Source organism: Rutidosis leptorrhynchoides, chromosome 1 (assembly GCF_046630445.1).
Source record: "Rutidosis leptorrhynchoides isolate AG116_Rl617_1_P2 chromosome 1, CSIRO_AGI_Rlap_v1, whole genome shotgun sequence".
NCBI classification, from domain to species: Eukaryota; Viridiplantae; Streptophyta; class Magnoliopsida; order Asterales; family Asteraceae; genus Rutidosis; species Rutidosis leptorrhynchoides.
Window position 1 is genome coordinate 159,972,603 of NC_092333.1, and position 72,089 is coordinate 160,044,691.

General features: G+C 34.5%; 5 protein-coding genes across 5 annotated transcripts; 1 reads left to right on the forward strand and 4 right to left on the reverse strand.

The window, feature by feature from the left end:
• Positions 1–6,380: 6,380 nt before the first annotated feature.
• LOC139866568 (ferredoxin, root R-B1-like) lies at positions 6,381–10,462 on the reverse strand. The gene is made up of 2 exons (XM_071854845.1): positions 10,333–10,462; positions 6,381–7,045 (listed from the first exon to the last, which is right to left on the reverse strand). Exon 2 carries the CDS (start codon positions 7,037–7,039, stop codon positions 6,581–6,583), a length of 459 nt encoding a protein of 152 aa, XP_071710946.1. The 5' UTR covers positions 7,040–7,045; positions 10,333–10,462; the 3' UTR covers positions 6,381–6,580.
• Positions 10,463–20,087: 9,625 nt separating this feature from the next.
• On the reverse strand, positions 20,088–22,016 carry LOC139890683 (glucan endo-1,3-beta-glucosidase 14-like). Its single transcript, XM_071873592.1, has 3 exons — positions 21,974–22,016; positions 20,225–21,255; positions 20,088–20,147 (listed from the first exon to the last, which is right to left on the reverse strand). Exons 1-3 carry the CDS (start codon positions 22,014–22,016, stop codon positions 20,088–20,090), a joined length of 1,134 nt encoding a protein of 377 aa, XP_071729693.1.
• Positions 22,017–29,816: 7,800 nt separating this feature from the next.
• LOC139866576 (ferredoxin, root R-B1-like) lies at positions 29,817–33,911 on the reverse strand. The gene is made up of 2 exons (XM_071854855.1): positions 33,782–33,911; positions 29,817–30,502 (listed from the first exon to the last, which is right to left on the reverse strand). Exon 2 carries the CDS (start codon positions 30,494–30,496, stop codon positions 30,038–30,040), a length of 459 nt encoding a protein of 152 aa, XP_071710956.1. The 5' UTR covers positions 30,497–30,502; positions 33,782–33,911; the 3' UTR covers positions 29,817–30,037.
• Positions 33,912–43,485: 9,574 nt separating this feature from the next.
• Positions 43,486–43,991, reverse strand: LOC139890701 (glucan endo-1,3-beta-glucosidase 14-like). Its single transcript, XM_071873613.1, has 2 exons — positions 43,623–43,991; positions 43,486–43,545 (listed from the first exon to the last, which is right to left on the reverse strand). Exons 1-2 carry the CDS (start codon positions 43,989–43,991, stop codon positions 43,486–43,488), a joined length of 429 nt encoding a protein of 142 aa, XP_071729714.1.
• A 10,052-nt stretch (positions 43,992–54,043) lies between these two features.
• Positions 54,044–57,602, forward strand: LOC139866585 (cytochrome b-c1 complex subunit 9, mitochondrial-like). The gene is made up of 3 exons (XM_071854865.1): positions 54,044–54,219; positions 56,388–56,435; positions 56,959–57,602. Exons 1-3 carry the CDS (start codon positions 54,103–54,105, stop codon positions 57,004–57,006), a joined length of 213 nt encoding a protein of 70 aa, XP_071710966.1. The 5' UTR covers positions 54,044–54,102; the 3' UTR covers positions 57,007–57,602.
• Positions 57,603–72,089: the final 14,487 nt, after the last annotated feature.

Consider the following 72,089-nt stretch of genomic DNA (forward strand, 5'->3'; position numbering starts at 1 on the left):
AGGCATGGAATACCTATTTCCATTATATCCGATCGTGATAGTAGATTTACATCAAAGTTCTGGCAATCACTACCGGAGGCCCTAGGAACTCGTTTGGATATGAGTACCGCGTATCATCCTCAAACCGATGGGCAGAGTGAAAGAACGATTCAGACTCTTGAAGACATGCTCAGGGCATGTGTGATCGATTTTGGAAACGGATGGGATAAATATCTACCATTAACAGAATTCTCATATAATAATAGTTATCATGCGAGCATTAAAGCTGCACCATTCGAAGCACTGTATGGAAGGAAGTGTAGATCTCCTATCTGTTGGAATGAAGTAGGAGATCGAAAATTAACTGGTTCCGAGATCATACACGAAACGACTGAGAAGATAGTACAAATCAAGGAGAGATTGAAAACAGCCCGTAGCCGCCAAAATAGCTACGCCAATGTCCGAAGGAAACCATTAGAGTTTCAGATCGGGGACATGGTTATGTTAAAGGTGTCACCGTGGAAAGGTGTAATACGCTTCGGAAAAAGGGGTAAACTGAACCCAAGATATGTAGGCCCGTTCAAGATCATTGAATTCATTGGACCGGTAGCTTATCGACTCGAATTACCGCAACAACTCGCCGGAGTACATAATACCTTTCACGTCTCAAACCTTAAGAAGTGTCTTGCAAAGGAAGACCTCACCATTCCTCTTGAATAAATCCAAGTTGACGAGAAATTACAATTCGTAGAAGAACCAGTCGAAATCATGGACCGTGAAGTTAAACAGCTCAAGCAGAGCAACATACCGATCGTTAAGGTTCGTTGGAATGCTCGAAGAGGTCCCGAGTTTACGTGGGAACGTGAGGACCAGATGAAACGAAAATATCCACACTTGTTTCCCGATGACGCAAAATAGGTACAATTTTAAAATTTCGGGACGAAATTTATTTAACGGGTAGGTACTGTAATAACCCGCACTTTTTCGATCGTTCTATACTTATAAGATTAATATTTACATAAATTAAACCTTACCAACATGATAAGCAATCCAAATTGTTGAGATTTATGTTTTCGAAAAGAGTTTTACACAACGTTTGACCGTCTAGTTTGACCGATGATATCACGAACTATATAATATATGAAAATTATACGTTTGTGTATATATATGTATATATACATATTTAACATGATCTAAGGATGTTTTAATACCTCATTTTGTATTAATAACAATAAGTTATAAGTATATTTTGAAACTACTAACTTAAGTTTTCAAAACGATAACCATACGTAACGTTATTTGACATAAATACTTATGACCTATAATGTTTATACATATATCGTATAAGTAATGTATTTAATCACTTTTTAAGGACTTAAATACATAAAACAATATAAGTGTATTCACAAAAGATAGCTATATTTGAATTCTCATTCCATTTTTCACAAGATTTCTATACGTATATCTACGGTATATGTACCCGTATCATACCTAGCTTCTATACGTATTTACTATTGGTATATACACATCAAATCACCACCTAACCAGCCCTTGTTACTACCCTAGGTATAAGGTAATTAGAATTTGGAAGCTTGTTGACTAATTACATAAAATAACAAACTAAAAATCTTATCATGTTCTCCATGATACACGTTTTTTTAAGGCTATAAGGATCACCATTTCTAGTTCAATTTCTAACCTCATTTCTTAGTTAAACACACACTCTTTCATAACCCTTAGACACCTTAATCAATTCAGCAAGTTACCATGAAGATCTAGCCATAAAAACATCACTTAATCACCATAAGAAAACCCTTACAAAAACACTTCAAGAATCCTTCCAAGAACACAAGTTTACTTCCAACCTTTTGATCCAACTCCACCACTCTTTTGGTTCTAGGTTTTTACTCCTCTTTTACAGAAATCTTGTCCAAGTAACTTGAGGTAGTAACTTTGTTCATAACCTTATTCGATTCATATATATATAGCTATCTTATTTTATGGTATAAAATTTTAACAACAAGAACATAGTTTGAATGTTTTCAAACTTGTTTGCAAACTAAATAGATCCTTCTAACTTAACTTTTAAAATACTTCAAGACCTGTAATATATCATAAATATATGCTAATTTAACAAGGTACAACTTGGTTTTTCAAAGAACACCTTAAAAACTGTTTTTACGACGTCGGAGTGCAACCGGGGGCTGTTTTGGGTTGGATAATTAAAAACTATTTTGAACCTTGAATTGGAGGTTTATTTTCTGGAAAAATGATATTTACTATGAATATGATAACACATAAAAATTTCATGATTTAACTCAAAGTATAAGTATTTTTAGAAAAATAATCATTTAATGTTGTTTACATAAGGGAAAATGATTAACTTCATAAGTTTCACCCAAGTTTGACCTATGACCTGTGATTTCGAATACAAACTAAGGTATTTACAGTTCATAGTCTTAAAGAAGAACTCGATCCAAGGAAGTGGCAAGTTGAACCAACGAAAATGGAGTTGTAACGAAGAAACTATGACCAAAACAAGATCGGATATCCAAAACTAGTTTAGCCACGAAAATAATTGGAGAAAAATTAAATGAATCACATCTTTCTAAAATAACATGATATTTTATATATATGTACTCATAATTTAATTTTATATATTTCAGGACCACCCGTAAACAATACGAGAAGATTAATCATAAGATTCCATGATTGTACGCAACACGTCATTTGACAACACCGGTACTTTATGTACGCAACACGTCATTTGACAACACCGGTACCGTGGGTCAAGATTAATCCCGACCAATACGAATACGATGGGGGTTTTATTTATTTCGATGGGGGTTTTATTTATTAAACACCTAAATATGAACCATTAAAATTGAATTACTAACATCGGACTGCTAACTACGGACTAAGAAGACATTAAAAGTATTATAAGTATATATATATGTGACGATTGTTTAAAATGAAAATATATTGATATATTATATATGGATAGGTTCGTGATATCAATCGGAGACCAAGTCAAAATATATATATCTTCAAGGCAAAAGTGAGTATATAGTCCCACTTTTAAACTCTAAATATTTCGGGATGAGAATACATGTATTTTATGTTTTACGATATGGACACAAGTAACTGAAAAATATATTCTACGTTGAGTTGTACCACTGGCATACTTCCCTGTAGCTTGGTAACTACTATTTACAGCGGTATTGTAAACGCGAATCCTGTTGATAGATCTATCGGGCCTGACAACCCCAACCGGACTGGACGACCAGTATTCAACGGTTGCACAGTACTTCGTTTCGTGACTACACTTGGTACGGTGTAGTAAGATTTCATAATAAAGGGAATATGCGACGTGATTAAATGTTAAGTATGGTTATCAAGTGCTCAACCACTTAGAATATTTTTATTAAAATGTTTATATATGAAATCTTGTGGTCTATATATTTATATCGCTGCCGGCATTAAACCTATATCTCACCAACTTTATGTTGACGTTTTAAACATGTCTATTCTCAGGTGATAACTAAAAGCTTCCGCTGCAACATGTTGAATTTAAGCAAGATCTTGAGTATGCATATTTGTGTCAAAAATAAAACTGCATATCTGAGGAATTGTAATGTAAAATATGCTAGAAATCGTATTGTTATCATCACATGTAAAGTTTGTAAGTCTAAGATTATCGCTAAATGATAATCATCTTTATATTGTCTAAAGCTTGTATTAACATAAGAGTTATGGTTTGTAATGTAAAATAAATGCAGTTGTTCTTTTAAAAATGTCGCATATAGAGGTCAATACCTCGCAATGAAATCATACGTTATCTAACTCGTTCTTATGGTTAAGGACGGGTTATGACATACAATTACTTATTAGATACTTAATCAACCTGGTAGTTACTTAAATGCATCTCATGGATGTTATTACTACTTATCTATATGGATCACTTGATAGTGATATATATGAATATACCTGAAGGGTTTAAGGTATCAGAAACATCTAACGCAAAACCTAAAGAAATGTATTTCATTGAATCACAAAGATTTTTATATGGGTTGATACAATAGTATAACGGATTAAGTGATTACTTGATAAGAAAAGTGTATACATATAAACTTATTTGCACATGTGTTTTAATTATGAAAACAATGACCAGATATATATCGTAGTTATTTATGTCAATGGACTTAATATCATAGGTACAAAAAAAAAAGAGATCCATGAAGCCATTCAACTTCTAAAGAAAGAATTTGAAATGAAAGATCTCGGAAAAACCAAGTATTGCCTTGGTTTACAAATTGAACATATTCCTAATGGTTTACTTGTACATCAAACAACATATACTGAAAAGATTTTAAAATGTTTTAATATGGACACGGCAAAACCATTAAGTACTCCTATGGTTGTTAGATCACTTAATGTTGACACTGATCCATTTCTTCCCTGTGAAGATCATGAAGATATCCTAGGACCAGAAGTACCATATCTTAGTGCAATTGGAGCTCTTATGTATCTTACAAATTGTACAAGATCTGACATTTCTTTTGCAGTTAATTTGTTGGCAAGGTTCAGCTCAGCTCCTACCAAAAGACACTGGAATGGGATCAAACACATATTTCGATACCTTCGAGGAACTACTGATTTAGGATTATTTTATTCTAACGAATCGAAACAAGATTTGGTTGGTTATGCAGATGCAGGTTATTTATCTGATCCACATAAAGCTAAATCTCAAAATGGACATGTATTCCTAAATGGAGGTACCGCAATATCATGGCGTTCTCAAAAACAAACACTTGTTGCAACATCATCAAATCATGCCGAAGTGATTGCATTACATGAAGCTACTCGGGAATGTTTTTGGTTGAGATCAATGACACAACTCATTACTGATTCTTGTGGACTAGAACGCGATAAAAGTCCAACAACTATCTATGAAGATAGTGTAGCTTGCATAACACAGATGAAAGAAGGGTATATCAAAAGTGACCGAACAAAACACATACCTCCTAGATTCTTCTCATACACTCAAAATTTCATTAAGGACAACCAGATTGAAAAGAGATATATTCAGTCAAGTAAAACCTCTGCTGACCTTTTCACCAAAGCACTTTCAACTGCTATTTTCTAAACACACATTCATAATATTGGCATGAGGCATGTTCAGAAGATGTAACAATTCAGGCGTTGCCTACTTGAAGGGGAGTCAACTCTATGCTGCACTCTTTTTCCCTTAGCTAAAGTTTTATCCCAATGGGTTTTCTTTAGCAAGGTTTTTAACGAGGCAGTACTAGTTATTCTCTAATAAAATTGTCATCCAAGGGGGAGTGTTATAAAAGTTAAATTGGATGTTAATTTTATTATTATTATAGATATTGTATAGTAGATTTTTTGAGTATAAATATGTGTGTTATGAGTTTATAAAACACACACTAAATATATTCTCTCATATTCTCTCTATATACTTATTAGTAGTCTACAGTCAAGAACTAGGCCACTAAAGGTAGTTATAAGCCTACTGAATTATAACAATAAGACATATATAAACTTTATTCATAATACATATACATAATTTATGAAATAACATGATAGTTATTAACTAAAAAGAAGTTTTGAATTTTGTTTAAACTAGTTTAATACTTTAGGGATTATAATGTAAACTTTATTCATAATTCAAGGGCTAAAGTTGAAATTTAATAATATATCTTCATCTTCATCATCGTTGTTCACTGTATCATCGGGCAAAAAAAGCTTCAAATATTTCATTTCATAGCTTCAAACATTCCATTCCATACGATCACCACAACTTCAAACATTCCACCCCCATACAACGTGGCAGTCTCTAATTTGTTCTCACCGACCACCACACTTCTCTCCTTCCCGTGATGCTCCCATCACGCTGGACCAATTTGAGCTCCATCACGCCACATAGTGCGCCACTATGTGGCGTGATGGTGGAGTTTTCGGGGCTATCGCGCTGCGTTATGAAAAGTCTTAAAGTCATGTAACATGAACCATTTAGCAGGGATTATTCTACAACTATAAGCCCAATGACAATTTCCTTTTAAATTTTGAACAACTTTAGCCCAATACTAGAGGTGTACGTTTGTCATTGACCTGACCCTGTGTTCCCTTTAGAAACCCACCCCACCTACCTCAAAAGAGTCGGATGCTGAAAAAACACCTCTACCATGTCCCCACACATGTGATAGAAGCAAAAGTACCTCTACCATATCCCCACACATGTGATAGAAGCAATCATCATCCTACTGGCAAAAAAGTTGTAAATTCTTGCCGCGAGTAGAATTAAACCTGTGTGTATCAACTCATTTCTTTAAGAAAACAGAAATTGGTTTTCTTTTAAAACCTGGAAAACAAGACCATCATATCAGCAAGTTTGTTACAACTTGCAACCCATTTTTTTGTCATTGACATCATCCATTAAACTTATTTTTCTTCCAGTTCTCTAGTATTAGAAAATACAAACCAACACAAACTAGCATCCAATGATTAAAACGACAAACACATGTTCAAATCTAGACAACAATGTTTAAAAACACAAAGGTTCCAACAAGATACTTCCAACTCAATAAAGATCAGCTTCTTTGTGAGTATGAATCACACAATCTGAGGTCGGGTAAGCCACGCAAGTCAACAAGTACCCCTCCTTCATTTGGTTATCATCAAGAAACGATCCATCAGACTGGTCAACCGATCCTGCAACCATCTTCCCAGCACAAGTAGAACACGCACCCGCTCTGCACGAATATGGAAGCTCGATCCCTGCATTTTCGGCTGCATCAAGAATGTAGGTATCATCAGGTGCATCAAATTCATTCTCTTCACCATTTGGTCCAACAAGCTTAACTTTGTATGTAGCCATGCATGTTGTCCTGAACGATGAGCTGGTTTTTAAACCGAAGGTTTTTGTGACGCTTTTTATTGATGGAAGAGAAGATGGTCGTTTAAGAATGGCAACGGGAGTTGTGCGGGTTCCAGGTGCACTTCTGACCATGCATTGCGTAGGAGCTACAATGGACGCCATGGTTACCTGAAACATAAAGTTTACATTTTTGCCTTAATAATAAGATAGCTTCTACGGAAATATATACATTGATTTGAATATCAACCTAGTATAAGCAAGTCAGTTTTTTTTTTTTTTTTTTTTTTGAAAAGCAAGCAATTGTATTAATCAAAAAACACTAGCCAGAAGCTGGCAAAAACAACGAGACCAAGTGACCACATACATCAACTTTAACACGATGCAAAATTTAAAATCCTTAAAACACGAACACACAAAACCCGTGACACGGCAACCCGAAAATAAAACTACACGAACCAACTAAGATTCCACTAAATGTATCAATATTTTAGGACTCTGAATCAGATGATTAATAAGCAAGTCAGTTCTATTGCAAGTTGTTGTGCAGAATAAAAGCAAATTGTATTTAAAAATTATAAAAAGTTACCAACTTTAGTCTTATTTCTATTTGGGGAAACACCTTTTATCTAAATTCACAGAAAAAAAAAAATGAAATAATTGGCGTTTATAAAGTCTTCATTTTGGGTAATCTTGAAAGTTTATTGGTATTCAAGTCTCATGTTAACAACATGTAAGAAAAAGGTCAACATAGTCAAAGTCTTACTTAGATTAACACACAAAGAAAAGGATAGAAATGACCGGGTTTCATAAAGTCTGCATTTTGAGGTGTTGGGTTCAAATCTTGGGGTGGGAAACGATCACGGATAATTCAGTTCTGGTTAGACCGCATACATCAGAGTAAAACCCGCCCTCCCGGGCATGAAAAGCCTCATACATATTCAAAGTTAACTGGTGTTCAGGTCTCATGTTAACAACACACAAGAAACTGGTCAACATGGTCAATGTTATTACCACATTAGTTGTCACATAATCATAACTTGTAACAAAGTATCTAAGAGTTTGAATCTTTTTAGTGGTTGAAAACAAAGTATGTTAGTATGTTACACACAATTAGAAACAAAGTGAAGCTGATCACCATTTCATGCAATTTACTTTTTAGATAATAATTCTTATGAGCATGCACAATAAAATACATAAATATCCAATTCAGTTTATCCACAGTCTATCTACACGGTAACAGATGACTAGACGATCTCTGCTACAGAGTTATGCTTAGAAATGGGAATATTGTGACTAAAGAGGATGCACAATGCATAAAACAATATATACAGATATCTCTATTCATTCTTAAATTGAACACTTATTCTATAAGTAGACAGTTCACGAACACACAAGATTTACATATTTTCATAAAAACCGTTAATAAGGTAGGCTCATACAGAAATAGATACATTGATTTTATGTTTAGCCTAGTATAAGAAAGCCAGTTCTATAGCATGTTGTTGTGCAAAATAAAAGTAAATTGCATTAAAAAAAGTGACCAACTTTAGTCTGATTTCTATTTGGGCAAGCACCTTTGATCTATATTCTCATAAAAAAAGGAAATAATTGGCTTTTTTAGAACAACAAACACACACACCCTGTTACAAATAGCGTGACTTGAACTCACAACATCAAGGTTGATAACTGTTTTTTATAAAATCTTCATTTTGGGTAATCTTGAAAGTTTAGCAACACATATAAAAAGGTCAACATGGTCAAAGTCTTATTGATATTCAAACACAAAGAAAAGGAAAGAAATGACTGCCTTTCATAAAGTCTTCATTTAAAGTAATCTTAAAACTTAATTGGTGTTCAAGTCTCATGTTAGTAACACATAAGAAACTGGTCAACATGGTCAATGTTATTACCACATTAGTTGTCACATCATCATAATTTCAAAAAGAGTATTTACAAGTTTGAATCTTTTTGATGGTTAAAAACAAAGTATGTTATTATGTATAACAAAATGGAAACAAACTGAGGTTGGTCACCGTTTCATGCAATTGAGCATGCACAATAAGATACAAATATAATTATATAAATATATTCAATTCAATTTATTTACAGGGTCACGATCTCTGCTACAGAATTATGTTAAGAAATGTGAATATTGTGACTAAAGAGGATGCACGTTGCATGAAACAATATACACAGACATCTCTATTCGTTCTAAAATTGAACACTTAACATTCTATAAAGTAGACAGTTCACAAACTTTTAAGGACTAGAAAAAATAGAAGATATAAAAAATGGCCATACTACTATATCAGACAATACATCAAAAAGGGCAAATTAATGTTATCAGGTTGCACGTTTCCTTTATGAATTGGCATATCAACATATAGAGAATTAGATGTTACACAGAACATAAGTTGCACCTGCTCTAAATAAGTGTGTTTTGGCTTATCTCAGAAAAAAAAAAAAAAAAAAAAAAAAACACACTTTTCTTAAGCTGATCGAATGATGCTTATTTTGGGCAGACTTTTTAAGCCATAAGCACTTTAATTATGCAATTTCAAACACGTCAAAGAAAAAATACGCAGCGTACGAATACACGAAAACTTTAATATGGGTCTAATCCATTGGTAGTAAATAAAGCCATCTCAAAGGTCTTAACATTTCAGAAACACGAGTCTATCGGATACATATGTGTATCATTCATGCATCAAGCAAAATGATGATTAAAATCTAGTGGGTACAAAATTAGATGTGTAGCTTTCATTTCTAGTACATAATAATTAAAATCGTTATATTGCACTATTTTTTCTATAAAAAAGGCATCAAGACTACGAAATACATTCAAACTGGTAGACCTTCAACACTGAATATACAAAGACAAAATCGTAGTACAATGTTCGTAGTGGTTTTATAAAGAAGAATTTGGCTATTCTAGGGCTTATTAAAATGTGAAATATTGGATAACCTTATTCTATGGCTTAAAAATTACAGCATTATAAGTATAAGCTCATGACTTATTCTAGGGCAATTAACCATTAAAATGAGCTTATAGGTTTCAAAAATTTCAATATACCACACCTATATACTTACAGTAGGGTTGTCCAACACACACACACACACACAAAGGTCAAACTAAGAGATGAATCAGTCAAAATTGACACAGGATACCTAATAATTCAATTAGGGTTTGTAATTTCTTATTTTATCGAGTAATAATTAAAATAACATAAATATAAATATTTTTCATTATAAAAAGCATGATTTTTGATTTAAAAATTTGTGATGGATTAATATGGATCTGTCTAGAAAAAAACAAACAAATTCAACAAGTATTGAGTGAATTAGAATGTGTAATTTAAACATGCAAACAATCAATTACATAGATAAGGTGATGATCGATGTAAACAACATGCGATGATGATTAAAAAGAGGGAAAAAAAATTAGAAAATCTTACAGGGACGAATGACGATAGCAGAGAAGCGGAGTAATCGATGGAAACGACAGCAGGGGTTTAAGTAAAAAGAACAAGGGTTGGTTAATTTATAGCGAGCAGAGGAATCTTGTAGAATGTGTTTAAGATTACTAGTTACTAGTAAACAAATAAATTGATTAATCCTTAAATAGTTCATGACGTGAATTATTTAAAAAAAATTAAAATTGATTTAACTTTTTTTTCAAATATGTTTGATAATTATTTTTAATTTAAGTATAAATATAAATGATGTAAAATAAATATATTAAACTTTTAAATAAATTAATTAAAAAATAATATACATTAGGTGGTATAAATAAATTAATTTCATTCATCACACAATTTCTCTTATTACAAAGTGTCACATCGACACTTTTTTCTATAAGCAATTGAGAACGAAATCATTGTCACTCATAACATACTTCCTTAACAAATTGAGAATCACTGTATTAATTTTTATTTTTCGAAAAACAAAACCTATATAACAAACATTATAACAAACATTTTCTCCAAAAAAAAGAATAAAACATAATACAAACAAAGACAATTGAGCTCTAGGATTGTAAACTAAACCTACTGAAACCAAAACGATTAAAAGCTAACTAAACCTGAGCCTCATCTCACAACAAAGAAAATCAGACAACAAAGAACATACAATGGAATCCAATAGGAACAAACGATAAACAAACAAGACGAAAGCAAACTCAAGAACCAAAACTAACCTATTACATGTTTTCCTTACCGAACATTACGAGATGGTTTAGAAATATAACCACCAACATGGTTGTTGCCAACTAGCTTGGCCGCACTTGAATTTAAAGAATAAGTCAGAACATTCGACGACCCGTCTCCGACAAGAATACCCAAAGAAGGGGGAATTAACTTACGTCTCGCTAACCCTTCGAAGAAACCAATATTATCTCCCCAAGGAGCTGACCTCGACACCAACAAAGACCCGTTACTCGGCCCAACCTCCGGAGCTTCTTGAAACAAATTTTGGATTGCATCTCTATAGTCGTTATCATCACTGTTGTTCCTCAAACGAAATGAATCAACCGTACCCGCCTTCTTCTTCAACTAATCCTTAGTATTTGTTCCACCTTTAGGACACGATGTCTTCAAACTAATGAGCAAACCATTCTTGGAAAAATCCATTACACGCCACATTCACACAAATACAAAATTTCCTTCCCGCACCATTACCCGGAACTAAATTAGCCACATTATCTAAAATGCCCGAGTCAACTGAAACCTCATGCCCCGGTCTACATGCATCAATCGAACTACTAACAAACACATTCGGCTCAAACACTTCGGCAATACGCCTTTTTTACACTTAGGACCAAAACCTTCGACGCTAAGGGCGTCTCCGATCTCGTTGTAGTGAGCCGAATATTCCATTGAAGTCGGTTGAACTGTACCTGCAATGATCAAGCATAGATTAAATCATAGGGGTTCAGTCTACACTTATTAAGAAAAGTAGAGGGTTTAAGGGTCTTTCGAGTTTAACTCTCCAGTCCGGTGCACCGTGAATAACCCCATTGTAAGATAAAGATCTCAATAGAGGTGGTTAAACGTCGACCCACCATCGTCGGAGTAGCCGGTATCGATGACCCAAGGGAAGGTATTTCGATTTATGTTTATGGAACGTTACCTGTAACAATTAACGCAACTCTAAGCTGTTTGGAATTCCGGTAGCGCGGGTTGAATACTTGAAGATGATGATAAAGATGAATATGATGGAGAATATATGTGTGTTGTCTTATATACCCACAAAATCGCCCCTCAATTGCAAAGGTAAGAGACCTTATTTATAGCTAAGCCTCTTTGTCTTTTAGTGACATTATCCTTTCTAAACTGTACTACCATGTCCATAAAGCTATAAAAGCAAAGATGGTCCCCGGTACAATCTGTCAGCTGTCGTAACCACTTATATTTCCCCTACCTGGTGTGGGGATCGTGCAACCATCTATAATGTCTTTTTGTCATGTTGTGTACAGTATCTATTTTCCGTTCGTTTATAATGCGCTAGTAGTGTTGCGCCTACGGTACGTTTAACTGGAGGCAACATACGTGCGTAGAATATGTAACGCGTACGCATATGGTGGTTGTTTACGCCGTCTTCTTTCTTGGTCATGTTTATCGTGCCAATTCCAGTTTTGAACTACCGCATACTTGTTTCATAGTTTTCAACGCTTTAAAAGTGAGGCATATTAGTTGTTTACGGATATCTTACTATAAGTTCTTTCTAATAAAGCAAAATATTTTGACAAGTCATTGAGCACCTCAAGATAGACATGTGCAAGGTAAGTGTGACGCGCTCTATGAATCGTGGAAATATGCGTATCATTAAGTCCCTCCAGTTCGGTATTTGTAACGACCCTGGATTTTCCAACGTTTATTTATTAATAATTGTTATTATTAATACGTGTGATTAAACGAATGTATGTTATTACATTTACATGTTGCCATGACTAAACGTACTTGACTTTAATTGCCCGAAACGTCTTTGTGACGCCCGAGACTTACACGAATAATATTTTCAAGTATTATTTACATTCATGATTAAGTTTATTAATCATTTTAATTAACTAAGGTTGTTGGTTAATTACTTGAGCTTTTGTTGGACTTAAATTGTTAATACTTGAACTTGGGCATGATTAGTGTAATGGACTCATGAATGTGGGCTTATAAGCCCACCCTACATCTTACAAGGATTGGTTAGCCCATTTACTTATGTAAGTATTATTTAAAGATGAACTAGTTAGTTAATACTTGTAGGAATCTTGTTACAACTTCTCCCCATGCATGCACCTCTAAGTATCCAACTTTTTCAAGCTTTTCATGCAAGTGACCAACAAACAAATCCCTTCCCCTTTCCTTTGCTGCAGGCCGTGGCCTTTGGTGGCCATTAGAGGAGTTTTAATTTTTTTTTTACCACTACATTTACTTGCTTTACTCTTCACATTTCAAACACACACTTACCTCTCATATTCTCTCAACTTTTTTTTCTTATTTTGCTCTCATACTTGTAAGTAATAAGAACACGTTTCCTCTCTTTTCTTCATCTTAAAACCGAATTACATATACACATTCATCATCATTTGTTAGTTGATACTTGTTCATGTTTGTTAATTAATTACTTGTTGTTGTTTACTTACTATTTTCTAAGAAGCAAACTTGTTAGTTTGATTCTTCATCTAACTTGTTCTTACAAGAACATAAAGTTTCTAGCTTATGTTCTTCATTTATTGTTTCAAAAGATTTAGAGTTCATGTGTTGCAAATCATACTTGTAAGTCATGTTAGTAAACTTTAAAGTTTACTTTCTAAAGATCAAACTTTGATTTAAATCTTTAAAGTATGAACAACCATGAACCTTGTACTTGTTTACTTAGTTATTTCTTTGTATTATGTACTTTAATTTCATGTTTGTTGGTTGTTATTGGTCAAATGTTACTAGTTAACTTTGATCTCATTAATCTTGAACTAAAGTTAACTTTAAAAGTTCAAGAACATGTAAGTAAACTTTCTATTATTATAACTTGGTACACTTATGTTAGATCTAGACTTTTGAGTCTTGGATCTGCTAGATCAAACTAAGAACTATGTTCTACAACTTAAGATCTTGATTTCATGAGTTTACTTTCAAGTTTGTAACTTATTATTAGTTTTAAAGTTCATGTATGTGTTAGATCTAAGACTTTGATGTAACTTTGGTTCATCAAACTTCATACAACTCTTAAGTGAGTTGTGCTTCATATCTTAGACTTGCACTTGGGTTATGATGGTCAAACCTTGGTGAAAATGATGTAAACACATCAACGAGTTGTACACTTGAAGCTACATGCATCAAGGATGAGAACCGTGATAAGCATCGAACACCAAGAACCACCGGAACCTACTGACCTGTCTGTTTTCTGTATTCTGGTTCTGATCAGTAAGACCTGGGCTGTTGTGATTATGATTTTCAAATATCTCTTTTCGAATAGATAACTTTTCATATAGGACTCGTCTTAATCTGAGTTACGGTTTAGGATTTATGGCCATCCGATCGTCACTATGTCCTTTTAACGTTGTGCAGAAATTTCTGACCTACTCGCACTTAGACCGTTGCCACGGTCAAACGAAGACGAGTTTGCTTCTGTAAATTTTACCACACTTAAAGAACTCATATACGGAGCCATGGCCACTGGTCTCACCTTATTTCAGTAAGGTTAGAGGCCGTGGTGACTGACCAAAGTCATCCTTTGTTTTAAACTACTTTCATAAACGAAACTTACTTTACGCCTTTTATTTGATGATGAATGATGATGACCCTTAAGACCTTATTTACATACTTTTAAACCTATTCGGACGATTTACTGACTTAGTAATATTTGACTTAGGTTGAGGACCCGTTTGGACAACCTTCATTACTTGCTTACTTTCCGAGTCATACTTTACCGCTACATTATCATTGTGAGTTATAGCATTCCCTTTTTACTTTAACTTATTTTGGGAACTGAGAATACATGCGGATTTTATGTTTTGCATACTAGGCACGAGTACTTAAACTTATATATGTGTGGGTTATATAACGGCAGAAACATTCCCTTTAGCTCGGTAACGTTTAGTAATTGGTTTTTAAACCGGTGAACGCGAATCTTAGATATGGATCCATAGGGTTTGACATCCCCACTCGGGCTAGTAGCGCTAGCATTTAATGAGTGTTTAATACTTCGTAAACATACGCACTTGCCAAGTGTACTTTCAGGGGGTATAAACGTTAAGTTAGTTACCAAGTGCCCACGGTTAACATATACTTTATCATACTGTTTTGAAACGCTCTTTGTAGCACTGAAATCTCGTGGCCTACCTTACATACTGTTATACTTAAACTATAGCTCACCAACCTTTGTGTTGACGTTTTTAAGCATGTTTTTCCCAGGTGCTTAAGGTTATTTGCTTTCGCTGTCGTGCTAGGCTTGCCGTAGACACCCGCTGCTATAGTGTTATCACCGCATGAACTGTTTATCTTGCATTCAAACTTTAATACATTTGAAACTATGTTTTGTAACTACCTAAGGGTCACATATATTTATTCATGCTTGCTATTCGTAGAAGCATACTGTTGGTGTAAAACAATTGATGTCGGTTATGACGTCATCTTTTTATCGTGAATGCAACTTCTTTTATTACAGCATGTAGTACTTAACCTTGTAATGATCCTGTTGTTGATGATTCGTACACGATGGTTTTGTACGGGGCATCACATTTGGTATCAGAGCATTGGTACCGTGTTGTCAAATGACGTGTTGCGTACATAAAGTACCGTGTTGTCAAATGACGTGTTGCGTACAATCATGAGGTCTTATTAACATAAATATAAATGTTAGTGAAGTTAATAAGAGTTAGATTACAGAAAATATAATTCAGGCGGTATAACCGACCATATATAACTTAAATAACATAAATATAAATGTTAGTGAAGTTAATGAAAGTTAGATTACAGAAATATAATTCAGGCGGTATAACCGGCCATATATAACTTAAATAACATAAATATAAATGTTAGTGAAGTTAATAAAAGTTAGATTACAGAAATATAATTCAGGCGGTATAACCGACCATATATAACTTAAATAACATAAATATAAATGTTAGTGAAGTTAATAAAAGTTAGATAATTTCTTACCTTGATTAGTGACGTGTGCTTGCTTAGATAAACCTTGATTATACGGAGCACTTCGTGCTGATAACGTGTTATATTTCAGTAGGCTTATAACTACCTTTAGTGGCCTGGTTCAATATATTCAAATTGAAAGAACCAATAAAAGAGAGATGTGTTGTAGAAGATATAGGAGAGAAAGAGGTTGAAGAGAGGTGTGATGTATTTAATGTATATGTGTGTTTTTGTAACTTACATTATGCACATATATATAGTACAAATTTTACTATCCATATTTGACTAATTACCATCCATATTTAACTACTAAATTTACAACAATATTAAATAATAATAATAATAATAATAATAATAATAATAATAATAATAATAATAATAATAATAATAATAATAATAATAATAATAATAATAATAATAATAATAATAAATAACACTCTGTAAGACCACCATTATTCTAAAATGTTTTGCAAAATTATCGGGTCTTAAAGTAAACTTCCAAAAGAGTAGCCTCTATGGTGTCGGGGTTGATAACTTCGAACTCTGCAACTTGGCAAAAAGATTTCATTGTACCCCTGGTTCATTCCCATTGAAATACTTAGGCCTTCCCCTTGGTGTAAAAATGACCAAAGCTAGCTTTTGGCAACCGGTCATTGATAAGTTCAAAAAAAGACTATCGGAATGGAAATCTAAATCGGTCTCCTTTGGTGGTCGGTTAACACTTGTGAAGTCGGTTCTTAGTAGCTTGCCTCTCTACTTTTTCTCTCTCTTCCGAGCTCCCGCAAGTGTTCTAAAGCGACTTGAATCCTTGAGGTACAATTTCTTTTGGGGCGGGTCGGGGGAGGGAAAAAAAATCTCTTGGGTCAAATGGGATAAGGTGATTTTACCTTATGATTTGGGCGGGTTAAACATCGGGTTGTTAAATGTAAAAAACCTATCTTTATTAGCCAAGTGGTGGTGGCGGTTCAAATCGAACCAAAACTCTCTTTGGGTTAAGATTATTTCAAGTATTTATGGGGCGGACGGGGGGTTAGATGCGGCTAACTTTTACAGGTCATGTTTCGGAGGTTCAATCTGGAGCAATATCATCAAAGCAGGTATATCAATCGATGCAAAGGGAGTTGGATTCTCATCTTCATTCATCAAAGTAATCGGAAACGGGCAGTCTGTTAAACTTTGGCACGACTCATGGCTTGGTGAATTCAAGTTAAAAGATAAATTCCCTAGATTATTTGCTTTGGAAGTGATCAAAGATGTGTCGGTTGCTGTTCGATTGGTAAAGGAAAATGGCCTCCTGACACCATGTTGGAATTGGTCTGGTAATATCCGGGGTCGATCTCAGAACGAGTTACAGGCTATATGCTCGATGTTTACAACAATCGTTCTCAACAGTGATGTAAGTGACTCATGGAAGTATATTCTGGAACCGGATGGGATATTCAAAACAAAAGGTTTATCAAATCTTATCGATGTTTCGTCATCTTCAGTGATTTCAGCACCTCACTTGAAAACTCTCACAAATAAGGCGATTCCTCTCAAAGTGGAAATTTTTATATGGAGAGCAAAACAATTAAGGTTACCAGTAAGGGTTGAGCTAGATAAACGAGGTATAGATCTAGACTCCGTGCTTTGTCCTGTTTGTAACAATTATGTTGAATCCGTAGACCATATCTTATCTCAATGTACAAAAGTTATTGACTTATGGAATCAAGTTCTTAAATGGTGGAACCTTCCCGGAATTAATAACCTATCTATGGACCAAGTCGTGGACGATTGCGCGTTATTTTCGTTACCAATGACTTCTCTTGGAAAAACTATTTGGCAAGGTCTCAAGTGGGTCGTTTGTTACTTTTCGTGGAAGGCTAGAAACGATTTGGTTTTCAACAAAATCTCGTGGTGCATTCCGAACACCCTCAACAACATTCAAACAACATCTTTCTTTTGGATCTCAAAACGTCTCAAAAATTCATCCCTTGATTGGCATCAATGGCTCATCAACCCGTGCTCTTTTGTCTCAACTTCTACAAGATCGGGAATTGGTTAATAGGTTTTTTTCGTTGCATTTTATTTAATGTATATAGTCTTCTCGGTGGTTTGTTTTATTTTCACGGCTAGGTTAGATTCCTCGTTCTATCCTTTGTATCCGTTGAAACTCTCTCGTTGTTTTTCTTGTGGTTATATATTGCTTGCTTTTCAAAAAAAAAAAATAATAATAAATAATACTCGGTGACACTCCGTAATTAGATCCTTCGAGTGGATTTCTCATCGTTTAAAAAAGAAATGTAAATTAGATTGGCTCTAATGGATCAATGATCCGAGTGTATATCTTAGAATAGTATATATAGTCATCATTGTAAAGTCGTGTAAGTTTGCCTTCTTGCAAACTTAGCTTGTTAGTGAGGGCTTCCCTCAAACTCTTGTATATCTTGTGATTGATCAATGTTATTTTGCTTGCCTTTAAAAAAAAAAAAATAATAATACTCGGTAACAATAATAATAAATAAATAATAACAATAACAATTATTATTATTATTATTATTATTATTATTATTATTATTATTATATTATTATTATTATTATTATTATTATTATTATTATTGTTATTATTATTATTAGAAATTTGCTAACGACAGTCATTAACTTGCATAAAAGTATTATAAATTTAATAATCGTGTTATAGTCAACATATAACCGTCATGTACAACCATTTTATTTATGAACGTTAACCACAGCCTTAAAAGTTATTCTTAGCAATATCCTTATTATTACATTTATATTTAATTTAATATAATTATAAAATAATGATTAATTTAACAAAAATATTATAATAAAGAACTTATATTATATACTATATTATATATACTTCGTCATGACATGAATTATATACTATATTATATACTACATCATGAATTATACTAATCATGTACATTAACTTTTGCGTGAAATAGCCAAAACTCAAGCAAAAACTACTACACCTTCACTAAAGAACTTCATATCTAAAATAAGATGATACGGATATAAATAAATTAAATGTTGATATACTTGGGAAAAAGATCCCAATTTTCCTTATAAATGTAGCTTTTAGTGTTAGTGTACTAGATGAATTTCTTATATGTATGTATATGGCAAGTACTATGTTGTCGCGAAGGCCGAGTCGGATATGACAAGCATGGAAAAGCATTGGCACCAGTGGTTCTTGGTGTTGGTGGACACTATACGAGGGCAAAAGTCTTGAATCATCCGTGCAATTATTCTCCCTGAAAAACGTCGTGGTGATTAGTCATAACGTTCATCGAATAGCCTATCTATCATATAATCATACCCTAAAAAAAATATGAATATTAATGATATATTTCATTAATAAGAATGATTGCAATTATAAATTACTAGCTTTGTTAAAAAGTTGGAGTTTTTATATAAGATACTAGAAAGATGTCATTTTTGTACATTTAAAGTATTGTACTTGGTAAGCCCAATGTAGTACAAAAGATGGATATTTTTCTCAACAGCGGCGGAACTTGAACTCGGATACAGGTGGGGCGAGTGTAAATTTTTTTTAATTCTTTCATAGTCAGCAGAGACGAATACTAAAAAAAAAAACCTTATTTTTTAGTAAATTTTTTTAGTGTAAAAATTTTTGTTCCGTAAAATTCAGGGTGGGCGGACACCACCTTTGGGATAAGTACCGCCAATAGTTAGAGATTCCATCAATATATTCTCAAAAAAAATTGTGTTTTTGCTTATAGTTTATCATATATGAATGATTCCAAAAAGATATGCTACTCATTGTGACTTCAAGGTCACTACTTTATACCATTTATACCATAATATTGCTATAAAAGTACATACAATAAAAACTATATGTAAAGACAAATATGTGCCATCACGATTACTATGGTCTGTTCGCAAAGCGTTTAGTAGCCTTAACATTAGTCAGCTCATAAAACGAGTCCGAAACTCATGTATACCAATAATAAATGAAGAAATTTAAGCTAAAGATTACCTATATTGATGACTCCCCTTTTTAAGGATTTTGAAGTTTCCATGTAAAGTTAGTTGAAGTATCTATCAATCTATGCAAATAGGATGGATGATCCAAGAAGCAATACCAAAAGCCGGTACATACACAATGTCTGCAAAAACACACATCAATTAGAAAAGAATTATGAAAACCCGAAAACATATAAGGGAAAAACTAGCATTCACTCACATTTTTCACCGAAGACGAATAATCAATGCTAGGAAGATACCCTTGAACACCAAGGTTGTAAACGGGCGTACCGTCAGGATAGTACAAGCCATAGTTTCTCTCAGACGTTGGACCGGGCTTCAAATTCTCATTAAAAAGGGCAAAAATGTAAATATCAATTCGTTGTGATGGGTGCGCCGGGGTCCCTTGACCCTGTTGCATCCTTTGCAACAAATTTCTATTGTAAATCCCCGCATTTTGAACACTGGCCCCCGGTTCATCCACGTCACCTTTTGAAGGCCACCCGGTTTCAGAAATCCTAACTTGAACATCACTATGACCCAATGCCTTTATACCCGAATAAACCGCATCAATTTGAGCATAAAGCATATTATCATACTTAAGATTTGTAACCGGATCCACACTCCCCACATTTGGCTCAAATAGCAAGTATTCAATAGCTACATTTTTTGGGTCACTTTTATATGCAAAATAAGGGTATGCATTAATCAAAAAAGGGGAATTTGTTTGCGCATGAAATCCAAGAATTGGTTGAATATATTGAATTAAATCATCTCGAAACGCACCAGATGAAGGTGGGAAAGATGTTTTCAAGATTTGAAGTGAATGAGCGGTTGTCACGTAAACTTGTGAGTTTAATCCTAAATTCACTAAAGCTTGATACATTGCTTTCATGGCAGGATATAAATAAAATGGTAATTGAGGATCTGAACCGCCTAAAATCTCGTTTCCTATGGTTATACAAGTGATTCTAGTTTGTGAAATATAAGGTTGTACCTTTTGTTGAATCCATATTTGTGCTTGTTGAGGATCTTGCATCTTTTGAAGGTATTCATTTCCTAAACCTATGATGAATTCGATATTCGTGTTGGCAAATGCAGTTAATACATTCGGGTCTGCATCGTATAGTTTAACTCTGCTGATGTTTAAAGATTCGAGAAGGGTAGATACACGCGATGGTGATGGGAGATTGTTGGCTATTTGTCCATAATTTATCCCAACTCCAAGGCTGAAAGTACCAGCAAATGAATCTGGATGACATCAAAATCAATAAAGTTTGATTACTTTCAAGAATCAAGATCCAAGATTCTGAAAACATGAACCTACAGTAAAAAGTTAGCTTTTTTGTGATCATTTTGACTCCAGATTCAAAACCCTTTTTAGAAGTTGTTGAATTTTCATATATTTGTTAATTGTTAATCTTTTAAAAAACTATAATAGATAATATATACTCCATAGTACTATAAGAAAAATAATCCTTTGATAGTTAAATTAGCCAGATTCAATCCCATATTGGAAAGATTACTGATTTCCCTGTAGTATAACCTTATGATGATGTAATTAATCAGTATGCAATCATATTAAAAAAAAAAAGTTTAGCATCAATGCTAAAAATTGAATTTACTAGTGGTACAAAAAGAAAAGCCAAAAAACAAGAGTTCTTGAATCTTGATACTACTATATTTTTACTAAAAATTTATAATGTGTGCCTAACTGATTTTGCAGTCTAGTTTCTTTAGCTTCAATGCAATAAAAATGCATCAAGTGAATAAATAAAATAAGAAATTTTGAATCTTGATATCCTGATACATCTACAATCCAATTTAAAAATTTATAGAATTGAAAAAAGGTTACATCTTTTTCGCATGATAATGCTTTAAATTCTATATTTGTATCATTAACTTACAAGAATATTTGAAATTTAGAAAACTGTTGAAGAGAAATGCAATAAAAAAAAAAGTTAATTACCTGAAAAAATGATGAGCATAAGTGTACAGAGGATGGCAGCCATTAAAAATGAAACTCGTAGCTTCCACCGTTCCCCGGAGTCGGAAAAAGACTCTCCGGCGACCGGTATAGATTGAATGTTGCTTTAGGCGATTGAAATTCAATGAGGATGCCTTTATATACACTGCACAATGTGTGTGTATTATTACATTTATATTACTATTAATCCATATTATATATTATATTTATATTGTATTATATTTATATTATTAATTATTAATCCTTTAACGAATTACTTTAGCGAGGTGATTAGATTAATATTAATTTGAATACCTTTAATAAAACCTCCTTGATGGTCTTAATAGAAAAGATAAATCAGAAATATATTGTATATTTGTGTACTAGTTAAATATTTAGAAATATATTCCCAAATTTGGGAATATTTCATGCGAAATTATAAACTTGAAAATATGATATGAAATTGCAATGTTGTTATCGTGCGAGATATTTTTCTTACAGCTTGATTTATATTTTCTTTGTAGTTTCGTGCATTTCTTTTATTCTTCATTGTTTTTGTAGTCCACAGATTTTTATGACCACAATCTTGATTTCAGTACTGGTTTTTAATATCCTAACTTGAATATATATGTGGTTTTTAATATCCTAACTAAATAAAATTGCACGTTTTTTTAATTTTGTACTTAATATAAATAATATTAGTTAATTTTGAACTTAATATAAATACCTCTATTATTTATATATATATATATATATATATATATATATATATATATATATATATATATATATATATATATATATATATATATATATATATATGGGCAGGTTCAAACGAGAACCACTAAAAAGGTGAGAACTGCGAAAACTATTTAATTTAATAGTTTTTATGCGTTTAAATGCAACAAATTACATGCAAATATTACTTAATACACATATCATTAACAAACATATGTTCATTAGCTCAAATTACATGTTAAATTGTTAATTATATGAAAATGTTCACATGTTCGGAAACAAATATGCACATGTGAACGAGAAATAATATATTTAATTATATAGGTAAAATATAAGTGTTTTTCAACTATTTAATGATCATTCATACTCTTGATCAAGGTTTATGTGTGATTCAATCTATTTACATGTGAAAATCTTTATAAATCAAAAGTTCTCGCAGTTCTCGTTTTTTTATGATTCTCGTTTGAACTTTTGGCTATATATATATATATATATATATATATATATATATATATATATATATATATATATATATATATATACTAGGTTTTAGAGCCCGTGCGTTGCACGGGTGTGTAAAAAACCGTACAAAAATCGTAACAGATTATATGATTTAAGTATATAAATAACGAAAGTAAATAAAACGTTAGAGCCCGTGTATTGAACAGGTGGGTAAAAGTATTGTGCAAAATTAATTAATTTTTTCAAACAATTATCCTTGAGTTTAAGAGCCCGTGACCGTGGTATTTATAAATTTTAAAAGTTCTTCCGAGTTTAAGAGCCCGTGGTATTGACAAATTTAAAAAGTGGTTTTGGGTGGTGTTAGTAACTTAACGTCTACAATTTTTTTTATTTCTCTCCATTAATATCTTTTTAATCATATATATAAATTATATACTACGTATTATTTAGAGAAAATATAAGTCCGTAGAAAATTTGTCATGAAACGTGTCACATGAAAACACGTTAGTAAAGTCTAAGTTACATTTGTTTTTTGTTATCATTATACAATAATTCTTGTATAAAACATATATATGTCACAAGTCATCTTCATCTTCCCGTGCGTTACACGAGTGTGTAAAAAGTCGTGCAAAAACCGTAGCAAATTATATTATTCAAATATGTAAATAGCAAAAACAAATAAAAATTTGGAGTCCATGATTTGCACGGGTGGGTAAAATTGATTTTTTCAAACAATTATTCTTGAGTTTATGAGCCCGTGACCATGGTATTGAAAATTTTTAAAGGTTCTTTTTGGTTTAAGAGCTCGTGATATTGACAAATTTAAAAAGTGATTTTGGACGGTGTTAGTAACTTAGCGTCTACAATTTTTTTCCCTCCATTAATTTCTTTTTAATTAGATATAAATTATAAATTATATACTACATCATATTTAGAGAAAATATAAGTCCATTGAAAATTTGTCATAGAACGTGTCAAATAAAAATACGTTAGTAAGGTCTAAATTATATTTGTTGAATGTTATCATTATACAATAATTCTTGTATAAAACATATATATGTCACATGTCATTTTCATCTTCATCATCAAGATTATTATAATTAATAATACTCGGATTAATTAGTATTAGTAGTGTCTGTTAATAAAAAGGATCATTTTTTGATGTTGTAAATAAAATATATGCATGACGTGTCAAGATTATTAACATAAATAAATTTGTATCAGAATAATAATCGAAATAAACAAACTAACGATTCAATTTGTTCCTTATATGTATTATTTACTAATATATATATATATATATATATATATATATATATATATATATATATATATATATATATATATATATATATATATATATATATATATATATATATATATATATAAAAGAAAAAGTTATTCTTGATTATGGTTGAAAGTTATTTATGAATTGTTATATGTATAGGTTATATATATTATTACAATTACAATTATTTTTATTTTATAAATATAATAAATATAAATAAAAAACTAAAAACAAACCCGTTTTTCTGGATCTTGATATTTAGATACTTGCTCTTTTAATTTAAAACGAGATACAGAGCAATATATTATTCTTCTTTTGATTTGCAAAATTCAAAGAAAACCATTGAAAAGAATGACGGCTGAATTTGTTATCATTTGTTTTATTATGAAAAATAAACTTACCCATTACACAACATGTGGGTATATATTTAATTTACTTTCATTTAACAAGTAAAACTATAAATAAGCTCATTTATTATTTGTAGTCTAAAAGCCCAAAACATATTAAGCATTATTTAAAGCATTATTTGATTATAATCTGGTATTTAGTACTTCGTAAACACTATTTGAAGAATACACACAATAATATAAATAATCTGATATTAATTTAAGTGTAATAGACTAATAAGATATGTATGTAAGTTTGATTTTAATAGTTGTATATTTATTTTCTAAAGCAACCGTATACAGTAACATATATTGTAATTGTATGCAATATACCGAGTCCAACAATCTGAATAACATTTACAATATAAATATGATTTAGTTACAATATAAAAAAATTGAAGACGTTAAGTTACTAACATCATCCAAAAAATTTTAAAATTTATCAACACCACAGACTTTTAAACTCAAAAGAATTTTTAATAATTGTCAACACCACAGGCTCTTAGATTTAAAAAAAAAACTTTTAGAAAGTGTCAACACCACAGGCTCATAAACTCAAAAGAATAATTATTCAAAAAATTAATTAATTTGCACGATTATTTTACGCACTGTGCATCGCACGGGCTCTAAAATCTATGATCAAAAGCATTCTATGATCCAAAGCGGACTGTGATGCCCCGTACAAAATCATCGTGTACGAATCATCAACAACAGGATCATTACAAGGTTAAGTACTATATGCTGTAATAAAAGAAGTTGCATTCACGATAAAAAGATGACGTCATAACCGACGTCAATTGTTTTACACCAACAGTATGCTTCTACGAATAGCAAGCATGAATAAATGTATGTGACCCTTAGGTCGTTACAAAACATAGTTTCAAATGTATTAAAGGTTGAATGCAAGATAAACAGTTCATGCGGTGATAACACTAGAGCAGCGGGTGTCTACGGCAAGACTAGCACGACAGCGGAAGCAAATAACCTTAAGCACCTGAGAAAAACATGCTTAAAAACATCAACACAAAGGTTGGTGAGCTATAGTTTAAGTATAACAGTATGTAAGGTAGGCCACGAGTACTTAAACTTATATATGTGGGTTATACAACGGCAGAAACATTCCCTTTAGCTCGGTAACGCTTAGTCATTGGTTTTTGAACCGTGAACGCGAATCTTAGATATGGATCCATAGGGTTTGACATCCCCACTCGGGCTAGTAGCGCTAGCATTTAACGAGTGTTTAATACTTCGTAAACATACGCACTTGCCAAGTGTACTTTCAGGGGGTATAAACGTTAAGTTAGTTACCAAGTGCCCACGGTTAACATATACTTTATCATACTGTTTTGAAACGCTCTTTGTAGCACTGAAATCTCGTGGCCTACCTTACATACTGTTATACTTAAACTATAGCTCACCAACCTTTGTGTTGACGTTTTTAAGCATGTTTTTCTCAGGTGCTTAAGGTTATTTGCTTCCGCTGTCGTGCTAGTCTTTCCGTAGACACCCGCTGCTCTAGTGTTATCACCGCATGAACTGTTTATCTTGCATTCAAACTTTAATACATTTGAAACTATGTTTTGTAACGATCTAAAGGTCACATACATTTATTCATGCTTGCTATTCGTAGAAGCATACTGTTGGTGTAAAACAATTGACGTCGGTTATGACATCATCTTTTTTTTATCGTGAATGCAACTTCTTTTATTACAGCATATAGTACTTAACCTTGTAATGATCCTGTTGTTGATGATTCGTACACGATGGTTTTGTACGGGGCATCACACGGACACCTTTTGAGTGAGGCTAAACTCAGCATCACGGGCTCTTAAACTCAAAAGAATTTTAAAAATTTGTCAACACCACAGACTCTTAATTAATTCTTATATTTAATCTATTTTTAGTATCGCTATTTACATACCAATATAAACTTCAAATTACATTTTTTTGCACGATTTTTTACACACCCGTGCAACGCACGGGCTCAAAAACCCAGTATATATATATATATATATATATATATATATATATATATATATATATATATATATATATATATATATATATATATATATATATATATATATATATATATATAGGGCAGGATCAATGGAGAAGTAACCAATCGGGGGGAAGCAAAAAAAAAAATTTCGTTTTTTTTGAATTTTTTTTTTTCCGACATCAAGATCACACGAAAATATGAACATTTAGAAGAGACACTTCGCGATGAATGTTATTATTTAGGCGGGAAAACGATCGACAAAAATAACATTCAAGATAATATTGTTCGTGAAGAATATGAACGTTTTTTTTCATGTTTTATGAAGTAAAATTTAGCCCGATTTAGAGTTTAGGGTTTAGGGTTTAGGGTTTAGGGTTTGGTGTTTTGGGTTTATTCCATAAAACTAAAACACCAAACCCTAAACCCTAAACCCTAAACTCTAAACCGTTCGTGTTAAAAACTCAATCGAAATCCTAAATCTAAACCCTAAACCCTAAATTTCTAAACCCTAATATCTAAACCCTATAAACCCTAATATCTAAACCCTAATATCTAAACCCCAATAGCTAAAACCTCAAAATACGCTCGAAAAACACGATAATTGTTATATATTACTTCTTCGAGCGTTTTCCCGCCAAAATAAAAACATTTATCACAAAGTGTCTCTACTAAATGTTCATATTTTCATCTCATCTATAATGTTCGTGAACACAGTTTTTTCAAAAAATGAAAAAAAAAAAGTTTTTGCTTCCCCCCGCTTCCCCCCGAATGGTTACTTCCCTCTTGATCCTACCACTATATATATATATATATATATATATATATATATATATATATATATATATATATATATATATATATATATATATATATATATATATATATATATATATATATATATATATATATATATACTGTTATCAACACAATTGATATTGATATATTAGGGGATTAGAGAGTTCTAAATGGATATTTTATTATTTATTCTTTTTTTTACGTAAAAACAAAAAACTTTGTAACCAAAAGAAAAATTATTTTCTTAAAACGTACAAAATTAAACTACGTGAGCTAATCTAATACAAGCAACTACGTACAAGAAGCTCACGACAACAAACCTTAATTGATTATTACTCCGTAACTAGTTGTGGAACCATCGCTTCGCGCTGGGGGCTCCGTTTTGAATGCGAGTTAAAAAAAAAAATCTTGATCTATTTTGTAAAAAAGAATTTTTTTCGACATCTAACATTGAAAGGTTGTTCCTTTTGTGAAAATTTGCTTCTTTTAGCGTTAAAGTTAGTTGATCTATTTTGTAAAAAAAAAAAGTTTTTCGACATCTTTTGGTAGCATTGAAGGGTTGTTCCTTTTAAGAAAGTTGTTTCTTTTATCGTTGGAGACAAAAAAAAAATTAAGCACAATAGTGGCCTATGTGTGTTCTACTGTTTGAGGGCAGTGTACAAATCGGTAAAGCGTGGTGGGTGTTATTATTCAGTATTTTTGGTGTTAGTGAAGAGATAAATAATAATTTATAATATAAATATAAAGTGGGTGTTCGATTTGTATTTTAATGAAAGTTAGGGGGTTAGGTTTGTAAAAAGTGAAATTAAATAGTACTATTCGTAATAAATAAGACAAGTTTTGTGTATTAGTTATAAGGTAAATTACTAGAAAACGAAATACAAAAGGATGACGCAGATCTCAATAGGAGGCACGTGTTACTAATGTTCATGTGTTACTAATGTTTGGAGCCTACCGATCCTAACTCCCCCTTCATCAAAAGGTCGGTGCCTTTTACTCCATTTTAATAATCCACCCTGGATACTTTTTTTAATTTTATTTTTCTTTTGAAAAAAATCTTAAATTCGAACACAAATGCATCAAAAACTTGTTATGTACCACATGAATAACAATTTATGTAACAAAAAGTATGGTATCACAAGTTCACAACACAAATTAACATATACTCGTATTTAGACTATATTTACTGGTGGGGGCGTGATGAGATGTGATGAGGTATTTTTGTGAGATATTATACTCGTATGTAGACCATATTTACTGGTGAAGGCGTGATGAAATGTGATGAGGTATTTTTGTGGAATATAATACTGATATGACATGTGATGACTTATTTTTTTATTTCCTTCATTTTTTATAAAAGTAATAAGACATATATAAACTTTATTCATAATACATATACATAATTTATGAAATAACATGATAGTTATTAACTAAAAAGAAGTTTTGAATTTTGTTTAAACTAGTTTAATACTTTAGGGATTATAATGTAAACTTTATTCATAATTCAAGGGCTAAAGTTGAAATTTAATAATATATCTTCATCTTCATCATCGTTGTTCACTGTATCACCGGGCAAAAAAAGCTTCAAATATTTCATTTCATAGCTTCAAACATTCCATTCCATACGATCACCACAACTTCAAACATTCCACCCCATACAACGTGGCAGTCTCTAATTTGTTCTCACCGGCCACCACACTTCTCTCCTTCCCGTGATGCTCTCATCACGCCGGACCAATTTGAGCTCCATCACGCCACATAGTGCGCCACTATGTGGCGTGATGGTGGAGTTTTCGGGGCTATCGCGCTGCGTTATGAAAAGTCTTAAAGTCATGTAACATGAACTATTTAGCAGGGATTATTCTACAACTATAAGCCCAATGACAATTTCCTTTTAAATTTTGAACAACTTTAGCCCAATACTAGAGGTGTACGTTGACCCTGTGTTCCCTTTAGAAACCCACCACACCTACCTCAAAAGAGTCGGATGCTGAAAAAGTACCATGTCCCCACACATGTGATAGAAGCAAAAGTACCTCTACCACATCCCCACACATGTGATAGAAGTAATCATCATCCTACTGCCAAAAGAGATGTAAATTCTTGCCGCGAGTAGGATTAAACCTGTGTATCAACTCATTTCTTTAAGAAAACAGAAATTGGTTAACTTTTAAAACCTGGAAAACAAGACCATCATATCAGCAAGTTTGTTACAACTTGCAACCCATTTTTTTGTCATTGACATCATCCATTAAACTTATTATTCTTCCAGTTCTCTAGTATTAGAAAATACAAACCAACACAAACTAGCATCCAATGATTAAAACGACAAACACATGTTCAAATATAGACAACAATGTTTAAAAACACAAAGGTTCCAACAAGATACTTCCAACTCAATAAAGATCAGTTTCTTTGTGAGTATGAATCACACAATCTGAGGTCGGGTAAGCCACGCAAGTCAACAAGTACCCCTCCTTCATTTGGTTATCATCAAGAAACGATCCATCAGACTGGTCAACCGATCCTGCAACCATCTTCCCAGCACAAGTAGAACACGCACCCGCTCTGCACGAATATGGAAGCTCGATCCCTGCATTTTCGGCTGCATCAAGAATGTAGGTATCATCAGGTGCATCAAATTCATTCTCTTCACCATTTGGTCCAACAAGCTTAACTTTGTATGTAGCCATGCATGTTGTCCTGAACGATGAGCTGGTTTTTAAACCGAAGGTTTTTGTGACGCTTTTTATTGATGGAAGAGAAGATGGTCGTTTAAGAATGGCAACGGGAGTTGTGCGGGTTCCAGGTGCACTTCTGACCATGCATTGCGTAGGAGCTACAATGGACGCCATGGTTACCTGAAACATAAAGTTTACATTTTTGCCTTAATAATAAGATAGCTTCTACGGAAATATATACATTGATTTGAATATCAACCTAGTATAAGCAAGTCAGTTTTTTTTTTTTTTTTTTTTTTGAAAAGCAAGCAATTGTATTAATCAAAAAACACTAGCCAGAAGCTGGCAAAAACAACGAGACCAAGTGACCACATACATCAACTTTAACACGATGCAAAATTTAAAATCCTTAAAACACGAACACACAAAACCCGTGACACGGCAACCCGAAAATAAAACTACACGAACCAACTAAGATTCCACTAAATGTATCAATATTTTAGGACTCTGAATCAGATGATTAATAAGCAAGTCAGTTCTATTGCAAGTTGTTGTGCAGAATAAAAGCAAATTGTATTTAAAAATTATAAAAAGTTACCAACTTTAGTCTTATTTCTATTTGGGGAAACACCTTTTATCTAAATTCACAGAAAAAAAAATGAAATAATTGGCGTTTATAAAGTCTTCATTTTGGGTAATCTTGAAAGTTTATTGGTATTCAAGTCTCATGTTAACAACATGTAAGAAAAAGGTCAACATAGTCAAAGTCTTACTTAGATTAACACACAAAGAAAAGGATAGAAATGACCGGGTTTCATAAAGTCTGCATTTTGAGGTGTCGGGTTCAAATCTTGGGGTGGGAAACGATCACGGATAATTCAGTTCTGGTTAGGCCGCATACATCAGAGTAAAACCCGCCCTCCCGGGCATGAAAAGCCTCATACATATTCAAAGTTAACTGGTGTTCAGGTCTCATGTTAACAACACACAAGAAACTGGTCAACATGGTCAATGTTATTACCACATTAGTTGTCACATAATCATAACTTGTAACAAAGTATCTAAGAGTTTGAATCTTTTTAGTGGTTGAAAACAAAGTATGTTAGTATGTTACACACAATTAGAAACAAAGTGAAGCTGATCACCATTTCATGCAATTTACTTTTTAGACAATAATTCTTATGAGCATGCACAATAAAATACATAAATATCCAATTCAGTTTATCCACAGTCTATCTACACGGTAACAGATGACTAGACGATCTAGAGTTATGCTTAGAAATGGGAATATTGTGACTAAAGAGGATGCACAATGCATAAAACAATATATACAGATATCTCTATTCATTCTTAAATTGAACACTTATTCTATAAGTAGACAGTTCACGAACACACAAGATTTACATATTTTCATAAAAACCGTTAATAAGGTAGGCTCATACAGAAATAGATACATTGATTTTATGTTTAGCCTAGTATAAGAAAGCCAGTTCTATAGCATGTTGTTGTGCAAAATAAAAGTAAATTGCATTAAAAAAAGTGACCAACTTTAGTCTGATTTCTATTTGGGCAAGCACCTTTTATCTATATTCTCATAAAAAAAGGAAATAATTGGCTTTTTTTAGAACAACAAACACACACACCCTGTTACAAATAGCGTGACTTGAACTCACAACATCAAGGTTGATAACTGTTTTTTATAAAATCTTCATTTTGGGTAATCTTGAAAGTTTAGCAACACATATAAAAAGGTCAACATGGTCAAAGTCTTATTGATATTCAAACACAAAGAAAAGGAAAGAAATGACTGCCTTTCATAAAGTCTTCATTTAAAGTAATCTTAAAACTTAATTGGTGATCAAGTCTCATGTTAGTAACACATAAGAAACTGGTCAACATGGTCAATGTTATTACCACATTAGTTGTCACATCATCATAATTTCAAAAAGAGTATTTACAAGTTTGAATCTTTTTGATGGTTAAAAACAAAGTATGTTATTATGTATAACAAAATGGAAACAAACTGAGGTTGGTCACCGTTTCATGCAATTGAGCATGCACAATAAGATACAAATATAATTATATAAATATATTCAATTCAATTTATTTACAGGGTCACGATCTCTGCTACAGAATTATGTTAAGAAATGTGAATATTGTGACTAAAGAGGATGCACGTTGCATGAAACAATATACACAGACATCTCTATTCGTTCTAAAATTGAACACTTAACATTCTATAAAGTAGACAGTTCACAAACTTTTAAGGACTAGAAAAAATAGAAGATATAAAAAATGGCCATACTACTATATCAGACAATACATCAAAAAGGGCAAATTAATGTTATCAGGTTGCACGTTTCCTTTATGAATTGGCATATCAACATATAGAGAATTAGATGTTACACAGAACATAAGTTGCACCTGCTCTAAATAAGTGTGTTTTGGCTTATCTCAGAAAAAAAAAAAAAAAAAAAAAAAAACACACTTTTCTTAAGCTGATCGAATGATGCTTATTTTGGGCAGACTTTTTAAGCCATAAGCACTTTAATTATGCAATTTCAAACACGTCAAAGAAAAAATACGCAGCGTACGAATACACGAAAACTTTAATATGGGTCTAATCCATTGGTAGTAAATAAAGCCATCTCAAAGGTCTTAACATTTCAGAAACACGAGTCTATCGGATACATATGTGTATCATTCATGCATCAAGCAAAATGATGATTAAAATCTAGTGGGTACAAAATTAGATGTGTAGCTTTCATTTCTAGTACATAATAATTAAAATCGTTATATTGCACTATTTTTTCTATAAAAAAGGCATCAAGACTACGAAATACATTCAAACTGGTAGACCTTCAACACTGAATATACAAAGACAAAATCGTAGTACAATGTTCGTAGTGGTTTTATAAAGAAGAATTTGGCTATTCTAGGGCTTATTAAAATGTGAAATATTGGATAACCTTATTCTATGGCTTAAAAATTACAGCATTATAAGTATAAGCTCATGACTTATTCTAGGGCAATTAACCATTAAAATGAGCTTATAGGTTTCAAAAATTTCAATATACCACACCTATATACTTACAGTAGGGTTGTCCAACACACACACACACACACAAAGGTCAAACTAAGAGATGAATCAGTCAAAATTGACACAGGATACCTAATAATTCAATTAGGGTTTGTAATTTCTTATTTTATCGAGTAATAATTAAAATAACATAAATATAAATATTTTTCATTATAAAAAGCATGATTTTTGATTTAAAAATTTGTGATGGATTAATATGGATCTGTCTAGAAAAAAACAAACAAATTCAACAAGTATTGAGTGAATTAGAATGTGTAATTTAAACATGCAAACAATCAATTACATAGATAAGGTGATGATCGATGTAAACAACATGCGATGATGATTAAAAAGAGGGAAAAAAAATTAGAAAATCTTACAGGGACGAATGACGATAGCAGAGAAGCGGAGTAATCGATGGAAACGACAGCAGGGGTTTAAGTAAAAAGAACAAGGGTTGGTTAATTTATAGCGAGCAGAGGAATCTTGTAGAATGTGTTTAAGATTACTAGTTACTAGTAAACAAATAAATTGATTAATCCTTAAATAGTTCATGACGTGAATTATTTAAAAAAAATTAAAATTGATTTAACTTTTTTTTCAAATATGTTTGATAATTATTTTTAATTTAAGTATAAATATAAATGATGTAAAATAAATATATTAAACTTTTAAATAAATTAATTAAAAAATAATATACATTAGGTGGTATAAATAAATTAATTTCATTCATCACACAATTTCTCTTATTACAAAGTGTCACATCGACACTTTTTTCTATAAGCAATTGAGAACGAAATCATTGTCACTCATAACATACTTCCTTAACAAATTGAGAATCACTGTATTAATTTTTATTTTTCGAAAAACAAAACCTATATAACAAACATTATAACAAACATTTTCTCCAAAAAAAAGAATAAAACATAATACAAACAAAGACAATTGAGCTCTAGGATTGTAAACTAAACCTACTGAAACCAAAACGATTAAAAGCTAACTAAACCTGAGCCTCATCTCACAACAAAGAAAATCAGACAACAAAGAACATACAATGGAATCCAATAGGAACAAACGATAAACAAACAAGACGAAAGCAAACTCAAGAACCAAAACTAACCTATTACATGTTTTCCTTACCGAACATTACGAGATGGTTTAGAAATATAACCACCAACATGGTTGTTGCCAACTAGCTTGGCCGCACTTGAATTTAAAGAATAAGTCAGAACATTCGACGACCCGTCTCCGACAAGAATACCCAAAGAAGGGGGAATTAACTTACGTCTCGCTAACCCTTCGAAGAAACCAATATTATCTCCCCAAGGAGCTGACCTCGACACCAACAAAGACCCGTTACTCGGCCCAACCTCCGGAGCTTCTTGAAACAAATTTTGGATTGCATCTCTATAGTCGTTATCATCACTGTTGTTCCTCAAACGAAATGAATCAGCCGTACCCGCCTTCTTCTTCAACTAATCCTTAGTATTTGCTCCACCTTTAGGACACGATGTCTTCAAACTAATGAGCAAACCATTCTTGGAAAAATCCATTACACGCCACATTCACACAAATACAAAATTTCCTTCCCGCACCATTACCCGGAACTAAATTAGCCACATTATCTAAAATGCCCGAGTCAACTGAAACCTCATGCCCCGGTCTACATGCATCAATCGAACTACTAACAAACACATTCGGCTCAAACACTTCGGCAATACGCCTTTTTTACACTTAGGACCAAAACCTTCGACGCTAAGGGCGTCTCCGATCTCGTTGTAGTGAGCCGAATATTCCATTGAAGTCGGTTGAACTGTACCTGCAATGATCAAGCATAGATTAAATCATAGGGGTTCAGTCTACACTTATTAAGAAAAGTAGAGGGTTTAAGGGTCTTTCGAGTTTAACTCTCCAGTCCGGTGCACCGTGAATAACCCCATTGTAAGATAAAGATCTCAATAGAGGTGGTTAAACGTCGACCCACCATCGTCGGAGTAGCCGGTATCGATGACCCAAGGGAAGGTATTTCGATTTATGTTTATGGAACGTTACCTGTAACAATTAACGCAACTCTAAGCTGTTTGGAATTCCGGTAGCGCGGGTTGAATACTTGAAGATGATGATAAAGATGAATATGATGGAGAATATATGTGTGTTGTCTTATATACCCACAAAATCGCCCCTCAATTGCAAAGGTAAGAGACCTTATTTATAGCTAAGCCTCTTTGTCTTTTAGTGACATTATCCTTTCTAAACTGTACTACCATGTCCATAAAGCTATAAAAGCAAAGATGGTCCCCGGTACAATCTGTCAGCTGTCGTAACCACTTATATTTCCCCTACCTGGTGTGGGGATCGTGCAACCATCTATAATGTCTTTTTGTCATGTTGTGTACTGTATCTATTTTCCGTTCGTTTATAATGCGCTAGTAGTGTTGCGCCTACGGTACGTTTAACTGGAGGCAACATACGTGCGTAGAATATGTAACGCGCACGCATATGGTGGTTGTTTACGCCGTCTTCTTTCTTGGTCATGTTTATCGTGCCAATTCCAGTTTTGAACTACCGCATACTTGTTTCATAGTTTTCAACGCTTTAAAAGTGAGGCATATTAGTTGTTTACGGATATCTTACTATAAGTTCTTTCTAATAAAGCAAAATATTTTGACAAGTCATTGAGCACCTCAAGATAGACATGTGCAAAGTAAGTGTGACGCGCTCTATGAATCGTGGAAATATGCGTATCATTAAGTCCCTCCAGTTCGGTATTTGTAACGACCCTGGATTTTCCAACGTTTATTTATTAATAATTGTTATTATTAATACGTGTGATTAAACGAATGTATGTTATTACATTTACATGTTGCCATGACTAAACGTACTTGACTTTAATTGCCCGAAACGTCTTTGTGACGCCCGAGACTTACACGAATAATATTTTCAAGTATTATTTACATTCATGATTAAGTTTATTAATCATTTTAATTAACTAAGGTTGTTGGTTAATTACTTGAGCTTTTGTTGGACTTAAATTGTTAATACTTGAACTTGGGCATGATTAGTGTAATGGACTCATGAATGTGGGCTTATAAGCCCACCCTACATCTTACAAGGATTGGTTAGCCCATTTACTTATGTAAGTATTATTTAGAGATGAACTAGTTAGTTAATACTTGTAGGAATCTTGTTACAACTTCTCCCCATGCATGCACCTCTAAGTATCCAACTTTTTCAAGCTTTTCATGCAAGTGACCAACAAACAAATCCCTTCCCCTTTCCTTTGCTGCAGGCCGTGGCCTTTGGTGGCCATTAGAGGAGTTTTAATTTTTTTTTTACCACTACATTTACTTGCTTTACTCTTCACATTTCAAACACACACTTACCTCTCATATTCTCTCAACTTTTTTCTCTTATTTTGCTCTCATACTTGTAAGTAATAAGAACACTTTTCCTCTCTTTTCTTCATCTTAAAACCGAATTACATATACACATTCATCATCATTTGTTAGTTGATACTTGTTCATGTTTGTTAATTAATTACTTGTTGTTGTTTACTTACTATTTTCAAGAAGCAAACTTGTTAGTTTGATTCTTCATCTAACTTGTTCTTACAAGGCATACAAGAACATAAAGTTTCTAGCTTATGTTCTTCATTTATTGTTTCAGAAGATTTAGAGTTCATGTGTTGCAAATCATACTTGTAAGTCATGTTAGTAAACTTTAAAGTTTACTTTCTAAAGATCAAACTTTAATTTGAATCTTTAAAGTATGAACAACCATGAACCTTGTACTTGTTTACTTAGTTATTTCTTTGTATTATGTACTTTAATTTCATGTTTGTTGGTTGTTATTGGTCAAATGTTACTAGTTAACTTTGATCTCATTAATCTTGAACTAAAGTTAACTTTAAAAGTTCAAGAACATGTAAGTAAACTTTCTATTATTATAACTTGGTACACTTATGTTAGATCTAGACTTTTGAGTCCTGGATCTTCAAGATCAAACTAAGAACTATGTTCTACAACTTAAGATCTTGATTTCATGAGTTTACTTTCAAGTTTGTAACTTATTATTAGTTTTAAAGTTCATGTATGTGTTAGATCTAAGACATTGATGTAACTTTGGTTCATCAAACTTCATACAACTCTTAAGTGAGTTGTGCTTCATGTCTTAGACTTGCACTTGGGTTATGATGGTCAAACCTTGGTGAAACTGATGTAAACACATCAACGAGTTGTACACTTGAAGCTACATGCATCAAGGATGAGAACCGTGATAAGCATCGAACACCAAGAACCACCGGAACCTACTGACCTGTCTGTTTTCTGTATTCTGGTTCTGATCAGTAAGACCTGGGCTGTTGTGATTATGATTTTCAAATATCTCTTTTCGAATAGATAACTTTTCATATAGGACTCGTCTTAATCTGAGTTACGGTTTAGGATTTATGGCCCTCCGATCGTCACTATGTCCTTTTAACGTTGTGCAGAAATTTCTGTCCTACTCGCACTTAGACCATTGCCACGGTCAAACGAAGACGAGTTTGCTTCTGTAAATTTTACCACACTTAAAGAACTCATATACGGATCCATGGCCACTGGTCTCACCTTATTTCAGTAAGGTTAGAGGCCGTGGTGACTGACCAAAGTCATCCTTTGTTTTAAACTACTTTCATAAACGAAACTTACTTTACGCCTTTTGTTTGATGATGAATGATGATGACCCTTAAGACCTTATTTACATACTTTTAAACCTATTCGGACGATTTAATGACTTAGTAATATTTGACTTAGGTTGAGGACCCGTTTGGACAACCTTCATTACTTGCTTACTTTCCGAGTCATACTTTACCGCTACATTATCATTGTGAGTTATAGCATTCCCTTTTTACTTTAACTTATTTTGGGAACTGAGAATACATGCGGATTTTATGTTTTGCATACTAGGCACGAGTACTTAAACTTATATATGTGTGGGTTATATAACGACAGAAACATTCCCTTTAGCTCGGTAACGTTTAGTCATTGGTTTTTGAACCGGTGAACGCGAATCTTAGATATGGATCCATAGGGTTTGACATCCCCACTCGGGCTAGTAGCGCTAGCATTTAACGAGTGTTTAATACTTCGTAAACATACGCACTTGCCAAGTGTACTTTCAGGGGGTATAAACGTTAAGTTAGTTACCAAGTGCCCACGGTTAACATATACTTTATCATACTGTTTTGAAACGCTCTTTGTAGCACTGAAATCTCGTGGCCTACCTTACATACTGTTATACTTAAACTATAGCTCACCAACCTTTGTGTTGACGTTTTTAAGCATGTTTTTCTCAGGTGCTTAAGGTTATTTGCTTTCGCTGTCGTGCTAGGCTTGCCGTAGACACCCGCTGCTATAGTGTTATCACCGCATGAACTGTTTATCTTGCATTCAAACTTTAATACATTTGAAACTATGTTTTGTAACGACCTAAGGGTCACATATATTTATTCATGCTTGCTATTCGTAGAAGCATACTGTTGGTGTAAAACAATTGATGTCGGTTATGACGTAATCTTTTTATCGTGAATGCAACTTCTTTTATTACAGCATGTAGTACTTAACCTTGTAATGATCCTGTTGTTGATGATTCGTACACGATGGTTTTGTACGGGGCATCACATTTGGTATCAGAGCATTGGTACCGTGTTGTCAAATGACGTGTTGCGTACATAAAGTACCGTGTTGTCAAATGACGTGTTGCGTACAATCATGAGGTCTTATTAACATAAATATAAATGTTAGTGAAGTTAATAAGAGTTAGATTACAGAAAATATAATTCAGGCGGTATAACCGACCATATATAACTTAAATAACATAAATATAAATGTTAGTGAAGTTAATGAAAGTTAGATTACAGAAATATAATTCAGGCGGTATAACCGGCCATATATAACTTAAATAACATAAATATAAATGTTAGTGAAGTTAATAAAAGTTAGATTACAGAAATATAATTCAGGCGGTATAACCGACCATATATAACTTAAATAACATAAATATAAATGTTAGTGAAGTTAATAAAAGTTAGATAATTTCTTACCTTGATTAGTGACGTGTGCTTGCTTAGATAAACCTTGATTATACGGAGCACTTCGTGCTGATAACGTGTTATATTTCAGTAGGCTTATAACTACCTTTAGTGGCCTGGTTCAATATATTCAAATTGAAAGAACCAATAAAAGAGAGATGTGTTGTAGAAGATATAGGAGAGAAAGAGGTTGAAGAGAGGTGTGATGTATTTAATGTATATGTGTGTTTTTGTAACTTACATTATGCATATATATATAGTACAAATTTTATTATCCATATTTGACTAATTACCATCCATATTTAACTACTAAATTTACAACAATATTAAATAATAATAATAATAATAATAATAATAATAATAATAATAATAATAATAATAATAATAATAATAATAATAATAATAATAATAATAATAAATAACACTTTGTAAGACCACCATTATTCTAAAATGTTTTGCAAAATTATCGGGTCTTAAAGTAAACTTCCAAAAGAGTAGCCTCTATGGTGTCGGGGTTGATAACTTCGAACTCTGCAACTTGGCAGAAAGATTTCATTGTACCCCTGGTTCATTCCCATTGAAATACTTAGGCCTTCCCCTTGGTGTAAAAATGACCAAAGCTAGCTTTTGGCAACCGGTCATTGATAAGTTCAAAAAAAGACTATCGGAATGGAAATCTAAATCGGTCTCCTTTGGTGGTCGGTTAACACTTGTGAAGTCGGTTCTTAGTAGCTTGCCTCTCTACTTTTTCTCTCTCTTCCGAGCTCCCGCAAGTGTTCTAAAGCGACTTGAATCCTTGAGGTACAATTTCTTTTGGGGCGGGTCGGGGGAGGGAAAAAAAATCTCTTGGGTCAAATGGGATAAGGTGATTTTACCTTATGATTTGGGCGGGTTAAACATCGGGTCGTTAAATGCAAAAAACCTATCTTTATTAGCCAAGTGGTGGTGGCGTTTCAAATCGAACCAAAACTCTCTTTGGGTTAAGATTATTTCAAGTATTTATGGGCCGACGGGGGGTTAGATGCGGCTAACTTTCACAGGTCATGTTTCGGAGGTTCAAGCTGGAGCAATATCATCAAAGCAGGTATATCAATCGATGCAAAGGGAGTTGGATTCTCATCTTCATTCATCAAAGTAATCGGAAACGGGCAGTCTATTAAACTTTGGCACGACTCATGGCTTGGTGAATTCAAGTTAAAAGATAAATTCCCTAGATTATTTGCTTTGGAAGTGATCAAAGATGTGTCGGTTGCTGTTCGATTGGTAAAGGAAAATGGCCTCCTGACACCATGTTGGAATTGGTCTGGTAATATCCGGGGTCGATCTCAGAACGAGTTACAGGCTATATGCTCGATGTTTACAACAATCGTTCTCAACAGTGATGTAAGTGACTCATGGAAGTATATTCTGGAACCGGATGGGATATTCAAAACAAAAGGTTTATCAAATCTTATCGATGTTTCGTCATCTTCAGTGATTTCGGCACCTCACTTGAAAACTCTCACAAATAAGGCGATTCCTCTCAAAGTGGAAATTTTTATATGGAGAGCAAAACAATTAAGGTTACCGGTAAGGGTTGAGCTAGATAAACGAGGTATAGATCTAGACTCCGTGCTTTGTCCTGTTTGTAACAATTATGTTGAATCCGTAGACCATATCTTATCTCAATGTACAAAAGTTATTGACTTATGGAATCAAGTTCTTAAATGGTGGAACCTTCCCGGAATTAATAACCTATCTATGGACCAAGTCGTGGACGATTGCGCGTTATTTTCGTTACCAATGACTTCTCTTGGAAAAACTATTTGGCAAGGTCTCAAGTGGGTCGTTTGTTACTTTTCGTGGAAGGCTAGAAACGATTTGGTTTTCAACAAAATCTCGTGGTGCATTCCGAACACCCTCAACAACATTCAAACAACATCTTTCTTTTGGATCTCAAAACGTCTCAAAAATTCATCCCTTGATTGGCATCAATGGCTCATCAACCCGTGCTCTTTTGTCTCAACTTCTACAAGATCGGGAATTGGTTAATAGGTTTTTTTCGTTGCATTTTATTTAATGTATATAGTCTTCTCGGTGGTTTGTTTTATTTTCACGGCTAGGTTAGATTCCTCGTTCTATCCTTTGTATCCGTTGAAACTCTCTCGTTGTTTTTCTTGTGGTTATATATTGCTTGCTTTTCAAAAAAAAAAATAATAAATAATACTCGGTGACACTCCGTAATTAGATCCTTCGAGTGGATTTCTCATCGTTTAAAAAAGAAATGTAAATTAGATTGGCTCTAATGGATCAATGATCCGAGTGTATATCTTAGAATAGTATATATAGTCATCCTTGTAAAGTCGTGTAAGTTTGCCTTCTTGCAAACCTAGCTTGTTAGTGAGGGCTTCCCTCAAACTCTTGTATATCTTGTGATTGATCAATGTTATTTTGCTTGCCTTTAAAAAAAAAAAAAATAATAATAATACTCGGTAACAATAATAATAAATAAATAATAACAATAACAATTATTATTATTATTATTATTATTATTATTATTATTGTTATTATTATTATTAGAAATTTGCTAACGACAGTCATTAACTTGCATAAAAGTATTATAAATTTAATAATCGTGTTATAGTCAACATATAACCGTCATGTACAACCATTTTATTTATGAACGTTAACGACAGCCTTAAAAGTTATTCTTAGCAATATCCTTATTATTACATTTATATTTAATTTAATATAATTATAAAATAATGATTAATTTAACAAAAATATTATAATAAAGAACTTATATTATATACTATATTATATATACTTCGTCATGACATGAATTATATACTATATTATATACTACATCATGAATTATACTAATCATGTACATTAACTTTTGCGTGAAATAGCCAAAACTCAAGCAAAAACTACTACACCTTCACTAAAGAACTTCATATCTAAAATAAGATGATACGGATATAAATAAATTAAATGTTGATATACTTGGGAAAAAGATCCCAATTTTCCTTATAAATGTAGCTTTTAGTGTTAGTGTACTAGATGAATTTCTTATATGTATGTATATGGCAAGTACTATGTTGTCGCGAAGGCCGAGTCGGATATGACAAGCATGGAAAAGCATTGGCACCAGTGGTTCTTGGTGTTGGTGGACACTATACGAGGGCAAAAGTCTTGAATCATCCGTGCAATTATTCTCCCTGAAAAACGTCGTGGTGATTAGTCATAACGTTCATCGAATAGCCTATCTATCATATAATCATACCCTAAAAAAAATATGAATATTAATGATATATTTCATTAATAAGAATGATTGCAATTATAAATTACTAGCTTTGTTAAAAAGTTGGAGTTTTTATATAAGATACTAGAAAGATGTCATTTTTGTACATTTAAAGTATTGTACTTGGTAAGCCCAATGTGGTACAAAAGATGGATATTTTTCTCAACAGCGGCGGAACTTGAACTCGGATACAGGTGGGGCGAGTGTAAATTTTTTTTAATTCTTTCATAGTCAGCAGAGACGAATACTAAAAAAAAACCTTATTTTTTAGTAATTTTTTTTAGTGTAAAAATTTTTGTTCCGTAAAATTCAGGGTGGGCGGACACCACCTTTGGGATAAGTACCGCCAATAGCTAGAGATTCCATCAATATATTCCGAAAAAAAATTGTGTTTTTGCTTATAGTTTATCATATATGAATGATTCCAAAAAGATATGCCACTCATTGTGACTTCAAGGTCACTACTTTATACCATTTATACCATAATATTGCTATAAAAGTACATACAATAAAAACTATATGTAAAGACAAATATGTGCCATCACGATTACTATGGTCTGTTCGCAAAGCGTTTAGTAGCCTTAACATTAGTCAGCTCATAAAACGAGTCCGAAACTCATGTATACCAATAATAAATGAAGAAATTTAAGCTAAAGATTACCTATATTGATGACTCCCCTTTTTAAGGATTTTGAAGTTTCCATGTAAAGTTAGTTGAAGTATCTATCAATCTATGCAAATAGGATGGATGATCCAAGAAGCAATACCAAAAGCCGGTACATACACAATGTCTGCAAAAACACACATCAATTAGAAAAGAATTATGAAAACCCGAAAACATATAAGGGAAAAACTAGCATTCACTCACATTTTTCACCGAAGACGAATAATCAATGCTAGGAAGATACCCTTGAACACCAAGGTTGTAAACGGGCGTACCGTCAGGATAGTACAAGCCATAGTTTCTCTCAGACGTTGGACCGGGCTTCAAATTCTCATTAAAAAGGGCAAAAACGTAAATATCAATTCGTTGTGATGGGTGCGCCGGGGTCCCTTGACCCTGTTGCATCCTTTGCAACAAATTTCTATTGTAAATCCCTGCATTTTGAACACTGGCCCCCGGTTCATCCACGTCACCTTTTGAAGGCCACCCGGTTTCAGAAATCCTAACTTGAACATCACTATGACCCAATGCCTTTATACCCGAATAAACCGCATCAATTTGAGCATAAAGCATATTATCATACTTAAGATTTGTAACCGGATCCACTAATAGGACTAATCTACAACTTGCTAGTTTACTTGTTTCCGCTGAACTTACTGCATGCTGCTGCTTATTTTTACTGCTATATGCCGTATGATATTACATGATTTCACTACTGTATGATATTACTTGCTTTCGATTGCATGCTACTTCTGTACGATTCGTTATTATTGCCATGCTACTTATTGTTATACATGATTTAAACTGTTGGCCTAATACGTGCTTGCTTTATGACTTACTGACATGGAAAATTTATTTTTCCTTGTTCAGATGTCGGATGTTCCACCTGCTATCGTTTTGGGCAGTTTAGACTCGTCGGCCACCCCACCTGCTGCTGCTGCCGACACAACGATCCCGATACGCACCAGTGACCCCGGCGCTTCGTCTTCCGGAGCTAGTAGTAGTGCGCCGGCACCAGTGGCTACTATTGGCGGACACGTGGACCCTACGGAGATTCCAGCTCCGTCTGCTCCTGGACCCTCGGAGCCACAACCCCGCATCGGTGGTGTTGTGATTCCGGCGGAGTTCGGGGAAGGGCCATTCCGTAACGATATGCGCATGTCGTGCCGACGCGCTGCTAATGGACGTTTAGTGCCATTTCCGCCAGGCAGACACATAGAGATGTTGGCCGCCTTCGGACTGCCAGTTCAGCCACCCGTGCCACCACCACATGATTCGGATGACTCATCATCCGCCGATTCTTCATCAGATGACTCTTCCTCAGACGACTCCAGTGATGATGAGGACCCTGCTGATATACCTATTCAGCCACCCTCCACCCCGCCGAAGAAGCGATATCGCTTCGACGGTACCATCATTCCGGGGATCAACGGAGGATGAGCCTTCACTGATGCGTTTGGTCGGCGTCGTAGGGTTACTGCTCGTAAGCGGCTTGTGCCGTACCCTGCCGACCCACAAGTGCGTAAGACACCCCGTTACGTACTGACTATTTCTGGAGCCGGAACGTCTGCACCTCGTTTCGTGAGGTCTGCACCACCTGCACCACCGGCACCACCTGCACCACCGGCACCACCTTCACCACCTGCACCTCCTGCCCCACCATCTCCCTCTAACGAGGAACTGAGGAGGGAGGTGGGAATCCTCCGAGCTCGGGTTACTGAGCTCGAGGAGCAGTTGGCTCAGCTTTTAGACATCCTACACCCACCTTCACCGTAGGACCTTTTGTATTAGATTTCATGATTTAATCTAGTTGTAGTTTCATATTTCACTTATGTATTGTACTAATCTATCATGATGTATGAAACTTATTATTAATGAATGGAAACTTTGTGATGTTACTTTTTGCACAAGTGTTCTATTTACGTTACTGTATGGTGTTTTGCGGTACTTGTATCAACTTGAGTTACTTAATTAACATGTGTTGTGCTGTTTACATGTTGGTTGTTATATACTATATTATTATATATTGAATACTGGATTTTGACTTAAGTCAAAAATTTTGTTTAGAACACCATGGCTAACGGTCGATCCACACCTACTGCTGCTCAAATTGAAGAGATGATCCAAGAATGTGTAGCCACAGCCATTGCAGAAATGCAACCCCAAGCTCCACCGCCACCGCCACCACCACCACCACCGGTTATTCAACCCGTTCGAAATGGGTGTACTTACAAGGAATTCCAGAGCTGTAAACCACATAACTTCAGCGGCACTGAGGGACCGGTTGGTCTCACCAGATGGTTCGAGAAACTTAAATCAGTATTCCGAGTTAGCAACTGTTCGGAGGACAACAAAACCAAATTTTCTTCTTGCACGCTATCTGACGGCGCGCTCACATGGTGGAACACAATGGCACAGGCACAAGGCATTGATGAGGCGTATGCTACGCCATGGGAAGAATTTAAATGTGCCATGATTGAGGAGTATTGTCCGAGAACCGAAATCCAAAAGATGGAAATGGAATTCATGCAGTTAAAGGCCGTTGGGAACGACCTTGATGGTTACAACAGGAGATTTTTGGAACTAGCCCTGATGTGTCCGAAAATAGTCACTCCAGAATTCAAGCGTATGGAGAGGTACTTCTGGGGACTCCCTAAGAGCATTAAGGGAAACGTCACCTCGTCCAAGCCACCGAATGTTCCCGAAGCGATGCGCATGGTGCATACTTTAATGAATCAAATAACCATCGATGAACCGGAGAAAACTAAGTCTGAAGCGGGTACTAGTGAGAAGCGCAAATGGGATAACCACAACAACAACAACACCAACTCAAACTCGAACTACAAAGGAACCTTACGACAATGCAAGAGGTGTTACAAACACCATACTGGGTATTGCAATGTTGTCTGCGAGAAGTGCCAACGGTCTGGGCATGTTGGAAAAGACTGCAAGGTCACCACTTTGAATGGGAAGCCGAACACCAATAGACCGAAGAAGTGTTATGAATGCGGACAGACGGGCCACTTTAGAAATGTGTGCCCAAACAAGCGTAAAGATGGCTGACCACCCCACGCTAGAGCTTTCAATGTTAATGCAAGGGACGCACGCGAAAACCCCGACTTGGTGACAGGTATATTCAAAATCAACAATATTTTAGCTTCTGTCTTGTTTGATACTGGTGCGGATAGAAGTTATGTATGTAGACATTTTTGCGATAAGATTAATTGGTCGTTAGTCCCGTTAAAAGAGAGTATGCTTGTCGAGGTCGCCAATGGAAAACTTGAAAAAGTTGACCATATTAGTCGAGGAGCTATTATCAACATAGCTGGTGCAGATTTCGAAATTGATTTAATACCTATCAAACTGGGAAGTTTTGACGTGATCGTTGGTATGGATTGGTTGAGCAAGATAAGGGCCGATATTATCTGTGGAGATAAAGCTCTTCGTATACCACAAGGAGATGGCGAGCCACTGGTTATCTATGGAGAGAGATGTACCTTGAAGTTGAACCTCATTAGTTGCGTGAAAGCGCAAAAGATTATGAAGAATGGACGTTTTGCTGTCCTAGCACATGTGAAAGCGGTAGAAACTGAGGTGAAGAGCGTGAACGACGTTCAAATTGTGAACGAATTTTCCGATGTCTTCCCAGAGGAATTGCCTGGATTACTGCAGCCGAGAGCAGTAGAGTTTCAGATTGATTTAGTGCCAGGAGCTGCACCTGTAGCTCGCGCACCTTATAGACTCGCACCTTCCGAGATGCAAGAATTACAGAGTCAACTACAAGAACTGTTAGACTGAGGATTTATCCAACCAAGCTTCTCGCCTTGGGGCGCACCTGTTTTGTTTGTGAAGGATAAGGATGGATCCTTCTGTATGTGTATCGACTACCGTGAACTCAACAAATTGACGATCAAGAATCGGTATCCTCTTCCCAGAATTGACGATCTTTTTGATCAACTACAAGGATCGAGCGTTTACTCAAAGATCGATTTACGATCCGGTTATCACCAGTTGAGGGTGAAGGAAAGTGACGTGATGAAAACTGCATTCAGGACCCGTTATGGTCATTATGAGTTTCTCGTGATGCCATTCGGTTTGACAAATGCACCTGCCGTGTTCATGGACCTCATGAATCGTGTCTGCAAGCCGTACTTGGATAAGTTTGTTATCGTCTTCATAGATGATATCCTCATCTACTCTAAGAGCGAAGAAGAGCATGAGCAACATCTCCGACTAGTGCTTGAACTCTTGAGACAAGAGCAACTTTACGCCAAATTCTCCAAGTGTGAATTTTGGTTGAAGGAAGTTCAATTTCTGGGTCATGTTGTGAGCGACCAGGGTATCAAAGTTGACCCCGCCAAGATTGAAGCCATCAGCAAGTGGGAGACCCCCACTACTTCGAATCATATTCGTCAATTCCTAGGTCTCGCCGGTTACTACCGAAGGTTCATTGAAGGATTTTCTCTGATTGCGCGTCCTTTGACCGCGCTGACTCACAAGGGCAAGAAGTTCATTTGGGAACCTGCACATGAATCAGCATTTCAAACTTTGAAGAAGAAATTAACCACCACACCTATCCTATCACTTCCTGAGGGCAGTGACGACTTTGTTGTTTATTGCGATGCTTCGAAAAGTGGTTTTGGTTGTGTACTGATGCAACGCTCAAAGGTTATCGCTTATGCCTCCCGACAATTAAAGATTCACGAGCGAAACTACACTACTCACGATCTTGAACTTGGAGCTGTTGTCTTTGCGCTTAAATTGTGGAGACATTATTTGTATGGAACTAAGAGCACTATCTTCACCGATCACAAGAGTCTCCAGCACATCTTTGATCAGAAACAACTGAATATGAGACAGCGTCGATGGATCGAGACGCTCAATGATTACGATTGTGAACTTCGTTATCATCCTGGCAAGGCCAATGTTGTAGCTGACGCTTTAAGCCGAAAGGAGAGGACGGCACCTCTTCGTGTTAGGGCTCTGAACATCACCATCCATTCGAACCTCAACAGCCAGATCAGAGTAGCCCAAGATGAGGCCCTCAAGGAGGAGAACATATCTCACGAACATTTGAACATACTTGTCTCTCGATTCGAGGTTAGGGATTCTGGACTCCGATGTTATGCCGGAAGAATTTGGGTACCTTATTATGGAGATCTACGGAACCTTATACTTGATGAAGCCCACAAGTCAAGATATTCGATTCACCCCGGTGCGGGCAAAATGTACCACGACCTTAAAGAACAGTATTGGTGGCCGAATCTTAAGAAGGACGTTGCGACTTATGTTGGTAAATGTTTAACCTGCTCGAAGGTTAAAGCCGAGCATCAGAGACCTTCTGGTTTACTTCAACAGCCAGAAATCCCACAATGGAAGTGGGAACGGATAACAATGGATTTCATCACCAAGCTGCCGAAGACGGTGGGCGGATACGATACCATCTGGGTTATTGTTGACCGCCTTACTAAATCTGCACACTTTCTAGCGATGAAGGAAACAGATACAATGGAGAGACTTGCTCAACTATACATCAAAGAGGTTGTATCTCGTCATGGTGTACCTTTATCGATCATCTCCGATCGCGATCCCCGTTTTGCTTCCAGATTTTGGCGTTCTTTGCAAGAAGCCATGGGAACCCGTCTCGACATGAGTACTGCATATCATCCACAGACCGACGGGCAAAGTGAACGAACGATTCAGACCTTGGAAGACATGTTGCGTGCATGTGTCATTGATTTCGGAAAGGCCTGGGAAAGGCATTTGCCACTCGCCGAATTCTCGTACAACAACAGTTACCACTCAAGCATTAATGCCGCACCTTTTGAAGCATTGTATGGCCGCAAGCGCCGATCTCCTATTTGTTGGGCCGAAGTAGGCGAAAAGCAAATCACCGGACCCGAGGTAGTCCACGAAATGACGGAGAAGATTGCTCAGATTCAAGCTAGACTTAAGACTGCCCGCGATCGTCAAAAAAGTTATGCAGACCTCAAATGTAAAGACTTTGAATTCAACGTTGGTGATCGTGTAATGTTAAAGGTTGCACCTTGGAAAAGTGTGATCCATTTTGAAAAATGTGGAAAGTTAAACCCACGATACATTGGTCCTTTTGAAATCTTGGAACGTGTTGGACCCGTTGCTTACCGTTTGGATCTACCAGCACAATTGAGCTCAGTTCATCCTACCTTCCACGTGTCAAACTTGAAGAAGTGCCTTGCGGCACCGGAACTTATCATACCACTGGAAGAACTTACGATTGACGACAAACTTCACTTTGTGGAATAACCTGTTGAAATTATGGATCGTGAGATCAAAACATTGAAACGCAACAAGATTCTAATCGTCCGAGTACGATGGAATGCCAAATGAGGACCTGAGTTTACTTGGGAGCGAGAGGACCAAATGATGCGGAAGTATCCTCACCTTTTCCCGACTCCTCCATCTACCTCAGCTTAAAATTTCGGGACGAAATTTTCTTTAACAGGTGGATAATGTAACGACCCTGGATTTTCCAACGTTTATTTATTAATAATTGTTATTATTAATACGTGTGATTAAACGAATGTATGTTATTACATTTACATGTTGCCATGACTAAACGTACTTGACTTTAATTGCCCGAAACGTCTTTGTGACGCCCGAGACTTACAAGAATAATATTTTCAAGTATTATTTACATTCATGATTAAGTTTATTAATCATTTTAATTAACTAAGGTTGTTGGTTAATTACTTGGGCTTTTGTTGGACTTAAATTGTTAATACTTGAACTTGGGCATGATTAGTGTAATGGACTCATGAATGTGGGCTTATAAGCCCACCCTACATCTTACAAGGATTGGTTAGCCCATTTACTTATGTAAGTATTATTTAGAGATGAACTAGTTAGTTAATACTTGTAGGAATCTTGTTACAACTTCTCCCAATGCATGCACCTCTAAGTATCCAACTTTTTCAAGCTTTTCATGCAAGTGACCAACAAACAAATCCCTTCCCCTTTCCTTTACTGCAGGCCGTGGCCTTTGGTGGCCATTAGAGGAGTTTTAATTTTTTTTTACCACTACATTTACTTGCTTTACTCTTCACATTTCAAACACACACTTACCTCTCATATTCTCTCAACTTTTTTCTCTCATTTTGCTCTCATACTTGTAAGTAATAAGAACACTTTTCCTCTCTTTTCTTCATCTTAAAATCGAATTACATATACACATTCATCATCATTTGTTAGTTGATACTTGTTCATGTTTGTTAATTAATTACTTGTTGTTGTTTACTTACTATTTTCTAAGAAGCAAACTTGTTAGTTTGATTCTTCATCTAACTTGTTCTTACAAGGCATACAAGAACATAAAGTTTCTAGCTTATGTTCTTCATTTATTGTTTCAAAAGATTTAGAGTTCATGTGTTGCAAATCATACTTGTAAGTCATGTTAGTAAACTTTAAAGTTTACTTTCTAAAGATCAAACTTTGGTTTGAATCTTTAAAGTATAAACAACCATGAACCTTTTACTTGTTTACTTAGTTATTTCTTTGTATTATGTACTTTAATTTCATGTTTGTTGGTTGTTATTGGTCAAATGTTACTAGTTAACTTTGATCTCATTAATCTTGAACTAAAGTTAACTTTAAAAGTTCAAGAACATGTAAGTAAACTTTCTATTATTATAACTTGGTACACTTATGTTAGATCTAGACTTTTGAGTCTTGGATCTTCAAGATCAAACTAAGAACTATGTTCTACAACTTAAGATCTTGATTTCATGAGTTTACTTTCAAGTTTGTAACTTATTATTAGTTTTAAAGTTCATGTATGTGTTAGATCTAAGACTTTGATGTAACTTTGGTTCATCAAACTTCATACAACTCTTAAGTGAGTTGTGCTTCATGTCTTAGACTTGCACTTGGGTTATGATGGTCAAACCTTGGTGAAAATGATGCAAACACATCAACGAGTTGTACATTTGAAGCTACATGCATCAAGGATGAGAACTGTGATAAGCATCGAACACCAAGAACCACCGGAACCTACTGACCTGTCTGTTTTCTGTATTCTGGGTCTGATCAGTAAGATCTATGCTATTGTGATTATGATTTTCAAATATCTCTGTTCGAGTAGATAACTTTTCATATAGGACTCGTCTTAATCCGAGTTACGGTTTAGGATTTATGGCCCTCCGATCGTCACTATGTCCTTTTAACGTTGTGCAGAAATTTCTGACCTACTCGCACTTAGACCGTCGCCACGGTCAAACGAAGACGAGTTTGCTTCTGTAAATTTTACCACACTTAAAGGACTCATATACGGAGCCATGGCCACTGGTCTCACCTTATTTCAGTAAGCGTAGAGGCCGTGGTGACTGACCAAAGTCAGCCTTTGTTTTAAACTACTTTCATAAACGAAACTTACTTTACGCCTTTTGTTTGATGATGAATGATGATGACCCTTAAGACCTTATTTACATACTTTTAAACCTATTCGGACGATTTACTGACTTAGTACTATTTGACTTAGGTTGAGCACCCGTTTGGATAACCTTCATTACTTGCTTACTTTCTGAGTCATACTTTACCGCTACATTATCATTGTGAGTTATAGCATTCTCTTTTTACTTTAAATTATTTTGGGAACTGAGAATACATGCGGATTTTATGTTTTACATACTAGGCACGAGTACTTAAACTTATATATGTGTGGGTTATATAACGGCAGAAACATTCCCTTTAGCTCGGTAACGTTTAGTCATTGGTTTTTGAACCGGTGAACGCGAATATTAGATATGGATCCATAGGGTTTGACATCCCCACTCGGGCTAGTAGCGCTAGCATTTAACGAGTGTTTAATACTTTGTAAACATACGCACTTGCCAAGTGTACTTTCAGGGGGTATAAACGTTAAGTTAGTTACCAAGTGCCCACGGTTAACATATACTTTATCATACTGTTTTGAAACGCTCTTTGTAGCACTGAAATCTCGTGGCCTACCTTACATACTGTTATACTTAAACTATAGCTCACCAACCTTTGTGTTGACGTTTTTAAGCATGTTTTTCTCCGGTGCTTAAGGTTATTTGCTTCCGCTGTCGTGCTAGTCTTGCCGTAGACACCCGCTGCTCTAGTATTATCACCGCATGAACTGTTTATCTTGCATTCAAACTTTAATACATTTGAAACTATGTTTTGTAACGACCTAAGGGTCACATACATTTATTCATGCTTGCTATTCGTAGAAGCATACTGTTGGTGTAAACAATTGATGTCGGTTATGACGTCATCTTTTTTTTATCGTGAATGCAACTTCTTTTATTACAGCATGTAGTACTTAACCTTGTAATGATCCTGTTGTTGATGATTCGTACACGATGGTTTTGTACGGGGCATCACAGTATTAGGCGCAATTTTACGCGTGGCATCGAACTCAACTGTAGCACTAATGATATGACTGCAATGATACGAAGTGACAGTTTTTCTGATGTGACAAATTTGACAACAGTTAACTGATACTTCAATTGTCGCGTGTATTAAGTTTCGTTCTTGCTGCACTGGCAGATTCCGACACGTATACGGTCAAAATTTGGGGCGAATTTTCTCTCACCTCCTTTTCTTTCCCCATAAATACCTTCATTACTCTTACTTTGCCTCCTCTCAGTCTATCTCCTCCAATCACATTTCAAACTGATATTCTTTTTCTGAAAATGTCGCATGAGGGTGCAGGCGCCGATTTCTACAATGCAAGGTCCATTGCGTCAGTTATTACCCCCTAATATATAAGTTTCGATATTATGTGGTATCCTCCTATCGAAGCATTGGAGCCAACCGTACCTACGATTGCACCGCGCTTACCGTCCTCCTTCAAACAAGGTAGCTGTGTATGATCTAATGATGGAACGAGGGAACGTGCGTATTCCTCCTACTAACTTTTTCACGAGTGTATGATATGATCTAAATGGAGAGTTTATTTTAACGTGGTGTCGTCAGGTCGATAAGCGTATACCCAGGATACCAACATGAACTAATGGTTTTAAATATATAATAGCGGGCACTAAATCTACTTCTCCTTCCTATGGATGAGTAAGGGAAATATGATTTAGGGTCGTTCGTTTAATAAGACAACGAAATCGAACTAATCACAATAGCAAACTACTCATTATATTTGACTATTATTTTAATGGTTATTTACCTTTAATAAACTACAACTTCGAAATTTATATGTGATCCGACTAGTTAAATTTAGTAGTATCCTATTCAGTTTAAAGAAAAAGCTATAAACTCAAAAAATAAATGGGGTCCCGTAGTTAAATTTAGTGATGTCATTACATTTTAAATGATATTTTTACAAAAAAATTTCAAACTAGTACGTCCCGAGACTCTACGGGCCAATGGTAGACTCGGCCAAGAATTATGGTTAACATTACTGATCTTGACGGGCTGCAACTTGGACTCTTTTTAATTTATTCTCTTTGGACTTCTATTCTAGATAACGGGCTTCTAATAGTATGGGCCGAACGATGAAAATTACTCCCTAACAATTACATTGACCCGATCCGTTTCTTTCGCCGACCCGTATCCAGATTCGTTAAGCCATACGATCAAAAACCAACAACAAAAAAACCCTAACACCATTTCATTTCCGATCTCGTGAACAACAGAAAGGTTACGCAATCAATAATCAATCAATCAAAAGATGAGTACGGCAGCTCGAAGATCCGGTGGGCTCTTTGAAGGTCTTTACAAAGTTATTATGCGCCGTAATTCCGTCTATGTCACCTTCGTTATCACTGGTGCTCTCCTTGGTGAACGGGTTAGGGTTCCGATTCACTTATTATAATTTTTGTAAATTATATTATATCTTCGATTATACTATAGCATATGTACGGACGTTTCTGTTATGTATATTGATTATGCTTTCGATTGTTAATTAGGTTTTATGGCTTTGACATCCATACAAACGATTATAGTTGATATTGTTTACAACACATATGCATCGCTATGTTTTTTGTTGATTAATTAGGTTTTCATTTTGATATTCATGGAAGTTTTTTTGTTTAATCTATTAATGGAGATGGAATTTATTATACTTGATTTGTTACTGTAGATCTGAATTTGTACTTTAGTGATTGTTATTTGTATGCATTTAATATGTCGACTGTAATATAATTGCTACTTGAATATACTCGTATTTTAAAAAACGGATTTGAAATCGATTTGCGAAGTTTTATCAAGGAGAAACTTGGTATCAAGCTTAGGGTGCGTCTGTTTACCTCTTAATTGAATGGTTCAGCGCCGAATGCAGATGGTACTGGAATTATCTCTTAACCATTAAGCAATAAGCACACAAATTTTATATAATATGCTTTTTAAAATATATCAAAAACACTTATTAAACAACTATATTGTACTTTTTATTCATGTCAAAGGTTAAACGGTAATTTTACATCATTCACATTATTCGTTCAAAATGATTATCAAACATGTTATTTTCATTCAGAAGTAACTTCATTTAGAACTTTTGAATGATTCATATTATGAACCATTCAACGCTAAATCATTCAGTTTTATCAAACGCACCCTTAGATTTATTTTGTGGTTTATATGAGGGAAGAACTTTTTCGTGAGGAAGTCTAGGGCTGCGATATAAGCTACTTGATCCCATGTGAGCCCTTAGAAACTGGTCATCGATAATTGTGGTGATTGTTTATAGCTTTTCTATAGTTAGTGAGTTAGTTGGCTGTTATTAACCATTAAGACGTTACAAGTTGTGTCAATGTTCACTCAAGGTAGTTGGTTGGGTTTATGCATGTCAGTATGTCATAGAGTTTGAAGATTCTAGGATGGTATTCAGTCTAACAATGTAGCTGATATAAGATGCAAGGCTACTTGTATGTCTTTAGTAATCGACATCCAATAGCTTCCACTTTTGTTGTTTGAGGGCCGGTCCTGGGTTGTATAATGACCTGAGCGAGTTGACTAAATAATGCTTATCGTAAATTAATTTTACACTTTCATAGTGGTTTGTAACTTAGTGAAGCTAGGCAGATCATTTTTACGACTATTTTTATTTAAATGAATATTTTACAATATAAGAAAATAAACTTCAAATCACAAGTTCATACATTCCTAAAACGATGTCGTATACAACGAGACAGTATAATAATATATAAACTACATAACTTTGTTTAAAGCAAAAATATAACAATGATTATGAAAGAAAGAAACTGATCAAACAAATGAAGAGAATGAAATATGAAAGAATAATCAGTTTGATGTCTTGATTGATTTCAATTTGTAAGATAGTAATACTTATTATTAGTCTCGATCCCAAATTTTGATCACTTCTGGTTGTAATTTCTGATACAAAGTTCTGAAGTTTGATTACTTGATTATTATTTGATGCCACAGAGCTTAATTAATTTTGTTCAAATAATGAATAAAAGTATTAGAAGGTTGAAATCATTTCTATTTTGTCATTCAGTTTCAAAAATTTGAGCCCAAAAATTACCGTACACTTATAAAGATTGAACTAATAGATGATGCCCCTAATTTCCTCCTGGCCTTATTCATGTGGCCCACCAGGAGGGCTGGCCTTGATAGTTTGGTAGGTGACGAAGGTTATCATTCTATAGAGAAGGTGTGTGATATGAAAATAACTAAGGTCTAGATGTTAACTATTAAAGTAAAGATATTTCTGTTTATGTTTAGTTGGGAGAAACCAAAACCGTAAGCCCCATTTAATACGAGAAAGCAGAAATATTGTTTTATAGAACAAAGTATCTCAGAAGCGATATAGATGGATAGATGGGTTAATGGTTAAATGGAGCATTTCCTTTGTATATTCCCTTTGTCTGTTGACTTCAAGGATATTTTTGAATGGCAATTTAAAGGAATATAGGTGTTTTTGTGTGACATCTTTATATGAGATGCAAGGTCTATGCAATCAACTGATGTACTTGTGCTGTTTATGTGTTTCAGGCAGTTGATTATGGAGTTCATAAACTCTGGGAGAACAACAATATTGGAGTAAGTTTATCTTTTATTTTGTATGATGCATGTGGTGATATCATTATTTTATCACTCTATGATAAACCTGATTACTCCTTCCACAAACCCCACTGATATATATCAAAAGGGATCTGTTACATGATTCAGAGTAGAACACATTTTTGGACTTGGTGCAACCCATGACATATTGGCCAGTTTTAATGTTTACAACCGGCGAAATACTGAAATATCAATATAAATAAATTCATTTTGAATAACTTGATATAAATGAGACTTTTTTGCATACATGTATGTGCTTGAAAAGCTCAGTTATTTTGCAACCTCTTTGGTACTTTTAAACTGATCAAGTCTATTCTTCTTCGACCGAATCACAAGAATCACTTAAGAATGACTTGGCTAGTGAATTAATCATTGTCGCACGACATGTTTTTCTTGTTTAGTTATTCTTTCTCTCTGTTAAATTATATCATTTCTGGTTCTATATATGAGGATAGTTCTGTGTTGGGATATTAATGCAAGACATGTTCTTGTCTTTATGCAGAAACGGTATGAGGACATTTCTGTGTTGGGACAGCGACCAACTGAATGAAGTAGGCATGTCTTCATCGCCGTCCGTGATTGTTTTCTCACCCTTTCGAGATTTTAGAGAGGACAAGTTTTTTTATATTCATCTTTATAATAAGCCTTGATATATTTTGTTGTGGGTCAAACTGGTTGTTGCATTCCCAGGACTAGACCCCCTTAACTTTTCAGAGAAGCCATTTCTCGTTATTGTTTTGAATTTTGACGTGCTTGCTTGATGATATTATTCATTTAGTTGCAATATTTAAATGATCTTTGCGTAAAATTGTTTCCCCCCTTATCGTATGGTGTTGACAGTTTGAGACTTTGAGGAGTGAAATTAAAAGAAATGGATATGGGGTGTGTTTGGATGAAACTAGTCGGAGCTTATAGCTGGAGCTGGAGCTGGTGGACTAGAGCTGGAGCTGGAGCTTATTTTTAAAGTTGGTAGCTGGAGCTTATTATTTTTTATAAGTGTTTGGTAAAGTAGCTGGAGTTTATTTTCTAGTTCATAAGCTCTACTTTTTTCATAAGCTACTAGAAGTAGTTTATTTTTCTAGAGCTTATTATTTTCATAAGCTCTACTTTTTATGTCTACCAAATAAAACTTATTACTTGGAGCTTATTAAAATTATAAGCTCAAGCTCCTATAAGCTCTCATAAGCTTCCTATAAGCTCTCATAAGCTTCCATAAGCTCTTTTACCAAACACACCCATGGTTTGAAATGTTTTAATAAGCTAGTAAGGGTGTGATTTTTTTACCATAATAATATCGCCTATATGCGTGCCAAATTTTGTATGTCTAACATCATGCGTACTCTATAAAATAATCACATCATTCTCACTGGATCTCTCTTATTCATTTTACCAATCAATCTAACAGGTATGCATAAATAAATTAAGCTTACGAAGCATTTTAATTGCTAATCAGTTAACAACTAGTTGTTGAATCCTCACTTCGCGCCGGAGTTTCGGTTTTCAATATATTTTATTGCGTTTAATTTGTAAAATTATTTCGTGGCTAAAGAATTATGTCGTTGAAGCGCAACTCGAGTCGAACTAAAAGGTATAACCCGTGAAAGATTTAAATGCTATTTTAAATTAACAATATATGTCCATCTTCGCGTTTAGCTATATAATTATCGTCTTTTAAAAATTTAACGCAAAATCAACGTGTATGAAAAGTACTCCAAATATTTAGCGTTTTTTAAAAAGTGTCCGTTTTGCGTATAGTTAGTGACATTGTGTTCCTAAAATTATTTCGAGTTTAACGATGGTGTCGGAAAAATTTAACTCTTTGCGAGCGAGAAGATATGACCTGTTGAATATTTGGGTGGAGTTTATTTAATTTTTTTTTATGAAAATAGTTATGTGACACTTTATCTCCTGGTTGGAGGGTCGATTTGAATATTTGAAAAAAGTGTGAGGTCTTTGTTGGTGTAGTGAAATTTAATTAGAATTAAAAAAAATTGAAATGACGAAAATGGTCCTAGTTATTGTCCACCATTTTTGTCTATTAGATAATATACTAATTTAAGTGGCTCCTACTAGTATCTCACTATTTTAATCGATTATTCAACTTCAACAGTAATAAAAGATTTCTTTAAACAACCTCACTCGATTTATGTAAGGAAGAGTTGCATCATGTTTATGTAGGAGGTAATATAATCACATTTAGCGGGCTTTAAGTTGACGAACCAAGCAATTAATAATTAATCTATATTTTAAATTTTCTCAGTAGTCTAACAACAACTTCAAAGGTAATTTGTTAATGGCAAATTTTAATTATTGGGGATATGGTGGTGATTCTACGATGAATTCCTATGTAGATTTAGAAGTTGCGAACAATTCAAGAATCGAGGCTTGTTATGTTTTGGTGACGCAAAATATGTCACTTTGACCAATCAAAACTTGGCTGTTTATATAGGTGAATCAGCTATTTATGTTTAAAGGATGCCTCGTTTTCGTCATAAGAAAATGAAAGATAAAATATCAATTTATAACTACATTCACAGAAATAGAATGAAATGTGACAAACATCGTCATGAAATAAAATGGTATCGTTAGTTTACGCTAAGCGAGTGGTGTCGCTTATTGATCAAGCATAGATTTAATCCTTAGGGTTAGGTCTACACTTAATCAACGAAAGAGGGGGATTTAAGGACCATTCGAGTTTAACTCTCCGGTCCGGTGCACCGTGAATAACCACACTATGAAAATGATGATCTCAACATGTTAACGTCGACCCACCATCATCGGGGCTAGCCGGTATTGATGACTCAAAGGAGGTGCTAGGGTTAATGTTCATAGAACGTTACATGTAACCGTTAAATAAAGCTTAAGGCGCTGTTAAGATTCCGGTAGCGCGGCTTAGAATCTTTATGACAATGATGTAATCGTAAGCTTGCAAAAGTTTGCCGACGCGTCATTTTTTAGGCATGGCCGACGCGTCGTGGCTAAAAATCCGGTCAAAATCGGTCAAATGTGGTCAATGTCGGTCAAAATAAAAAATGTTGTATTTTTATTTTGTATTACTGTTAATAATTGTTAATTGTTCACGTTTATTGTAAATATAGTTTATATTTTAAGATCCGATTTCTAGATAATATTATATATGAATATATATTTAATAAAACTATTTTAAAAAGTCAACGTTGGTGAACGTCCGACGCGTCCCCGTTGCGTCCCCGTCTCGACTAACTCGTCCGTCAAAGGTTGTGACCGGCGCATCACCGACTTGCGTCTTTTACAACCTTGACCGTAAGTGATTTGTGAGTGCAAGTGTGTGTAGAATATAATGTGCGTAACGTGTGTTGTAACGAGGGTTTGATGCTCTTTTTATAGGTGGACGTCTTTGTCCTTTAATGCCAAGTAATAGGACAAAGGGGACATGCTCTTGCCACATTGAACTATTTAGTTTGCAACAGCTAAAAAAGTATAAGCGGTCCTCGCGCAGTCTGCCAGTTGTCTGCCACAGCCGTCGTGCAGACTGCCGCACGATCTGGTGATCGAACAATGGTTGGATCGTGCCAACCACTTGTTGTGTCTTTTGTTGGTTTGTGTTGATTCTGTAAACTGTACGTGATAGTCTTTGATTCAATATTGTCGACAATTCGGGTTTAGTGCAGGTAACGTTGGTGATCAATCCTAAATTAGATGCAACGATCTAATTTAGGAATTGAGTGCAATGAGGGGTGGATGGTGGTGTTGATAATATTATTGGAACCTTATGATCGTGTTTCACTTAGATTCAAGTGATCAATCACCATGTCTCGATCTTGATTGCATTACCTTGGCTCGATTATGATTGATACTTGGGTGTAGTCACAAGTGAATCACAAGAACCAGAGCAATTGCACAGAATCAACAACCTAAAATGAGAGGCCAAACTCCCTATTTATAGGCTTAGGATATCCGCGGAATCAATGTTCACGCAGGAGTAGCAGATCCACAATCCTTATGCGGGACATCTTCGCAATCTTAATTTATGCGCGGATCCGCAATGTCACAACGCAGTACGTAGTTACTTGTCTGTTTGCGCGGTTATATTTGCATTTGTATTCAAATTGCCTTTTGCACTAAAAATATACATATATATGCCTTTATATATGATCAAGTTCCCCCAGTTTATTGTGTTATATTTACGAATAAAATATAACATAATAAACTCTAAAAAATGTAGTTAAAATTGTATTTCCCAAACGCTCCGCAAAATTATATCTGTTTCGCATAAAATATTGCGTCTGACAAATTGTGCGTGTCCCATCAGTGTCGCCTAACGGCTTTTTTTAGCCATTGATATATTGTAAGACCCTAATCCTGTTTCTGACTTTTTAGTTGTTCGGGACGCCGTCCAGGATGGTGGGACGCCGTCCAGATGTTAAAGGCTGGACGCCGTCCAGAAATTGGGACGCCGTCCAGTTTGTCTGTCGGGCCAGCTGGGTTATTTTAAGATTTTTAGAGGGGCAAAATGGTATTTTCACTTATGGAACGAGTTAAGGCCACAAGATCAGTTCTAGGAGCCTCATTTGCTCCACTAACACCCACACAAACACTCTCATCTTGTTCTAGTGAGAGAGTAAGAGTTTTAGAGAGAGAGAGAGGTGGATTTGGAGAAGAAGGAGTCGGATTCTCGCAAAAGCTCGGGTTCTAAAGTTGTTCATCTCGCTCCTAGCTACGTTGTGGTGGTATTGGTAAGCTCAAACTCCGAATTTCATTGTTTAGATTTGATATTCAATTTAGGGTTTTGAGCTAGTTTGTTGTATAACCCTTTTAGATGATGAAATGGGTTTATAGTGACTTGTTATTCTTGTCACTTGGCGGGTTTTGGGTCGGTTGACGTTTTGGCCTTGATTAGGCTTTGATTTGGAGTTTAATCACTTGGATTAGTGATTATGGAAGTGATGGAACCCTTTTTGGGTGAGTTTGGTTAACTAATTTTGAAATGGGTCAAAATTAGGGTTTTGGTGTCAAAATGGGTATGACACATGTTTAACACTTGTGTTCGGGTTTAATGGGTGTGTTAGGACCATTTTCACGTGTATTAGTGATTATTGATTAATTTAGGCGCGGTTTGTGCTTGGAAGTGCAAATGGGTCGAATTTGAACTAAGGGTCAATTGGGTTGGTTTGTAAGTCAACCCTAATTGTGTTGTTTGTATTGTGATAATGGAATAGGTACGTTCCATTGACGAGTTGCGGATTATTTGGAAGCATTCATCAAGGCGACAAGGTGAGTGTTAATATCCTATATGCATATGTATGTGTAGGATGGGTGCGGGTCGGGTGAAGTGATTCTCGGCTATAGAGCTCACTTCACATATAGGTGGATTGATGGACTTGTGTACGAGTCCAATTGGCACGGTTGTGCGTTTTGGTTGACCACCTTTGACGTGGTACACATTTTGAGTGTACGTGATCACACGTGGTTGTGATATGGATGTTATAACCCCAATGGCGAAGGGTTGATATTGTTGTGATGTGGATAACCCCGATGTGGTGGATTTTATAATCCCGTGACCGTGGGTTTTGGTATTTGGGAAGTGAATCTCGGGTAGTGCGGATTCATGATGACTCGGGTTGTTCGGTCATCCTTTTTATGAGGTGATGGATTTCGGGTTGTGCGAATTCATTAAGGCTCGGGTAGTTCGGCCAACCTCGGTTGTTGAATTGGTAGAGAAGTGAATTTCGGGTTGTGCGAATTCACTAAGGCTCGGGTTGTTCGGCCAATGTTCGTATGATTGAGGTTAAGGGGTTAACCTTGTAGTTTGGTTACCCACTTATGTACGCGTATTTACTTATATTGTTGTAACTAATCTTGCGGTTTGACTTGGTGGTACGTTAGGTATAACATTGCTTAGTTATGCTTGGATTGCGGTATGTGGCTCGTATTTGTGTGTTAGCGATGCGCATTTCATTTTATGCATATATATGTATGTAGTATATTCTCATTCACTAAGCGTTAGCTTACCCTCTCGTTGTTTACATTTTTATAGATTGCATGGATGCGGTGGCTCGGGTAAGCGCGGGGACTAGTGGACTTGCGTAGTTTGCTTTAGAAGACTTGCTTTTGGATTTGATTAGGATTGGGTAGCGTGTCCCCAATCCCATGCTCGGTCTATGTTTTTGTATAAACTAATGGGTCGAAATAGTCACTTGTGGTATTTTGGGTCGATGTGGGCCCGGTGTCGTAAAACTCGGTTTTTATTGTGAAAAACTCTTAGTTTAAACTATTGTATTATATTGTGAATGTGTTTTGGTTTAAAAGTGTCGGGAAGAGGGTTTTCGCCCGCGTGAGTTCGAAAAACTGATCAGAATGTTTTAGTACATCTGGACGCCGTCCCAGATGTCTGGACGCCGTCCCAGTATTAAGAGCTGGACGCCGTCCAAGCTTTTGGACGCCGTCCAGATCAACTGTTTCAGAATTTTTTTTTTTGTGACACGTTTTCGGATGGTTAACGGGTTGGGTCGTTACAAGTGGTATCAGAGCATGGTCTAAGGGATTTAGGTGACTTGAGATAGGTGCCTAGACTTAGACTTTTGTGTGTGCTTAATTTGTTGTGGGACTTGTAGGATTACGGGTCGGAATGGGCTATAGTTAGTGCCTTGTTTGTAGGTGGACTAACGTTTATATTAGTAATGCGGACATTATTAATATGTTATTGTGTTGTGATAATAACTCTCGCGTGTGTTTATATCGCGTAGAATTTTTGTTGTGTTTGTTTATATCATCGAGCGAGGCGGTCGTTGTACTAACGAGTTGAGACGACGTGTGTGCGTAATAAGGACTTGCAAACCTTATTACGGGTGCAAATCGTGTCTAACAAGTGATGTACGACGAGTGTTGAGCAAGATGGGGCGGTGTTATGCGTGTTGTTTTATACGTTCGTGGACTAATCGTTTTGCATTCTTTAGAATGACGACGCGACACGAGATCGAGACGAATGACGAGAAGTTTAACTCTAGAGTTGCGGCCGCCGTTGCGGAGCAAATGAGTGCGTTTCGAGAAGAAATGGATAGGAAGTATTCCGAACTTCAAAGTAGTGGTGAAATGGAGCGTTATCTTAAGAGCTTCATGAGAACTAAACCCCCGATGTATGATGGGTGATGTTTTAGCAGAGTAGTATATAAAATAGCTTATATTTTTACAGGAAATACTATTAAATACGATACAATTTTACACAAGATATTTATTTATTTATAGAATGGATATACTTAAACCTTGCTACAACACTTATAGGCAGTGTACCTAATCGTACAGTAGTGTAGTTTTTAGTAAGTCCGGTTCGTTCCACAGGGAATCTTTTTAAACAAAGCTTAACGCTATATTAGTTTACTTTTATAAAAATACAAATATATATATATATATATAAGTAATTTTATTATTATAAAGGGGAGTTTTTACCGTTTAATGACCGGTTTGTCGATTTTAAAACTTTAGTCGCAGTTAAAACCAAATGTAAAATATTAAAAATAAATACAAGACTTAAATTAAAGCATAAAGTAAATAACGATAATGAAATTGCGAATAATAAAAGTGCGATAAAATAAACTTGCGATAATTAAAAAGTACGATAATTAAAAGTGTAATTAAATAAAATAACAATAAAAATGCGATAATTAGAAGTGCAATTAAATATAAAATAAAGGAAATTAAATATGAAATAAAAGAATTATGCTTATTTAAACTTCCGTAATCATGATGTTTGACGTGTTGATTTTAGTTTTATGCCCATGGGTTAATTGTCCTTTGTCCTGGATTATTTAATATGTCCGTCTGGTTTTTGTCCATAACAGTCCATCAGTCATAAATATAAAGTGCGAGTGTCCTCGTCAAATTATCCTTATACCCGAAGTTAAATATTCCAACTAATTGGGGACTTAAACTGTAACAAGATTTTAATACTTTGTTTAATAATTACACCAGGATGTCGACTGAGTGTAACCCAAGGTTTTAATATTTTGTAATCAATTATGCCAAGTGTCCTTTTACATAATTTCACCCCTGTTTTAATTATTCTAGTGGCTATTAATTCATTCCCGTGTCCGGTTAAATGAACGATTATTCGTACATATAAATACCCCGCCCATCGTGTCCGATTGAGTGTATATGGTAATTTATAGGGACACCCAATTGTAAATATTTATATTAACATTAACAAACTATCATTTAGTTAAACAAATATAAAGCCCATTAATAGCCCATAGTCTAATTTCCACAAGTGTCGTTCTTTTGTCCAAACCCCAATTATGGTACAAAGCCCAATTACCCAATTTTAGTAATTAGCCCAACATCATGATTACTTCGGATTAAATAAGCATAATAATAATTTAGCTACGAGACATTAATGTAAAAAGGTTGAACATAACTTACAATGATTAAAAATAGCGTAGCGTTACACGGACAGAATTTCGACTTACACCCTTACAATATTCGCTAACATACCCTTATTATTAGAATTATAATTAAAATTAAAATTAAAATTAAAATATAAATATAAATATTTACGTAGTATTATGAGAGAAGAAGAAAAAGATGATTTTTTTACGATCAGAATGCGCGAGCTTTATAGGGACTTTCAGAAATTGGGGCTCCGCGACTCGCGGCATTTTTGGCCTTCAAACTCCGCGAGTCGCGGAGTTTGCTTTTATAGCTCAGAGGAGTTTGGCTCTTTGTTTACCGACGGTTTTAAATAAATATAATATATTAAATAATTATAAGAATTATTTAAATATTATATTATATTTATGTGCATAGTTAACTTGTAATTTTTAGTCCGTTGCATCGAGCGTTGAGAGTTGACTCTGGTCCCGTTTCCGGATTTTCGAACGTCCTTGCGTACAATTTAATATCTTGTACTTTGCGTTTTGAATCTTGTACTCTTGTAATTTCGAGACGTTTCTTGTCAATAATTGGAACCTTTTTTATTGTCTTTTGTACTTTTGAGCTTTTTGGTCGTTTGCGTCTTCAATTCGTCGAATCTGTCTTTTGTCTTCACCTTTTATTATTTAAACGAATCTCACTTGTAAATAGAACAATTGCAACTAAAAGCTTGTCTTTCTTGAAGAATAATGCTATGAAATATATGTTCATTTTTAGCATTATCAAATATTCTCACACTTAAGCGTTGCTTGTCCTCAAGCAATATCGTCTTGAAATACTAGAATCACTTCTTTATTCTTCACACTTTGTACATCAGTGATTTCTATACGGTGGTATAAACAATGGTAGTAACGATATGGTTTACAGTCCCACATGACTATAAAAATTTAGATCCATTAAGGAAATTGGATCTTTATGAAAACATTTGATCTTTTGAAAATTAAATCTAGTTTTTACCCTAGATAAGTTTTCCGGAATAACCCTTTACCGATGTTTGCAAAATATTTTTGTGGTTTTGGTGGATTTCAGATTTGAAAATTTTAGCTCAAAACTTGCGGTTTTGTGTCACCCACTTGCTAACCTTGTATTTGGAAAGCAACACATCCAGTTTACTTGTCCCGTATATTACCTTTCGGTAAACTACCGTCCGGTTGTAAAGAAAAGCGTTGAACAAGCAACTGTTAAGGCAATGTCTAATGACATGTATTTGATTATGGTCTATAACGTGTCGGACGCAATTACTATCCTTGGTAGGAGCAATAGTAAAGCTCACCCTTATAATTTTTCGGTCTGGCACAAGGTCTTGTCTTTGACCATGCTATGCAACCACTGTTCTTACGGTTGACACCCGATTTAGTTCAGGTGACCTAATGAATTCCAGGTGAATTCCTAGGATTTCACATTCAATGGTAATGAACGCATTGAAAATAGGGTTTTCAGAAAACAAATCGGTTTGTAATTTTGATCAAAATATTTTCTCGTTCAAGCTCGAGTTTAGATATCATTGAATTCCATGAGTTTGAATTCTCAATCTTTAAGGTCAATCTCTAGGATTGAGTAATATCAGTCTTAAAAGCTGATTTTTAATCTTTAAGGAGATTATCCTTTCTGGGGATCTGATTCATTAGTCTTATCCAGCTAATTTGCATGGTGCCCCCCCATTTTACAAGATAAATCCTTCTCATGGTTAGGATAAATCTGACCACTTGGCGACCCTGTTTAATGCTGAGGTCCGTGGATTTCCTGCTGATTTTAGTGATGACTTTTCTAGATTTTTCGTCAACCTACAGCTGGTCTGGACGACAACTTTATGACCTAAATCAAGAAGCGCGTGTCTTTTTCGGAAGACTTTACTTCCTTTTAATGATGGAATTGATTCATCGTGTAGATCCATCTTTCTTACAGTAAATCAGGTAAAACAGTTTAGTTTAGTCCAAAGCAAAAGTATTTTCAGTTATTTGTTACAGATATATGTGACATATGTTTAAGATAACTTGGTAAATTTTCCCACACTTGGCTTTTATTTTCCTTTTTATCGTCCTCTATTCCATTTTAAATGAATTTTAACATTTTGGTTTGTTTCTCAATTTATGTCCTTTCCGAGGTAACAATAATTTCGGTGTTAACACCTAGTTTTATCGTTCATAAATATGTATAAACATGAATTTGAGTTCATTTAATTGAAAATTTTTAAAAATTTTACTAGAATTGGGTAGTCAGTATATAAGACAAGGGCTGTTCTTTATTATCAGAGAGCACTAGATTCTAATACAACTACTGCTTTACTAGTATTTTTAATGGTAACCAAGTGTATAAAGTAAAAAAATTTAAAATCCGAAAGAATTTAACCCCTTCCCACACTTAAGATCTTGCAATGCCCTCATTTGCAAGAAATCAGTAATAATTTAAATTATTGAGGTTGATTTGTGTGAAAATGATTAAATTTTTACCAAAGTTTCCAAATATATTGGCGTTTGTTTGCTGAATGATAAATGGTGCACATCATTTGTTCATTCCGTCTTGTTGTTATTTCACATATATTTTGCATCTTGTCGTCAAAATTAGTTGCTTTTGCTGAACTTAATGTCAGTCTTTGAAAATGCGTTGTTTTACCCTGTTGTGTACATAAGATAAACTGCAAACATATATACATATTTTTGAAGTTTGGTATATTACCCCACATTCAAAAATTATTAAAATCTAAGAATAAAAGTTAGACAATTATAAAAACTATTACAATATTAACAAAAGTATTAAACGTATCAATCATTACAAATTACAAAATAAATAAAACTAAGTAGACTAGGGATGATACTGGTACCAATAGGGGTTCCAGGCATAACCATAGGTGCTATAGAATGCTTCGGCAGGGTTATACGTAGGATAAGGTGGTTGCATCTCTATAGACCAGGGAGGGAAGATGGGTTTCGGTGTAGGAATATAGTTTCTACCTATATGTTGGCAATGAGCTATGATTTGGTTCTGATGAACTTGTCAATCTTCAAATGCTCTCTGTCTAGCATTTTCGTACTCCTGTGAAGCTATAAACCTTTGCATTTCTTGCATCTCATTTCCCCCTCCTATATTACCTTGCTGTTGGTTTCTCTCAACCTGTGGATGTCTACCATGGTATGGTACTGCGGCGTTATTTCGCCTCTTCAAAACTTTCGCACCATGGTATACATTTAAACCAATAGTATCGCGGGGTTCTGGTTCTTCGACTAATAATCCCCCCCGACTTATATCCACACCGAGATATTCAGCAATCAAAGTAATAAAAATACCACCTCCTATTATGTTATGCGGTCTCATCCCCCGAACCATAGCTGATAAATAATAACCCACACAATACGGTATACTTACAGCGCTTTGTGGGTCTCAAATACACATATGGTAAAACAAATCCTGTTCATTTACCTTTTCCTTGTTCTTACCCCTTTGTGTAATCGAATTAGCTAAAAACCTATGAATCACTCTTAATTCGGCTCTATCTATATCCAAATAAGAGTAATTTCCCCCTTTGAAACGGTGATGGCTTGTCATTTGACTCCACACACCGTGTGTATCAAAATTTTCATCTATCTTTCTACCGTTTAGTATCAACCCTCTACAATCGGCAGATGCTAACTCCTCAGGCGTATATATACGTAAAGCCTGAGCCATGTCCAGTAAAGACATGTGGCGCATCGAACCGCCTAACAAAAATCTAATAAAAGAACGATCGGTTAAACTAGCTACCCGATCATTCAACTCTATACTACACAACAATTCTTCACACCATACTTTATATACAGGTCTACGCATGGTGAATAAACGTACCCAGTCATTAAAAGTAGAATTACCATACCTCTGTACAAGTAATTCCCTAATTGGCCCGGCCAATTCTACAGCTTCTAAGGGTCCCCATTCTATGACCCTCGGTACCTCAACAACCTTAGAATGAAGAGTATGCAAACCCCTTTGGTATTTTGGATAATCTATCCAAAGTCTGTCAAATCTCAGGTTCGGGTGCAACTCTTCCAAGTGCATATCAGAAAATGTCATGATCGGATGAGGTATATCCTGCTTGTAGTAGTTATCCACCTCCTGTTGTTCCGCATTCTCAGCAGGAGCATTGCGAGCTTGGGATGAAGATTCACCCCTTTCAGTCTGCAAAACACATCAAACACAATTTTTGTGCATCCAAATATGCATTAGTGTCAGCAAAATCATCAATCAAAATAATCACAATGTCATGATCAATTTATATCAAACTTAAGCTCATTTTCACATTTTCATCAAATCTACACTTTTTCAAATAAGCATATACGAAAATGTTCGCCAAGTTCATAAGCATTCAACTCAAATAACATGTCAAAATAATCATTACTAGCAATTAAACAAGTTTCAAATGGCATTATCTCTCAAAAATCAAGTTCATGAATTTTTAGACTTGAAAAAGTCTACTTTAATTCTCAAAATCATGTTTAGGCTCAAAGTTTGGATCATTTAACTACCTAAACATGTTACACTACTTAATTTAGCAACAATTCATGATAAAAATCGGCCATAACCTGTTTATATCAAAAAGCCCCAAATTTGCTCAAGAACACAAACCCTAGATTACTCAAAATTTGAAGTTTAAGGCTTCTAATCATGTTAAACAGCATCAATCTAGGTTATATAAGCATAATACATAAACAATTTAAGCATAATTACACTAAAAAGCATCAAAATCAAATTGGGAAAAAAAAATTGCTCAAGAACACTAATTTCGGATTAAATGGTGTTTAGGTGTAGAAATTTACCGTTTTTCTTGAGTAATTCCTTGATAGCATCCTTCTCAACATGATTTTAGTAAAAAATTTGGTGATTAACGGTTAAAAATTGTGATTTTGGGGGTGTTTTTGGGGTTTTTTTCGCGTATATGTTCGCAGTATTTTTTGGTTTGAGGTGTGGACTGATCAGTTGCAGCTCTTTTTATTTTTTCTGTATTTCGGTCCTCCCGCGACTCGCGGAGATTTCCCCTTCAAACTCCGCGAGTCGCGGAGTTTGCTAAATTTTTTTTTTTTTTTTTTTTTATAATCTTTAACTTATAAAACAATTAAGTAATTAATTTTAAAATTTTGTTTCCCTTGTTATTTAGAACGAGGTCGTTTCGGATCGATGTCCTAGTCCGTCCTTCGACAAAATTTTAAAATTTGTCTTTTTTTTTTTTTTTTTTTAATATTTTTGGCATACTTTAATTCAATAAGATTAAAAATAATGATAATAAAAGTTCTCGTCCCTCCCTCGGGTAAAGCAATTTCGGTTCAACGACCTAGTCTTCAACTTACGACGAATTTTAAAAATCATATTTTTAAATTAATGAGATAAAGTAAATTTTTGTTTTTTTTTAAATTCACACAATTTAAATATAAAATTCAAAATTAATATTAAAAATTCACACCAAACTTAAAATTTAAAATGCATAAAAATAAAATTTATATTTTTTTAAAAAAATTAAAAATTTTCATCAAACTTAATTTAAAAATTCATATTATAAATTCATACCAAACTTATATAATTTTTCAAATATTTACAATTTTAAATATATTGTTTTTACAAAGTTTACAATATTAATTTAAGATTTATATATTAATTTTAAAAACATGGTAAAAATAAAATTAAAAATCTTTTTGGCTTTTTATCCCACTTTAATTAATCAAATATTATCAAAAATATGCGACTCTCTTTTCGGTAAAGTAATTTCGGTTCCAAGACCTAATTTAACTCATGACGAATTTTTGAAATATTTTGGGTTGATTGATTAAAGATATTTATACCTTAAGAATAAACGTTAAATTTCGCAGTGATGTAATAAATTTTTGAATGATATCAATAATTTCGGTCGCCAAATCTAATTTTATTTAATACCAATTTAATACTTTATAGCGAACAAATTAGCGTTTATTATCAAAAGGTTTAAAAATAAAAATAAATAAAATAAAAACTGTACAAACATACCTGTGAAATAGATTTTATGATCTATCCCATTCATAAGATAGTCAGTTTAATTGGTTTTCCATAGCTACATAGGCGTAACCTTGAGCATTCAGTGTCTTTTCTTCTAAACATATGAACGGTCCGTCTCTGCATAAAGTAACAAATTCGGTATTTGAATAGGTTTGATTATTTGAACATTTACCTCCATGTGACCATTTTCCGCATTTGTGACATCGTTCTAGGTGTCGTGCTCTTCTTTTTGCTGCGGATTTTGATTTTCCTTTACCAAATTGTAACTTATTATCTTCGCATCTGGATTCTTTTCTAACGCCGTCCATTCTTTCTCTGATTACTGATACTAATTCACTCGGTAGTATGTCATTATTACGTTTAGTGATCAAAGCGTGTAGCATTAGACCATGGTTTAGTTAACAGGCAGTCTTCATTTTGTAAAAACCTAAAAAAAATAAAAATTCAGAATGGGGGAAGAAGACTAGTTCTTTAGGGTCTGCTAGGGAAAGACCATTCGGGTTTCATTTTCGAGAACTACACGAAAACAGACAATCTAACTCTAACAGAAATACATATTATCCTTTAAAGACTTGATTCTCCCCACACTTAGTTAGCTGTGGTGTCGAAATTGTGATTAACTTCGTTGTCGACTTCCATCGGACCATGTATGTAATGTTTAACTCTGTGACCATTAACTTTAAATTCAATCCCATTTGAATTTATTAATTCTATCGTTCCGTATGGGAAAACTCTTTTGACTATGAATGGTCCAGACCATCTTGATTTCAATTTTCCAGGAAATAGCTTGAATCGTGAATTGAAAAGAAGAACTCTGTCTCCTTCTTTAAATTCTTTTGAACTTCTGATTCTTTTATCATGCCATTTCTTCGTTCTTTCTTTATAGATTAACGAATTTTCGTATGCTTCATGTCTTAATTCTTCTAATTCGTTTAGTTGACTTAATCGTAGACGTACAGCTTCATGTAAATCAAGATTACATGTTTTCAAAGCCCAAAATGCTTTGTGTTCAATTTCTACTGGAAGATGACATGCTTTTCCATAAACAAGTCTAAAAGGTGTGGTTCCAATTGGAGTTTTGTAGGCTGTTCTAAAAGCCCAGAGTGCATCCTCCAATTTAATGGACCATTCCTTAGGATTTGATCCTACGGTTTTCTCTAGAATACGTTTTAAGGCTCGGTTGGTATTTTCAACTTGTCCACTTGTTTGTGGATGATATGCGGTGGAGATTTTATG

Bases quoted from the DNA above. Each gene is read 5' to 3' on its own strand.
- LOC139890701 (XM_071873613.1), bottom strand. From the start codon at position 43,991: ATGCTTTATGCTCAAATTGATGCGGTTTATTCGGGTATAAAGGCATTG. The intron at 43,546-43,622 runs GTGAGTGAATGC...GTGTTTTTGCAG, and splicing joins ATTCGTCTTCGGTGAAAAAT to ACATTGTGTATGTACCGGCT.
- LOC139866585 (XM_071854865.1), top strand. From the start codon at position 54,103: ATGAGTACGGCAGCTCGAAGATCCGGTGGGCTCTTTGAAGGTCTTTAC. The intron at 54,220-56,387 runs GTTAGGGTTCCG...TATGTGTTTCAG, and splicing joins GTGCTCTCCTTGGTGAACGG to GCAGTTGATTATGGAGTTCA. The intron at 56,436-56,958 runs GTAAGTTTATCT...GTCTTTATGCAG, and splicing joins GGGAGAACAACAATATTGGA to AAACGGTATGAGGACATTTC.
- LOC139890683 (XM_071873592.1), bottom strand. From the start codon at position 22,016: ATGGCTGCCATCCTCTGTACACTTATGCTCATCATTTTTTCAG. The intron at 21,256-21,973 runs GTAATTAACTTT...GATGTCATCCAG, and splicing joins TATGCTCATCATTTTTTCAG to ATTCATTTGCTGGTACTTTC. The intron at 20,148-20,224 runs GTGAGTGAATGC...GTGTTTTTGCAG, and splicing joins ATTCGTCTTCGGTGAAAAAT to ACATTGTGTATGTACCGGCT.
- LOC139866576 (XM_071854855.1), bottom strand. From the start codon at position 30,496: ATGGCGTCCATTGTAGCTCCTACGCAATGCATGGTCAGAAGTGCACCT.
- LOC139866568 (XM_071854845.1), bottom strand. From the start codon at position 7,039: ATGGCGTCCATTGTAGCTCCTACGCAATGCATGGTCAGAAGTGCACCT.